Genomic DNA, 63,471 nt, shown 5'->3' with positions numbered 1-63,471 from the left:
TTTGGGATGATTTTAAATATTAGTGTCATCTAGGAAAAACAAGTCTCTACAGTCAGTCAAGATTCATGCCCTTTAATAAGGGTTTGTATTTACACCGGGCCTATACCTTTCTCATTAAATTTATTCCAAGGGATTTAATGAACTCTGTCACTATTTAAGGAAAAATTTTAGTATGTTGCTCCTAATGCTAACTGGATATTGACAAGTTGGGGAAAAGCTTTTGATTTTTGTATATATACCATGTAACCAGCTAAATATCTGTTGGGGTAAATTACATTGTGTTTGTATTATTAAAGCAACCTTGCACTCCAGAGATAAAACTCAAGTTAGTAATGATGCACAATCTTTTTTATACAATGTGAAATTACTTTGCTTAGATTATTAGCAACTTTAGAATATTTCCATGATAGTCTTGAATGAGATTAGATTATCATTTTCCTTTCCTATTCTGTCTTTGTTTTGATATCAAGATCATGTTAAACTACTTAAAAAACAGAAAATGTTCTCTTTAATCTGCTTCTTGAATTTAGAAAGTTATCCATAGTATGTCCTGATGTGGATCACACCTAACATTTATTTGCTATCTCTTCCTCAACACTGAGATGTTTGTCAATGTTATTGGCTTCTCAAAGAACTAAATAAAATAAATTACTATGAAGTAAACAACCGTATAAATAACACACAGGCTAAGCAACAGAATGCTGCCAGCAGCACCTAAGTTACCATGTGCGCCTTCCTCATTTTCACCCATGGGGGTTACACAATACTATGTTGGTTTTTAGGAAAATCATTTTCTTGCTTTTCTTTATATACTTTTGCTAGATAACTTTGCAACTCTACACAATATAGTATCACTTTACCAATTTTTAAATTTTATCTAAGCAGAATCAGAGTGGTCATTCTTTTATACTTGCTTTCTTACACTCAATAATTATCCAGGTCATTACACGTTCATTGAACTTCATTTAGTGCATGACCAAAACACAGTATATTATCTAACATTAATACAAATTTCCGATTTTTCAGTTTCAGGCTATTATGTGTAATACAGCTATAAACATTATTTTACATGGATCATGGTACTTACAGGCTTACATGTCTCTGGAATAAATATCTAGGATTGGAATGGTCGGGTTTAAAGGTATGCATATCTTAACCTCATTGGTTAATGCCCAAGAGTTTTGTAAATGGTTACAGGATTTACCCTGCTACAAGCAGTGCAGGAACCTTTCTGGTTCCCATCTGTACTAAGACAATTTGGTGCATGTGCAGTGAAGAGCATCTTATTTGTACTTCCTGCATTATGTATGAGAGCATTTTTTTAATAGTTCATTTTTATTTTATTTTTTCCATTACAATTTATCCTCCCTATACCCTCTTCCACCTCCACTCATCCCCTCACCTTTACCATCAAAATCACCACCGTTGTGTGTATCCATGAGTTCATTTTGTTCGATCCCTCTGCCCTCCCAAATCACCTCCCAGTTCTGTCAGCCCACTCTTTATCTATGAGTCTGTCTCTTATTTTGTTCATGGGCTTAGTTTGCTCATTAGATTTTACATATGCATGAAATCAGACGGTACTTGTCTTTCTCTGACTAGCTTATTTCACTTAGCATAATGTTCTCCAGGTCCATCCATGCTGCCACAAAAGGTAAAATATTATTTTTCACATTTACACAATGGAATGCTACTTGCCTGTAAAAAAAGAAAATGTATGAGAACATTTCTTAATAAGCATATTAGCCATTTGGATTTTCTCACTTGTGAAATGCCTGTTTTTCTACAGGGATGTTTGATTATTCTGTTTTTTTAGTTATTTTTGTATTTTGGAAATGAGTCCTTGTCAGTTACATATATTGTGAACACGTATTCTGTGACTTCCATTCTTACTGATGTCTTTTTCAAATGGGTAGTTCTTAATTTTATGTAGACTTACCAGTGTTTTCCACTATAATGATGTTAAACATGTTAACACTTTTAAGCAATCTTTTCCCACCTAACAGATTAAGATACTCTCCTATATTATCTAGTAAAATCTTTATAGTTTTACCTTTCAGATTTAGGCCTACAATTCCCTTGGAACTCATTTTGTATAGTGTGTAAAGAAGAAATTAGTTTCCTTTCTCTTCTTTTTTTAAAAATAAAGATACCTGCTTTTCTCAGAACCATTTACTGAAGAGACTATCTTTTCCCACTGTTTTAAGAGTCACTTTTATCTGTTTGTGGGTTTTCAGTTGTGATCCATTGCTTGTCTCCAGCACACCAAGAGTTCTAACTCCTCACTGTCTTGATTCCTACAGCTTTATATTAAACTTGTTTTTCATAAAGGAAGTCTTTGTACTTCTTCAACTGATTGGTTATTTTTAACCCTTTGCATTTCCATCTGAATTCTGGGAATAATTTATCATGTTACATACACACACACACACACACACAGCCTGTCAGTATTTTGACTGGCTTTGTTTGAATTTATAGTTCAATTTGGGGAAAACTGCTATTTTTCAATACTGAAATATACAATCCATGACTTAAATACTTCAATTAATTTTTATGCTATTGTAACGGGTAACTTAAAAAAAAAAAGTATTTTCAACCTGTTTATGGCCAGTGCCATGAAATACAATTGAATCTGTATATTGATTTTTGTATCAGACTTGAATGACTTATCTGTGTACACCCAATAACGTTTCCAATGTCATGCCTTATGTCATTTCCTCTCCCTTGAAACCCCATACTTTTGAAGACACAGCTCCACTCCCAACAAAATGATAAAAACAGTGTAATTTCTAATAGAAAAATGCATATGTAAACACAATTTTATATAACTACTATAGAATTCATTATCCCCATTCTGCAAAGTTGATTCTAGATTTTTAAAAATCCTACCCTACGCATAATAATGCTTAAAATCATGAATGGAGGAAGGAAGAAGCAAATAAATATGCAAGCAAACACACACAGAGGTTGACGCAGGTGCTCTTCCTGATCTGTGAAAACTTGTCTAAAGAAACTGTAAAACATAAAATAACCTTGAGTTTTAAGTATTTATTTACAACATTCTTATTAATACAACTGCTTTCAAAATATAGTAATGAAGGGTCATTTACAATTTAAAAGTGACAAATATGTGGCAGAGGAAAAAATCCATATAGTTAAACTATTAAAGAAAATAATTGAGAATTGTTAAATGACAATTAAATGTTTGTAGTGCTTCCAAAACAGGTGGTAGGAAAATAAAAATGCATTCATTCATATGAACTTGATTGTTTTCTATTACTGACTATAAAAACAAAACTATTGTGAAAAATAACATCAAGACTTGAAAAATATTTTACAGCAGCAAATAAATGTATTTCAACTTTACATTTAGTTATGGGCCCTTGGTAAAAAGTTGACCATACACATATCTATGTATTTTACAGCAGATAAGTAAAACTGATGCCAACTTTAGACTTATGTTATAAAGAATATAAACAATCTTTACCACAATTTCCATGTGGTCATTCCTCAAAATAAAATTCCACACATCATCAAACTAAATCAAGATTTACTAGTGGCTAAAAATTACCATAAATATATGTCTCTGAAACAGCTACAAGTATACACCAATATCATGTTTGTGCAAAATACTCATTATTTTGTAATCTCTCTGTTCTTATCTCAATTTGCAAAAGTATTTAGAAACAATCTCCTTTAACTATTATTCTTTTTAATAAGGGCAAATCTTTTTAAACCCACACAGTAGATCTTAAAAACACTTGAAAATAAAACTGCAAAAGGAGCAATTAAAAAAGTACTTCAAACAGCACATATGAAACAAGCCCACACTATTTAATCAGGTATCTGGTTTTAATCTAGTTAAGTACTGAGTTATCACTTAATTTCTACACAAATTGAGATATACAAGTATGTATTTCCAAAATTCATTCATGGACACTATACAAAGAAATTCACAGCAGTATTTGCCATAGACCAATGAAATTTATTTACTGTATGTATCAGGTTGCAAAGCTACCGATACCATGAATAACTTAAAGATATTGGTCTTCAAATGAAGGATTTGAGCAAAGAGAAAAATTACATCAAAAATCGATAAAAGTTTTTAATAAATTAACTTGAAAAATGTAAGAGGTTAACCTTACTCTTTCAAGAAGAAAATCAAATGGCATAGTTTAGTGTTACCTATCTCCTTTACGCTTTCACCAAGTGCTAATGACAAGTACCATGTAAGTCAGTTTCTTATTTGACATGAGGTGTTAAGTGTCTGTAAATAAAGTTTTTTAAGCTTCATATCAAATGAGTTGTAGATCTACTTAAAGCATAACTTCTCCTTTCAAAGAAGGAAGGAAGGCTGACAAGGGAGGGAGATGGGATACCCTGTAAAGACAAGACAAATATTTTATATTTAAAATTTTTTTCTTTAAAAAAATTGTAACATACAGTTTAGCATAATTCATATCATTTTACATTTTACAAAATACCATAAAGGAATTTAAAATTGGAGGGGGGAGAAAACATAATCAAAAGTATTTCATCATTCTGAAAACCAAAAACAAATGGATACACTACTTAACTATGTATCAACTCAATGGAATAGATATTGACTTACTGACAGTTATGGCATTTAACTTCTATGTGATATTAATGATTCAGTATTTCAGGTGATTAAAAAGTTATAAATTAGTAACAAGTTTTGAGGTAAAAAGATAAACCCTAGTGGTTTCCTCTTAACTTAATCATAAAGCAGAATTAGTTAGAGAAGTTACTTAGTGAGGAATAATTTTCTAAAATTAAAAGCCATTCATTCCTAAAGGTTTTATATTACGTGTCCAACCCGTATGTATGTATTTGTATTTGTGTGTATAATTTTGCCCCATATAAGAACTGAACAAAACATCAGCACTTCTGATAATAGAAATTAAGTTACTAAGCTGTCTAAATTTGTTGCTTCAGAAGTCAAAGTTAAATATCATCAGAATTTTAACAAAACAAAGAAGCACACACAAGAATACCAAAAATCCAACAGTGAGTATAAATCAAAATGAATTAGGAAGAAATTACTGCTTTATTTTCACATTTATAAAAGGCTAAGTGTAACTAAAACTCAGAACCAACAAGGTTCTCACCTACAAGGTAGTAAAATGAAGTGTTTAAAGAGCTGTGTTGATAAAGTATTACCATTCAAGTGATAACAAAGCAATGATTTAAGTAGAAAGTATAAAAATACATCTTCCTCAAGAAAAATGGTTTATGATTTGCTATATTAAAAGCATAAATTTTATAAAATGCCATAATACTAAGATTAAGAATCAGATTTGGAATGAATCCCTTTACATGGCAATTATTACTACTGCTTAAAGTGACCACTTTCATACATGAGAAAACTTCTGGTAGCATTGATTTTTTTTCCTGGATTCAAGCATAAATTACCTTGCAAAAATATTTTTATATGTCAATATGCAAAGAAACTCTCTTAAGCCTAGTTGTTGTGAATTCAAAACAATTATAAAGTCGTGAATTCAAAAGTTCCCACCCACCTAAAAAGTATTTGGTGGAGAAAGAATACTTTTCTTTTTCACAAAAACAAATTTCAAAAAGCTAATAAGCTCACATTAAACTTCATGAGGCTTGTTTCCATTACTGGGTGGCATATCTCCTAATTCTTCACAAATATTAAAGATGAGTTGGATAGAACTTTTTTTGAAATTTGAAAAACCAGTATTTCCTTTTAGTGTCTCTGACAAACTAGCTCGTGAGGCAGAATGACGTACAGATGTAAACCAGGACTTTTGAGAGCGCCCACCAGTAGAGTTTGAGCGCTGAGCATAAGCATGCTTAGTAAATCCAATTTGATTGCTTGTGGAAACTGAATGGATAATCTGTTAGAACAGAAATAAGCAATGGAGAAGAGGACATAAATGTCTAAAAGATATTTTAGATACTTCTTATTTATATTGTCTACATAAAAGTGACAAAACCATAAATAATACAAATTAATTTTCTACAAAATTCCTATAAAATCCAATTGCCTTCATTTGAAAAGCAATGTTTACAACAGTCACTTATAGATGCAGGAAATAAACAAGGGATGGGTCTTTGGCCTTCAGAAAACTTATAATCTGATTTTAATATAGAAATGCCTATTGTATTTTGTCAATTTTAATGCATTTTTCATTGATCAAATTTCTTTGGATATATTTATATTATCGACTAAGTACAACTTTTCTCCTGTTGGAAGGCTAACCTTGATCAAATATCTACATAAACATGCTCAGATATGGCTATAACTCTTTGATGTATTAACTCAAGACTTAACTAGCTTTAAAAAGTAAGTTATTAAACATGACATGTCTTATCTAAATTTCACACAATAACAGGTAACCACTTATAAAACACTATAACAGCCAGAGCAGTGACTCTCCACCATGACCCACAAGTTAGGGATTTATGATTTAGTACAGCACCCCCTTTTCATCTATAAGATCCAATGTGAAGAGTTCAAAAAGGGCATTACTGGTGCAGGGAACAGCCCTGTGCAAAAGCCTCTAGGTGGAGTGATCTTACCATTTTTTAAGGAAATCAAGAAAGCCAGTGTGGCTGGAATTAGGTGAGGGGGGAGGACATGAGTCGTAGGAAATTAGAGGGAGGTCAGGGCTGGGGGGAGACCGAGCATACTGCAGTGGAGGGGTTTGATAGTCTGAGGGTGGAGGGAGATTAATGAGGGTTTAGCTGAGAACAACAGGGATTCTCTCTGGCAGCCATGGAGAGTGTGAATGGGAAGCTGAAAGAGGATGGGGGAGGGGAGCAAAACCAAAACCAAACAAACAAAACACTAGAGTACATACTGTGTGCCAGCGGCTATTCAAAGGACTTTGTATAAAGTAACTTACATTATCCTTACAACTACTATTTTAGATCATTTTATAGATAACGAAATTGAAAATTCCCAACAGGCTTACAGTTAGCAAATAGCAGAGGTGGGACTGAATGTCCGTTCTAAAGTTCGTGCTCTTAGCCACTACTCAAACTGCCTCACTATATAATCACATCATATAGGTGTGTGTGTGTGTGTGTGTGTGTGTGTGTGTTTGTATTTAGTCCTTACATTAACACCAGAGGGAAGTACTATTAATCTCTTTTCCCTCATCAGCAAAAACAGTGATAAGAGAATAAGAAACTTGCTAAAGGACACGTAACTGACAGTCACTTGTAGTTTAGGTTAATAATTTTACAAAGATACATCACTCATATACTTAGTGACAGTAACAAATGTTAGAAATGTCCTTAATATTAATCATCTGATAATTTTGACACCATTGGAAATTTGGATTTTCAGAAAACATTTAAAAATACAAATATGAATTTGGAACCCGTATCATCCTTAGATATCCACAGTTTCAGAGATTATATTCTACTCATCACAGAAATAGTAAAAAGAATAAAACTCCGTCTGTTATACAAGCATGGGCAAAAGTAATTTTACAGTTGTTCATATGGGAAATAACACCATAATTAATAAATCATATATAATAGAAGAATAAAGTGTTTCGTGAGAATAAAGTGTTTCGTGAACTCACAATTGCCTACCCCTGTATTATTGGAACCAATCTGTATAAACAGAACCATTGCTACTTATGTTAGTAAAGTGACAGGTCAGATTGAAACGTTTTTTTCCTTAGAGACTTTAGAACATATCTCAATCCAAATAAAACTTCTTATCAAATAAACTACATTAAAGTATGTATTTACCTCTATTTCATTAAGTAAGGTTTTCTCAGTTACCTTTACCCAATAAAAGATGTTAGAAGTTAAGATGTTAGAAGTTAAGAGATATATTAAAAAATGATGGACATACTCAATTTCCATCTTTAAAAGTTAGCAAATTCCATACTTACTCCATAAAAGTGTGTCATTTAGCCCATTATACTAAAATCACTTACTGCTAATGAGGATGTGCTGGACAGACGACTCAGTGCATGCTTGTCACTGCTGTGAGGACTTCTTCCCTCCACCGAACTTTGTGATGGCATAAGAGTCCTTCGGAGAGCTCTTCTCGGAGTTTTAGAGAAAGAGAATGCTCTTGTAACCTAGAGTTAAAAAAATTATAATTAAGCCTATATAAATTTAACATAACTTAAAAGAACAATTACACATAAACAAAGCCAAATAACATCAGAAGTTTATGTACATAATGAGAATCTCTTCGAACAAAGCACTGAGAAAAGGTGAAACAGTCAGTCCTCACTTAGCATTGTGGTCATGAACAGGTTCTGTGACTTCACGTGAAAGGACACACAAGGAAACCAAATTTACTGCAGGCTAATTGACATAAACAAGAGTAAGTTCCTATACTATCTCATCAACATTATGACCAAATGATGTTGAACATTATTCAAAAACCGGCTGCACACTTGCATTCATAGAGCATTAGTCAAATGGATAAAAGAAAGTGAGCATAAACCTGGCATGGAAGAGAAGAAATGCGGGGTTTATTCTGTCTGCTTCGGCTAAAATTTAGTTGTGATCTTTAACACAAAGCCATTTGAAACTCAATTTCTTTATTGAAAAAGTGAAGGAGTTCATCTGACTTGTGATTTAATATGTTGAACTAAGATCTATCATACATGTTAATTGCCAGGAAATACAAAGATGATTAAATAAAGTACAAGGCTTCCTCTCAAAAGCAAAAACAACAAAAATATGTAAATCTAGCAGTAGAGTTTAGCTGAAATTTTAACCTGGACAATTAAAATTCTAGTTCTACTTTTAAAAAGCTCTATTATCAACATTCTTACACAGTTGTCAACAACCCCGACAGGGTAAGTAGGGAAGTTATCTTCGTTACAAGACTGAAACAGACTATGGTCAGGTACAGATCCCAGGTCTCCTGTCTGTCAACGGCGCTTTGCTGAACAACGTCTGAGGCAATATTTAAGAGGAATGCACATGTATCTATACCTAAAACACCATTCGTACACTTCTACTGAAATAGAGTTCATAGAAGTATCTATAACCAGAATAGGAAAGATATAATTACTTGTGCCAACCTTGTTATAATTACTGTGCCAAAGAATTCACTAAACTAAAATTATCATCTCTGTGGGCCATGTCTATCCCAAACTAACTGTTTTAGACTATCTTTACACTGCTGTTTATGGCAGTATTATTTTAATTTACTCTGAAAAATACTTTTTGGAGATATGTTTAAAATCTCCACCCAGGCTCACCTTTTTTGAAGTCTTTTTTATTGCTCTAGATGCTCTACTCAATGTACTATCCATATCTTTTGTATTTACTTCAAGGGTTTCTGGATCAGCAGTATAAATAAGATTTTCCTGTTGAAAAATGAACATTTTTTATTATTTTAAAATAAAAAAAAATACACAACTGTTTCTAAAAATCGAACCTTTAAGCATTTATCTACATATGGGAGTATATGTAAATGAAGCCATTCAATATTTTTGATATGCTTGACATAATTTCTATTCTAAAATGTACTGATTTAAGGTAGTGGAAAATAAACACTCAGTAAATAAAACACTCATTATAAAGACAACAGATACCAATGCAACTTGAAAAAGAACATAATATAAAATCTTACTAACAACCCTAAAACTAACAAGTTAGAAAATTAGCATAATTTATATGCTTAAAAATAACATTTGTGACAAAACCAATATCACAAACACTTTCCTTGAGAAAAATCTCAAATTTAAACTTACACTTTCTCCTACTTTTCCCTTTCATCCTCAATTAACATGTAGAGGAATTCTAAATTGGAGGTTCTGAACCTGTGATAAAGAGTTCATAGAAGTGGCAATGCATGGAAACCAGGAGGTATATAATCCCCTTAAATTATGTGCAAAATTCTGTGTGTACATAAGTGCAAAGGACATTTTTCTGAGGGGGTTTATATCTTAGATTATGAAAGGAGTCAAAGATTTCATACAGGCCAAGAACCACTAACCAAAATTAACCTTAAATGAAACAAACTCCAAGTAATTTAAATATTAGTTGCTCAGATTATGCCTCGCCTTTCAGAAGAAAGCAAGTTAAATCAAATGTTTTTGTATATTCCCATAACCAATTTTCACTTTAAATTTATAAATCTGGGCCATGAACTGGCAAGTTGCCTCCCTATTCTGGCACAGTAGGTTGGACTGACTGTTCTCCAGCACTATCATTCCACTGCTAGAGAGAATTTTATACAATTGTGTGAAAGTTGGTTTTTCTGAAAATTCTCTCATCTGCAAAAATGTAGAAAATACTTGGTATACCTAATCCACTGTAATCATAAGGCTAAAACAAAATGATGCACAGTAGTTCTTTGAAATGAAATGTTTAACTCCTTTATAAACACAAGGTGTTGAATATTATACTCGACAAATGTAAGTGCTTGCTTTGGTTCTTCACCACTAAAATCCACAGACAGCCTTAGTTTTTCTAAACCTTCTTTAATTTCATTAGAACAACCAAATCCACCCTGCATGCTCTAGACCCTCTCTTTTCCACTTGATCTATTTGCTAAATGACTCATAGTGGCTTATCTAACCCCACTCAGGAACAGTACTTACAATTATCACTACCTTTTAAATATAATGTTAGAATTTTTTTCTGAGTTTTTTTTTTAATCATATCATCGGAAGAAATTTAGAAAATTTTTAAATAAAATCACCCACACACTCTACTAACCATTTACTATTTATATTTTGGTATAATCTTGACAGATATTTTCATACATGCATGAAATATTTCAACAAAATTGTAGTCAATTAGCTGTATACTTTGAGGTATTTTTCCCCAATGTCTTTAAATACTCAAAAGAATTACTCTTAATGAACAGCTTATAAAAGTCTCTTCTGATTATACTAGAAGTAATTTTATCATTTGACTATTTTTGAACACTTAAAGTATTTACACTTTCTTGTTAAGAAATAAACTATTATAATAGCATGAAAAAGAAAAAAAATAATACTTAGGAAGAATTTAACCAAGGAAATGAAAGACTTACACTCTGTAAACAACAAAGTGTTACTGCTGAAAGAAATTAAAGGAGACACAAATAAATGGAAAAACATCCTGTGTTGATGAACTGAAAGATTTAATATTGTTAAGAGGCCAATACTACCCAAAGCAATTTACATATTCAATGAAATCTCTATGACTTTTTTCAGAAAAAGAAAAATTCATTCTAAAATTCATATGGAATTTCAAGGGACCCCAAATAACCAAAATAATCTTAAAAAAAAAAAAAAGTTGAAAATCTCAAGCTTCCTGATTTCAAAACATTACAAAGCTACTATGATCAAAACAATATGGTACTGACATAAGGAATAAAAAAGAATGGGATAAATTAGAATAGAGAGCTTAGAAATAATGGAATACAATAGAACACAGGGCATCAAAACTATTCAAAGGGAAAAGGACAGTTTTTTCAACATGTAGATATCCATGGGCAACAAAGAATTAAGTTGGACCCTTACCTTATACCACATATAAAAATTAAGTCAAAATGGATCAAATATCTAAATAGAAGAGCTAAAATTATAAAAATTCTCAGAAAAAAATACAGGAAAAAAGTTTCAAAGCAATGGATTTAGCAGTCACTTCTTGGTTGATACCAGCAGCAGAGACAAAAGAAAAATAGACAAAGTGGACTTCATGAAAATTTAAAAATTGTGTACATAAGACACTATTCAAAGAAAGAGTAAGATGGCAACCCACAGGATGGAAAAAAGAGTTTGCAAATTATATATCTGATAATATATATCCATAATATATATTCCTAAAACTCAACAACAAAAAAATAAACAACTTCAATATTTACCACCTACATTTTATTACAGGTTTTGAAATGGCTTCACTTTTCATTTTTAATTCTTGAGTCTACCTTTAGGAATTATAAGGTTAGGATATACCATCTAATTTTCTCTAAGTATTTAACGAAATATCTTAGTACCATGTGTTAACAATCTTATTAAATTGTTATGGTTCTACATTTATCATACAATGAAGTCTTATTTCAAGGACCTCTATCCTTCCCATTGATCCACCTATAAATTTTTGAATCAGTGTAAAGTGTTCTGATCATTGTAACTTGAAAATTACAATTGGATATCTCATAAAGGAAGTACTATTTTCTAAATTTTCTTGTTGCTTTTTTAAAAAGAAAATATCCTTGAAATCATTCTATCATATTCCAAATATTTCCTATAGGATTTTATAAGGACTTCAATGAATCGACATCTTTATGACTAGTCAGTATTCTCACTGAGGAACATTATAGGTCTCTTTGTAAAGTATTTTTCTTAAAATAGGTATCATTTGTTCTTTATAAGGCTATTCCTAGATTTATACTAGAATTTCCTAAATTTATACCAAATCTTATTCAAAAAGGTGTATGTGGTTGGGGGGAAGGGTCTTTATTTTCTACACTTTCTGGTTGGTTACTGCTGACAAAGATGAAAACTATTTGTATGCATCTATATTTATTTGACCAGTAGTTTTCAATGAGTTCCTGCCAATCCTCTAGACAATCACGTAAAAAATTTCCCTGGCTGATGTGGCGCAGTAGATTGAGCACTGGCCTGTGAACCAAGAGGTCACCAGTTACCAGTCCAATTCCCAGTCAGGGCACATGCCTGGGTTGCAGGCGGTCCCCAGTTGCGGGCTAGCAAGAGACAACCGGCCCGTGAATCTCTTGCACCTTGGTATTTCTTTCCCTCTCTTTCTCCCTCATTTCCCCTCTCTAAAAGAGAGTAAATAAATTAAAAAATCTTTAAAGAAAATAACAACAAACCTCTAAATTGTTCACATCTCTCGCCAATCCATGGGAAACACAACAGCCAGGACTGTGATACAAGCTCTGCAAACCCCAAGGCTCCCTACATTACCTTAATGTTTTACATTAACCTTCCGACTGCTACACTGCTGTACATATGGCACCATAAACTAAGCACAGCTTCAACTTTAGTTTTATGAACTTAATTTTGTTTTCATTTCATTCCATTTCAATTTTAATTTCATTTCTATTTGGATTCCATCCAATCAATACATATATACCAAAAATCTACTATTTGATAGAATTTTTTTATGTTCCTTGACACAAATTTTAAAAAAAAAGTTTTGACAAAGAATCATTTTTCTCTATTATGTCATATTTTCAAACTACAAGGTAATTTATTAATGCTCAATCTGAATTGGTCAATTTATGACATTTTTTTAAAAAACTGAGAGCTGAAAATTCCAAAAGAATTGTCAGAAAACAATTGGAGACAGTCAGATATTAATAAAAATCATGAATTACAAATTTAACATCGATGTATCACCTATATTCACCTAAACAGAAAACAAATAGAAAACAAAACAGCTAAACTCTCTCATTTATGATAGCATCTAGTATCACTGTATCGTCGCCCTTAGTCTGTGCCTCAGTGATTTCCCCAAACTCTGTAATCATGTTAATAGCTTAGAGTTTCTGATTTGGTCAAATTAAAATGGTACCAATAACATTTATATTAACTTATAATGGACTGCTAATAATCAGCAGAATAATTATAATTTTAAATAAAAATCACACTAACTCCATTACAAATATCATTGGTTCAGAAGCACAAACTTCTTATATGTTCTGTCTTCAGTCAATTATTCCTTATGCAGTTAGAAATTCTAGTTCTACAATATTGAATACTATTGAATATTGAGGGAATATTGCTACTAATAAGTAGCCAGTGGTGATTTTATCAAGATGTAGGGATGATTTTGATTTTTTACAGAAGTATAAATAATTAATGGTAAAAGTACTGAACTGTAGCATAAGACATTTAATTATCAAGTTACTTACAAACTATTCAAAGTGGAGGAAGAGAGTGTAACATTGCTTAAATCTGTTAATAGACTTATACTTTGCTATCAGAGACTAGAAATCTGTAATGGCTTAAGAAAAGCTATCATCTGACCTTGGATAATATAGGAGCCTTAAAAGTACAGACAATGTAATTGAAGGTTACATATCGGCAAGAGACCAAAAATACATACTTAAGCATTCCAAGAAAAAAGTTTTCAAGAGATTAAAACCATAACCTTTAAATCTGAAATAACAGAATATGGGACATCATATCCATGAGGAGAAAAACTATTGAGAGGGCTTAACCAAGAATAAAGACACCCAGAATCTAATGTTAGTTTTATGCTCTTGGCCTTAGTTTCACATGTAAAAAATGACATTATATTACATGTTCTTTCAGCCTGAAAATTTTAATTCTTAAGTCATTTATAAATTGGCATGAAAAATGAAATTAGTCTATAATAAAATAGCTACACTTATTTACTCTTAATTATTTAAGTTCCAATTATTTAGGGTACCAAATTATACATAATAGGGCAAAAATAACTGATACAAAGAATCAGAGATTTTTACCTTTTACGTCTTTTGTGTATAGAAACATTTAAAAATACTTTCTCTTCAACATGGCAAATGTTCTCAAATGATAAGACAGTGACTCAGGGTTTTTCAAAAATTTACTGTGTGAGGTTAAAGCCTCAGACCTCTGATTGAAAACGCCCGTGGGGGTTGGGGCGGCAGCAGGAGAGACTCCCAGCCTCACAGGAGAGGTTGTTGGAGAGACCCACAGGGGCCTAGAGTGTGCACAGGCCCACCCACTCGGGAACCAGCACCAGAGGGGCCCAGTTTGATTGTGGGTATCGGAGTGAAAGACTGAAATCTGGAGGAGAGTGAAGCAGGCGCCATTGCTCCCTCTCGGCCCCCCCCCCCCCCCCCCCCCCCCCCCCGTTCAGCGTCACAGCGCAGCTACCAGCGTTACCCCGCCCCAGGGAACACCTAAGGCTCCGCCCCTTAAAGTAACAGACGCGCCAATACAAAAAAAAAAAATGGCCCAAATGACAGAACACTTCAAAGCTCCAGAAAAAAATACAACTACGCGAGGAAGAGATAGCCAACCTATCGGATGCACAGTTCAAAACACTGGTTATCAAGATGCTCACAGAATTGGTTGAATCTGTTCGAAAACCAGATGAAAAAATGAAGCCTATGCTAAGAGAAACAAAAGGAAATGTACAGGGAACCAATGGTGATGTGAAGGAAACTGGGACTCAAATCAACGGTGTGGACCAGAAGGAAGAAAGAAACATCCAACCAGAAAAGAATGAAGAAACAAGAATTCGGAAAAATGAGGAGAGGCCTAGGAACCTCCAGGACATCTTGAAACATTCCAACATCCAAATTATAGAGGTGCCAGAAGGAGAAGAGGAAGAACAAAAAATTGAAAACTTATTTGAACAAATAATGAAGGAGAACTTCCCTAATCTGGCAAAGGAAATAGACTTCCAGGAAGTCCAGGAAGCTCAGAGAGTCCCAAAGAAGCTGGATCCAAGGAGGAACACACCAAGGCACATCATAATTACATTACCCAAGATTAAAAATAAGGAGAGAATCTTAGAAGCAGCAAGAGAAAAGGAGACAGTTACCTACAAAGGACTTCCCATAAGACTGTCAGCTGATTTCTCCAGAGACCTTACAGGCAAGAAGGGGCTGGCAAGAAGTATTCCAAGTCATGAAAGGCAAGGAACCTACAACCAAGATTACTGTATCCAGCAAAGCTATCATTTAGAATGGAAGGGAAGATAAAGTGCTTCTCAGATAAGGTCAAGTTAAAAAAGTTCATCATCACCAAGCCCTTATTATATGAGATGTTAAAGGGAGTTACCTAAGAAAAAGAAGATAAAAAATAGGAACAGTAAAAATGACAGCAAACTCACAGTTATTAACGACCACACCTAAAACAAAAACAAGAGCAAACTAGGCAAACAACTAGAACAGGAACAGAACCATAGAGATGGAGATCACATGGAGGGTTGTCAATAGGGGAGTGAGAGGGGGAGAGGGGGGGAAAGGTACAGAGAATAAGTAGCATAGATGATAGGTGGAAAATAGACAGGGGGAGGGTAAGAATAGTGTAGGAAATGTAGAAGCCAAAGAACTTATAAGTATGACCCATGGACATGAACTATAGGGGGGGAATGTGGGAGGGACGGGGTGGGCAGGATGGAGTGGAATGGGGGGGAAATGGGACAACTGTAATAGCATAATCAATAAATATATTAAAAAAAAATTTACTATGTGCATTATTTTAAATTTGGGACAGAGCTCAACTGAAGTCAATGAATATGTGAATTTACAGACATATTTCTTAGTAACAAAATTTCACAACTGAAAAAAAAATTTGAGAGTAAGAAACATGACATTGTTAAATGTTTGCTGCCATCTTGTGGCTAAGTTCACTTTATGGAATTTGTTTCATTAGTTGAGTTCTAGCATTTTAGCCAACTTATGGCTAGTAATTCAATAGATGGTATTTTAAGCAAATTTTCCATTAACTGAGGTCAGATGGTAGCTTTTTGAAGTCATTACAGATTTCTAACCACTAATATCAAAAGTATAATTCTAATAACAAATGAATGTTAATAATCTATGTCACTTATGATTTATGATGGAGTCCATATATAATGAAATTGAATTCTGTATTTTAAAGGACCTATATTTCACCCAAGAGCTACAAGCTCTTTATACCAAATCTTATTGAAAAGGTGTGTGTGGTGTGTGTGTGGGGGGTGGCAGCCCACACCACACACACCTTTTCAATAAGATTTGAAAATAAGATTTCAATACAGGCTACCTGAATTCTGGTAAGTCACTTAACTTCAATCTTTTGAATTTCTCATATATCTCCACTTTAATCTGTATAGGGTAATTATATATAAAATATGTATATGTTCATAATGGCATTTGATTTTAAGAGGCTAGACAAAGAAAACTAGATTGGCTATTTGCCTGATAGGAAAAGTAACTTCCTACAACTTATCTATTGCTTTCAGTAAGATTTTAAAAAAAAAAAAAAAAGCAGAAAAGAATACCTTCTATTTTACAAACAGCCATGTCAAAGAGCATCAATGAAAATCACAGGGTATATTACAAGTCCCAAAAGCCTCACTAAATCAGAAACATAGAAACTATAAGGTTATGAGGGCCTTTCTGTAAACTAGCAACTCAAAGAAATGTTTTATGTGTATACTTTTAAAAACTCTTTTCCAAAACAACTTATTAAATCAGCTTTTCTCAATATATACAAAACTAAAACTCTCCTATATTCATAATTAGTAAGTCATTAGAAATGTACAGGTTTAGCTTGAATGCAATGCCATGGAGTTTAATTTTTCATTATAATAGGAGATTAAAAACTTACAGTATCTGCTTTACAAATGGTGTTGGCTACATGTCGACATAGCATCTTTAGCCAGTTTTCTTTCGGAAGTTCCTCTGATGTCATCTGGAAACTGAGCAGCACATTTGCCTGCTCTGTTGGTGGCCTCACCAGCAAAGCAAAAGCATTATGGCAATCTAGGGTTGCAGAATCATAAACATTGTTACTCTTGGAAAATGATAGATATATACAAGTTTATTCCCTCACACCAACAATATTCCAATGGAAAAAAAAACTCTCTTCACCATCCTTCCCATCCCCTATTTTTAATTGGACAAAGAGCATCACTGTATTACATTGAAACATTAGAAAGAATTATAACAATAGCATATGAGGAACCAACAATGATAATTTGATATTACATAAATAATATTTTCCATGACATTTAGTATTTTGTATGATAGAAATTTTAAACAATTAGAATGAACCATTACTTAGAATCCTAAAATTTGAGTTATTATAAAATGACTTTGTAAGAATAATTTAAAAACTCAACCCACCTAAATCAACTTGAAAGAAATAAAATGTCCAAATATTAAAACTGTTACAAAAAGTTTTGTGACCAAGATGCAGAACCTATTTTAAACAATGAAGTCTTTCATTATTATAATCCAAAAATATGTAAATGATTTCAAATAAATGTACTACAAAACCCTTAATAACTCAGAATTTTACAAGTGAGTAAAGATAACTTACTATTCAAATTTTCTTTAATTGTTTCTAATTAACTCAAAGCCTTACATCTTTAGAGGACAGGATCAGTAATGGAACCTGTTCACGTTGTAAAAACATATGCGTAACATCCAAATTACAGCCATGCAGACACATCACTAGGTGCCAGTTAAACAGTTAAGACTGTTTAGGGTAGGTATAAACTTTTGGCAATTTCAGTCCTTCAGAGAATCCTCCCTAACACTACACTACCGAAGTTGAGAGAAAAAGCTTCCCTTAATATACATTTAACTCCGTGTCAAGACCACCCTAGTTACTTTGGGTGTATTTACTCAAGCACATCTATTCCTGGTCATAGCCTAACTGCATCCTTAACAATGCAGCCACTGGCATCAGCGAAGGCATAAGATGCAGAGCACAAGTAATAGACTAGTAATTTCTCCTGGATTCTGAAGAAATTAAAAGTTTGGTATGGGAACAGGCTAGGTTAGAAAAATATTTTGACATGTAACCAATCATTAAAGGATGAAGATATTCCTTAAATGGTTACATGTCAAAGTGAGATAGCACTTTCATTTGAAAAATATCAAAAATCAAGCCAGTTCCTAGAAATAGAGCTGGGATAGAAGTATAAGAAGAATTACTTTACCAGAACTAACCAATTATCTGTAAAGATAATTTAGCACTTACACATAAAACATAAGAAAGTGAATCAAACCTGCAATGAATAATTTTATTAGCTAATAGTTTACCCAATAAGCGTACCTTCAGTCTCTCTTATGTCCAGCACTTTCTTAATTTGAGAAAGAGGCATTAGATGAATATGCTTGAGAGAGGCTGGGGGTCGGGTATGGCCATGAGGACTCCTAAAAGTGCCAATAACCTTGTGGCGTTTCCTTGCTATCTGATTACAAAACAAAACAAAACACAATTAATATGAATAAAAACAAAAACCAAAAATATATATATATAAAATGGTACTAATCATATAAATCTATATGCAGCTCATATGACTATTAGTCATTCAGAATTACTATGTGATAAGTAGTGTAAAAAAATTCATACACGTTAACTGTGTAACAGAAATGCTTGTGTTTATATAATAAGAGTTTAAAAGTCAGGAAACCAGGCCAAGGAACAGGATCTATGCAAAAAATCCCAGAGGTGTGAAAAAACATAGAAGCATTGTAAGAACTAAGAGGATTAAAGAACTGAGGAATCTTCTTGAGTTCAGGGAAAAAATAGTTGTTCTGGGATCTCTGTATTGGCTTCAAAAGATAATTGATATCAATCAGTTTAAGAGAAGAATTCACGATTACCTCAGATCCTGAGAATAAAGGAGCTAAATAACACAGAAATGGTTCTTCCTCTAATATTTTCATACTATTGAGAAAGATGACATTTAAAAGTTAACTGCACAATATACTAAACAAATGATACAAATTATAAACTCAAGGTGCTGTGTTAAAATATAATTTTACCTATACTGGGGACTCATGCAAAAGGAAGGGATAGGCAAAGGAACACTGGAAAAGCCAGGCGCAAAATCAGAAAGGTCCCTGTGATTCATGATATACTTGAATTCTGTGAATTTTATAAGGTCTCTGAAGTTATTGTTTTCATTTCCACAAAAGCCTGTTACTTAGTTTTTTTTTCAAAGAACATGGCTTTTGAGATTATAATCATCAACTGAAAGATATTCACAAAAAATCGTTTAGACTGGGTTACTTAATGAATTGAGATTAACTGGTCACCATCATGAATATGACAAAGTTTGGCTGAAAAGTATACCTACCTGTGTTGGCTAATTAGAAAAGCCCAAAAGGCAGTCAGTATCACATACACACTGAAGCAGACATATGACACAGATCTATGTTGTACAGCTAATATTAAAAGTTCACTTATATTAATAGAATGGAAATAAGCAATAAATATTTTTCACTAATATTTAAATATTTTCACTGATATTTAAACATACTTTGTGTCAAGTTAAAAAATCAAAACACAAGTAAAATATAAAAGGAAAATATATTCTTAAATAGTAAACTATTTCAGATTCAGTAAAACATCATATGCTATATTTAAGAGAAGTCATTATAGATTTTACCATACTCTTCATTTCCAATTTGCCTAGAGGCTTGGGTTTTATGTTTGCTTGTTTTTTTTGTTTGTTTTTTAGATATATAAGCTAAAGAATAAGAGTTTAGGATTATAAATCTTTAGTTCCAAATTTAATGTTAAAAATAGAGCTGTTTTAGTAACTGAGATTCTGAGACAAGGACAGCTAAGAGAGAGTAGAACAAAAAGCCACTGGTAAATGACTGAAAGTATCACATAATCAACTGAAAGCTACAGGGAATGACAAATGGCAGGAATTAAAGTGGAAGTTAAGTCAGTGAGCCAGTTATAGAAGGCTTCATGGAATTTGAAGGGGATGAAAGATCAAAAATTTAAAGTTAGCCACAACTCTCTCAAGATTAAGAGGATACAAACCAGAATGGATTAGTAGTGAAGTACAGATAACCTAACCAATTAGACGAATACAGCCAGATGACCTAGGGACTTCAACAGGAAAAACATAAAAGAGCTTTAATAGAAGCTAATAGAAGTAAATGACAAACTATGGACAGAAAGAACCCCATGACAATGCAAACTGAAGTAAATATGATTCGTAATTGATTCCACCTGGCTCCTGTTCTCAAAGGCAGAGCAGCCTAAATTTCTTATTATAGAACAGACAAGAAGTCCTGCATTACCTGCCTCATGATTTCTTATAACTTCCTCAGTTCTGGGTATGGTAGATTGTGTACAGTATTTTCACTGTCTTTACTTTTGTGTGTTGTACCATTTCTGAACAAATGAAAGTATTATTTTTGACTAACCTCACAAGAACAAAACTCTGCATTTAACACAAGTGAACTTTTGGTGACTGGGCATGATTTACTCTCTAAGATTCCCTTGTATTTTATATTAATATACATCACGCAAGAGCACAACACTAGAAAATAAGTAGAAAAGGAAAAAAGAAAGAGGTATAGTCTTCTGAAAAGAATAATTACTGCATTGTCAGAGTGATATTACCTTGATTTTTTTCCACATAATTTAAAAAATAAGCTTTTTATTCGAAGAAACCTGAAACACTAATTTGAAAGAATATACACACCCCTATGTTCACTATAACATTATTTACAATAGCCAAGATATGGAAGAAACCCAAGTGTCCATCAGTAGAGTGGATAAAAAAGCTGTGGTACATTTTTTACACAGAGGAATACTACTCAACCATAAAAAGGAAATCTTACCCTTTGCAACAGCATGGATAGACCTGGAGAGCATTATGCTAAGTGAATAATAAGCCAGTCAGAGAAAGACAAATACCATATGATTTCACTTAATGTGGAATCTGATGAACAAAATCAACTAACAAGCAAAAGACTCATAGATAAAGAGCAGGCTGACAGCTGGAGTGGGGAGAGGGCAGGACAGAGTAAAGGGGTGGAGAGATGGAGCAAAAAGGAAAAAAAACCTCATGGACCACAGACAACAATGTGGTGACTGCTGGGGGAGGGGTGGGGAGAGGTAGAGGAGGGCATAGGGAGGATAAACAGTAGTAAATGGAGATAAGACTAAGGGTGGTGAACACACAATACAGTCCAAAAATGGTATGTTGTAGAATTGTGCATCTCATAAATTCAATAAAAAGACAGAGATAGATAAATAAATAATTAGGAAGCCCATCAAATCTCTTCAATGAAAGCAACAAAGCTACCCAATAACAGAAATGTCAAATTGGTCTTCTGGTTAATATCCACTTTATCAAAATGAACAGCTTTATATCCTGAGATGAAGGAATATATACTTCTTTATATACCCCATTAGGCTCTTTAAGTATTTAAAAATATACTATTAACAGAATAAAAGAAAAGAGTTGAAAAAGCATACAAACGTAATTCAGTCTGCTTGTAGAAATAATATGGAGGAAAAGCTTAACTTAAATGAGAATTTTAGACTTAGAATCATTGTATGCCATCTGATATACTGGCCATTCACACACTCCAAACCCTGCTGACTCAGGAAGAATGAGGGAATCACAGCTCATGATATTAAATAACCAAGTTATCTCTCTTTTCGAGAAAATACTGACTTCTTTGCTGAAACACACCTACACAAATTTCAAAATAAACTCATAATTATTTTGTACATTGTTTATAAATATACATAAGAAGTTCCTAAAATTCTTCACTTATATGCATGAAAATAAGCTAAATTTTCATTCTAACTTAAATTTGAAGTCATGAAAATTTGTGATATTTCTTAATATTAGGTCTTCTAAAACCATTCCATTAATAAACAGTATTAAATCAATAATTGGTCTCAATCAAAAAGTGTGGTTATTTAAGTTCCCTTACTTTAAACTTATATTTAATACTTTAATCAAAGCTTGGTTTTAAACATTGAAGGAAGTCACACAAATCAGCAGCACTAATATTATATTAGGTACAACTTTACCTCCAGGCAATCGTTGAAGAGAAAGAGAGTTACTTGTTCTCCTCTGTCACAGGGGTGCTCACCTAGAGAAATTGTTTCAACTCGTTGGACTAAGCTTCGGTGAGAAGATAAAAGATTAGCCTGTAGAGATTGAAAATGTTAATAGATCACTTGAGAGAAAGAAATTTTTTTTAAATTATAATTTAAAAAATTATAGATTTGTTTACATTAAAATTGTAGAATCTAAATACAAGAAAGAAAAAGTGACAGTCATTGAAAATGAATACTTACTGGGCATCCATCTACTTCATAAACAACATCAAAAATTTGCTTTTGAGCTTCAGTTTTTCTCTTATCCTCATTAATATGTCTGAAAAATTGATAAGGTTATTTTTAAAACTTTAACTTTTAAAACAACAGAATACAGAAACTGCATACAAATACATCTCATGTTACAAATATAAGTGCTTCCAGTGAGCTTATCTTAATTCCAATTAACTGAATCAGTTAAAATATTCCCTAAAAGAATCTTAAAAGAATTTTAAAATTACACTTTAAAAAATTCCATAGACCCTTCAGAAAAGTAGCATTTGCCATACTCCTTACTATGTTTGTTTTTTTTTAAAACTATACACTTCCTAAAATGCATTATACCCATATAATCTTCATGTTAACAGTTTTAAGTTCAGTTAAGATTGTATTAAAGTTATTCCCTGGTCATACTCTAATTATTTCATTGAAACAAAAACTAAGACCACAGCTTCCAGACAAGATGAAATAAGAAAAGCATGTACCATATTTCGCCATGTATAATATGCACTTTTTTACCCAAACTTTTGAGGGAAAAATAAGGATGCACATTATGCACGGGTATAATGATTACATACCATAGGTGTAATAATCCCATGTATAATGTTCACAAAAACATAGGTGCACATTACACACGGCTAAATATAGTACCCTTCTGCCTGAAACAACTAAAACACCGTCAAAATATAAAGAAACAAGGGTTCTCAAGACACTGGAAGTCAATTCCTCTGTGACAGGAAACAAGGTAAGTTGGCCAACTAAGTGCTATCTATAACAGACATATCTAAATTCAAAGACAAATGAGATGCAAGTAAAATGATGGAAATACAACACCCAACAATAGCAAAATGTACTTTGTTCTCAAGTGTGCATGGAACAGTTTCCAGTTAAGGCCATAAAATAAGCCCCCCCAAATTTTAAAGGACTGAAATAATATAAACTATATTCTCTGAAAACAGTGGAAAGAAATTAGAAATTAAAAAGGAAACTTTGGAAATTCACAAATATATGAAAATTAAATAACACATCCCTAAGTAATCGATGAGTCAAGAAGAAATCACGAGGGAAATTAGAAAATACTTAGATAAATAAAAACAAAACACAGCGTGCCAAAATTTATGGGATACATGTAAAGAAATACTTAAAGAAAAACTTACACCTATACATGCATATGATAATTTTAAAAATTATCTCAAATCAATAACCTAACCTTCCATTTTAAGAAACCGAGGGGAAAAAAGATCAAATTAAATCTAAAGCAAGCAGAAGAAAGGAAGTCATAAAGATTAGAGTGGAAATTAATGAAATAGAGAATACAAAAGTGATAGAGAAAACACTGACAAAACTAAAAGATGGTTCTTTGAAATAATCAACAAAACTGACAAACATTTAGCTAAGCTGACCAAGAAAAAAAAAGAGAAAAAGACTCAAACTACTAAAATTAGGAATAAAATGCAGGACATCACTACTGACCTTATAGCAATTAAAAAGATTATAAAACACAATGAACAACAAATTAGATAGCTAAGACGTAATCAACAAATTTCTAGAAAGACACAAAGTACAGAAACTGATTCAAGAAATAGAAAACTGAATAGACCTATAACAACAAATTCAATTAGACATTTTAAAACTTCTTGCAATAAAAAGCTCAGGCCCAAATGACTTCATTTATGAAATTCTACCAAAGACCTAAAAATTTCATACCCCCAAAATTAGAAGAGGCAGAAACACCAAGTTCTTCTGTAAAACCAGAATTAGCCTGATACTAAAGCCAAAAACATTACAAGAAAATTATATACCAATATCCTTTATGAATATAGACACTAAAATCCTCAACAAAATACTAGCAAACCAAATTCAACAAGATATAAAATAGATTAAACACCATGGCCAAGTGAGATTTTTATCCTGGAAATATAGGCTTGAATTAATAATCAAAAATCAACTGATGACCCTAGCTGGTGTGGCTCAGTGGACTGAGTGCCAGCCTATGAACAGAAAGGTTGCCAGTTCAATTTCCAGTCAGGGCACATGCCAAGATTGTGGGCTAGGTCCCCAGTTGGGGGCGTAGGAGAGGCTCTTCCCCCTTTCCTTCCCCTCTCTCTAAAAATCAATTAATGCAATACACCATTCCAACAGAATAAAGGACAAAAACCACATGACAACCTCAATAGATGCAAAAAAGCATTTGACAAAATCCAATGCCCTTTCATGATAAAAACACGCAACAAACTAGGAATAAATGAGGACTTTCTTAACCTAATAAAGGTAATCTATAAAAATCCCACAGGCAGCATCATACTTAATAGTAAAAGACTGAATACTTTCCCCTCTAAAATCAGTAATTGTTGATGTTTGCTCTCACAGCTCCTGTTTAACCTTGTACTAGAGCCTCAAGCCAGGGCAATTAGGAAGAAAACAAAATAAAAGGCATCTAGACTGGAAAAAAAGAATTAAACTATCTCTATTTGCAGATAATAGAATTGTGTTTACTGTAAGTCCTAAAGAGTTCTCTAAAAAAAACTTAGAACTAAAATAAGTTCAGCAAGCTTACAGAGTACGAGACCAACACATATATAACTATATTGTCTTTCTATACACTAACAGTGAACAGTCCAATAATGAAATTAAGAAAACATTTCCATTTACTATAGCATGAAAAAGAATAAACTATTAGGAATAAGTTTAATAAAACAAGTATGAAACTCATACTCTGAAAACTATAAAACATAGTTGAAAGAAGTTAAAGAACTAAATATATGGAAATAACTGTTCACAGATCAGAAAATTTACTATTGGTATGATGACAATACTCCCCAAATTGAAGTACAGATTACACAAAATCCCTATCAAATTCCCCACTGTTCTTCCCTACCTCCAGAAATTTACTAGCTGATTCTAAAAGCAAAATGAAAATTCAAGGGATCCAGAATAGTCAAACTTCCAGAAAAGGAGAAACAAATTTGGAAGACTCACACTTCCCAATTTTAAAACTTAAATTACAAAGCACAGTAATCAAAACTGTATGGTACTAGCATAATACAGACAGACATACAGATACATGAAATAGAATTGAGAGTCTAAAAATTTATGGTCAGCTGATTTACAACAAAAGTGCAAAACTAATTCAGTGGGAAAAGTTGGGTTTTTCATCAAAGAGTGATAAAACAAATTTCCATTAAAAAAATAAATATAGATCTATACCTTAACCTTATACCAAAAATCCCTCCCTCCCTAAAAATGAATACTGGACCTATGATTTTTATCTAATAATTAAAAATAGAAAGCTTCTTGAAGAAAACAGTTCATCGTTGTAACCTTGGGTTAGACCAGGATCAACATGTCTTAGATAAAATTACAAAATTACTACCCATAGGAATAAAAAAACTTATAAATTAAATTCCATAAAAATCTAGAACTCCCATTTTTCAAAGGAACTGTTAAAAAAATAAAAACAAACTAGACTACAAGAAAATATTTGCAAATCACATATTTGACAAAAGCCCCCTTTTAAACAACTTTTTTAAAAGAAAGTTTTTTTAAAGAACTCTAAAATAAGAACCCAAATTTTTTAAAAGTAGACAAAAGATTTGAACACACATGTACATATCACAAAGAAGATAATATGGATGGCAAGTAAGCACATGAAAAAATGTTAACCATCATTTATCACTAGGGAAAATGCAAGTCAAAACTACAATGAGATGCATCACCACACATCCATTATAATTCCACAAATTAAAATGAATGACCATACTTAAGAGTTTGTAAGAACATGGAGCCACCGGTACTCAGGTACTTAACATACACTGTTGGTGAGAATGCAAAACAACACAACCACTTTGGAAATAGTAGGGTAAATTTTTAAATACTTGTATGACCTAGCAATTTTTACTCCTAGGTATTTATCCAGGAGAAATGAAAGTATATGTCCATACAAAGATCTATTCACCCATGTTCACAGCAGCTTTATTTGTAACAGCCAGACACTGAAAGCAATCAAAACATTCACCAACATATGAATGGATAAATGTAGAATTTCCATGCAATGGAAAACAGTAAAAGAGAATGAACTATTGATATAAGCAACAATAAGGACTAATCTTGAAATAATTATGCAGAGTAAAAAAACAAAAGCCTGACAAAAGATAATATACTGTTTGATTTAATTTAAATAAAATACTAGAAAATGCAAATTATACCGTTTAAAAAAAAAAAAGAGCAGTTGTTGCTTTGGGATAGACTAGACAGTGAGAAGCAGAAAAAGTGATACAAAAGGCTATTAATAAACTTTTATGGTGACAGAAATGTTCCTTATCTTGACAGTGGTGATGATATTGTGGGAGTATATATATGTCAGTTAATCAAAATATATTTTAAACATGTACAGTTAACATGCTGAAACTATTGAAACATAAATCTATAACAAATTAATGTTTATAAATAAGTATATGTAATTAATGGTGTTAGAATACAATTTTAGGGTTTTGTTTGTTTGTTTTGCTTAAATAAATAGCAAGGACTATTTAATTGGTGCTGTCTCCTTATTTCCTTTACTTAACAGATTATAGTTGTTTCAATCAACCACAATAAGCATAATCTCTATGCTTAGTTCAAGAATCTCAAGAATTCAGATATGGTCAAATTATGTAAGATTAATATATCAGCATCACAATTCAACATTAAAATAGCAGTTTCTATAATTCAACATCTACTAAAAATCTACTACGAGCAAGTCATTTAGGATAGAGATATATTAGGAAGATTTGTAAGGTCTCAAGATGCTTAATAATGTTGAAAAAGAAGGAATCTTTAATCATTCATCTTATGAATTTGGTTCATTATCCCTAGAGTGGTCCACTTGACACTACTCCAAAGCAGGCAACAGGTCTAATGAGTAGTCTATTCCCTAGTTAGGTTACTTTACAACCTGTGTTTACCAAAATCTATTATATCCAAATAACAAATAGCATATGCTATTATCAAAATAAAAGTGGTAGAGTATGATACACACTAAACAGAGAAACTGGGCAAGTAACAAGCTCTCAGCTTTTCTCTTTTGTGAAAACATGTTAACGATGACTGCCTACTCCAAACAGTTTGTTGAAAGAATCAAGGTAAGTAGTGTCAGAGTCTGTTAAAGCATGAAGTGTTGAAAAAAACTATTATCCTGGCCCCAAAATAAATCAAAAGAAAGAAGACTGGCTGATGAACACATAAATACTGAATAAGCAAAAAACAAAACATGCACAGAACTGTCAGTAACAAGAGAAACTGGTATTCACTAATTTGAGTGTGACTTCACTGTTGGCCCCTCATCTTGCAGCTAGCAAGTTCCTTGCTAACAGTTCCTTTGCAAGTATTTTAAGAAATATTTCATATTGACACACCTCATGGAATCTCAGAAATCATTCCTTCAAATCTATTAAATATGTTGATACATAAAGTCCTAAGAAATGAAGTGCTCTCACCCTCTATGACACAAAACAATACCAACCTTGTTCTCAATTGTAATCATAAGTCAGAAAAGATTGTTTCTGAGCAGAACTATGCCTACAAGTTTGTAACAATCAAGGCCCCAAGTCAGTTTTATTGAGTTTATGCTTTTCTTAACATCTCCAACCATCCCTGACAATTTAATCCCTTAAAATTCAAGGTAAGAGACAAAAAGCTAACAGTAAAGTGAAGAGAGTATTATAAATCTTTTATTTTTATTCCACCATTGTCAAATTCCCAAGATAAATTTGGGCAGTTTATATGAATATGAAGATAAAAATAAGCTATGACTAGAGACATATGAAGAAAATGTCTATTAGTAAATTATAACATTTTAAATTTTGCAAACCATTGCTATTCTCTGTGCATAATAGTTTAATAGTTTAAGAAATAAGTGTTTTTGATTAATCAGTTTTCTTATAATACTCTCATCATTTTAATGTGTAACTACACTATTAGAAAAATAGCTTCAATATTTTACAAATATTTATTGATATTTTTCTCTCCATTTATGACTCTAATTGTTCTATCAATTCCATTCTAAACCCAAGGAAGAATAAAAAATTGAAAAAATGCACTTACGTCATTACTTCCCTTAGTGATTCAATAGCATTTTCTAGAGTGCTTTTGTCAGGATTCTCCTCAGCTGTATGCTTCTTAAGGTCTGTAATGATAAAATGTTTTTTCCATGATTAACAAAAATTCAGTGGTTTTCCCTAAGACTTAAAAATGCTATACAGCCTATAGCCATACCACCCTGAAAGCGCCCGATCTCCTCTGAAAAATGCTGGCAAGGATAGTATAAGAAGACTCTGGGACATCTCCAAACGTGTTAAAATTTGAATCATAGGGATGCCAGAAGGAGAACAGCAAGAAGTTGAAAAAACTTATTTGAAAAAATAATGAAAGAAAACTTCCCTAATGTGTTAAAGGAAATAGACATACAAGTCCAAGAAACACAGGAAATGCCAAAGATATTGGACCCAAAGAGGACCACACCAAGACACATCATAATTAAAATCCCAAAGATTAAAAGATCAAGAGAGAACCCTGGCTGATGTAGCTCAGTGGATTGAGCAAGGACTGTGAACCAAAGGGTTGCCAGTTCGATTGGTTGTGGGCCAGTCCCCAGTGGGGGCCACATGAGAGTCACCACACATTAATGTCTCTTTCCCTCTCTTTCTCCCTCCCTTCCCCTCTCTCTAAAAATCTTAATACATAATTTTTTAAATAAATACATAAAATCTTAAAAAAAAAAAAAAAAGATCAAGAGAGAATCTTAGGACCATCAGCTGATTTCTCAAAAGAAAACTTACAGGCAAGAAAGGACTAGTAAGAAGTATTCAAATTGTTGAAAAGCAAGGACCTACAACCAAGATTACTCCATCCAGCAAAGCTACCATTTAGAATGGAAGGGCACATAAAGTGCTTCCCAGACAATGTAAATCTAAAGGAGTTCGTCATCAACCAGGCCATTATATGAAATGTTAAAGGGACTTAATTTAAGAAAATGAAGATGATCAAAGCTATGAACATTAAAATGGCAACAAATTCACAACTATCAACAATTGAATCTGAAAAAACAAATTAAGATAACAGGCAGAACAGGAACAGAATCAGAGATCATTTGGAGGGTTATCAGCTGGGAGGGGGAAGGGGAAAAATGGGGGAAAAGTTGCAGGGATTAAGAAGCATAATTGGTGGGTACAAAATAGACAGGAAGATGTTAAGAACAGTACAGGAAATTGAGTAAAGAACTTAAATGCATGAACCATGGACATGAACTAAGGTGAGGTGGGGTTTGCATTAGGGAATGGGGGTACTGGGCAGATGAGGACAAAGGGGGAAAAATTGGGACAAGTGTAATAGCAAAATCAATAAAATATATTCAAAAAAGAAGACTAGAAATCATTGTATCAGCTAATAATTTTAAACTACATTACATAAACTTAAAGAGAACAAAAATTTTCAATTTTTAAGCTACACTATAATTCATATTAACCCAAATATTTTAAGAAAATAGATTAAAAACAAATTAAACAGTTACAAAATTAGCCTCCTTGTTAGCTATACATCCTACTGTAGTTAAGGTTTTTGAGAATCAAAATGTTTTATTACAAACTTATTCCTGTCTGTAATTTAGTTTTCATACTTAAATTTTTTTTATAATATAAAAACTGACACTGTCCTAACATGATCACTGCCTTAGTCAGCTAAATGTATAGATATGCTTGCCTTTTACTGCAGGCAAAATGCATTCATAAAAATTAACTCCCTGCTGTAAAACTCCCTTGCATTGATATCTGTAGTTTAACTCCTAAAATAAATGAATGTTTGGAGAGTGTTCTGCACAATCTAAGAAAAAGAAGTAAGCAGAAGACCAAGTATACAAAATTTTACTATGATTCAAAAAAGAACCAAATAACTCGAGACATATGAATCACCTCTTGCCTTGTGATTTTTTTTGGTGAATGGAATGTTTACATAAGAATAAAATGATTTTAAAATACTGATACACCATGAAATGTAAGGAGACTTTTAGTGGAGAGATAAAAAGTGCAATACTAGTCAATATAATTGATATCAGAAAAAATAAAGCATTTTAAGCCAGACTAAGTTTTTGTAACACAAGTGATTAAGACTATCCATAAAGATGTTATCTATGTAAAAGACATAAACTTTAATGCTGAAATCTAAGAAAACTATGAAAACAAAAAGAGTTTCCAATTTTTTAAAACAAAACCTTTCCATTACATCATCCAAAGTGGTCTGAAAAACGAATAGGCAAGTACCATTCAAAAGTAAGGCAACACTGGGTAACCTCTGTACTGGTCGGATGAGGAGTTCAACAAGGCTTTGCCGTCCACATTCTGGTTTAGCTTGGTTTATCTGAAAGGAATTAATTTATTCAAACAATTTTTAACAAATGTTCCCTACAAACACTAGACACCCTACATTTATCAGATTATACATGATCATTAGTACCCTGATGACTAATTGCAGAGGTGGGGTGGCAGTTGGTCAGTGGCAGATTAATGTAGCTAAAAAAAATCTTCCAAGGCCTGAAATGACCTCCTGGCCAACCAAGGGTTAACATCTTAACCAGAGAGTGAATTCCTCTATACACTACTATATATTTCATCTTAAGCTACTCTTAAATCTGTATCATTCACAAGAAAAAATGTTTTAAAATATTAATTATGCTACCCTGACTGGTGTAGCTCAGTGGGTTGGGTGTCGTCGCACCAACTGAAAGGTCTCCAGATCAATTCCCGGCCAGGGCACATGCCTGGATTGAGGCCAGGTCCCCAGTTGGGGGCATGCGAAAGTCAACTGATCAATGTTTCTATCTCTCCCTCCCTTCCCTTCTCTCTAAAGACAAATAAATAAAATCTTTTAAAAAACATTAATTATGCTGACACCATTGGATAAACAAAGCAAAGCATTGATAAGGGAGGATAAATCACTAAAGGCAAAACAAAATCACCCTGGAAATTTTTTAGGTGTTTGAGAACTAAAACATGAATAACTTAAAAAATAATAATAATAACCATATACAACATTCTCATTCACTCAGCTGACTCTTGGAACCTGCTACCTAGTATGTGAAATCTTCAGAAGCTAAACATCACTGCCACTCTCAGGTACAGCTAAAGTTAACAGATAACATCAAGATGTCCTTACATGAACACATTTTTACTAAAAGCACAATTTTAATAAATTCCTTCAGATATTATTCTTAGATTTTTATTTGAAAGAATGTATATTACCTTCAGAAAAGCATGAAATCTTGGTTTTTGTTTTTCACATTTAATAATTGTTTCCTTGCTCATTTCAAAGAAGTTTACAAAAGGAGGGTAGGTTTTTACCAAATCTTTTGACTAGGAAGAAGGAAAAAAAACATTAATCTGTAAAGTATTTCACCCTTAGACAATGGGACTTAAAATCAATAATCAATAGTCACAATCTGACATAATTGAAGGCAAAAGTTTATAAGTTTCTTCTCATGTTAATTAAAAAAAATATTTTATAAACTTCTCACTAATGAGTGAGTTAATTGGTAAACAAAATACATCAATTGGCACAGATGCCTAGAACCTGAAAAATAAATAAAGACCAGCCAGAACTAAAAGTATATTAAAGCTTATTGTACTGATATAAGTACTACAAGTTTAAAAGCTTCTATAAATTAATTAACAAGAAAGAAGCCAAGAACATATAATGGAGGAGTATGTACAATAAATGGTGCTGGAAAAACTTGACAGCCACATGCAAAAGAATCAAAGTAGACTACAATCTTATACCATTCACAAAAATTAACTCAGAATAGGTTAAAGACTACAATGTAAAACCTGCAACTATAAAATTCCTAGAAGAAAACACAGGAGGTTAAGCTCTTTAACATGGGTCTTCACAATGTTTTCCAGGATCTGACTCCAAAGGAAGGGAAACAAAGCAAAATGAACAACTGGGATTACATCAGACTAAAAAGCTTCTGCACAGTGAAGGAAACCATCATCAAGAGGAATGGGCAACTACTGAATGGGAGATGATAGTTGCCACCCATACATCCAATAAGGGGATAATAACCAAAATATATTAAAAAAATCATAAAACTCAACAACAACAAAAACCTGATTTAAAAAAGGACAGGAGGATCTGAATAGACATTTTCCCAAAGACATACAAATGGCCAATAGGCACATGAAAGGTGTTCAATATCACTAAATATGAAAAAAGTGAGAAAACCACAAGGAGATACCAACTCACACCTGTTAGAATAACTGTCATCAAAAGGACAAGAAATAACAAGTGTTAGAAAGATGTGGAGAAAAGGGAACCCTGTATACTGTTTGTGGGATTGTTAAGTGGTACAGCCACTATAGAAAATAGTATAGAGATTCTTTAAAAAACTAAGAATAGAACTACCATATGATCCAGGAATTCCACTTCTGGGTATTTATCCAAAAAATTTGAAACACTAATTTAAAAGATATGTGCATCCCTACATTCACTGCAGCATTATTTACAATAGTTAAGATGTAGAAACAATCTAAGTGTCCATCAATGGATGAATGGATAAAGGTGTGGTTATATGTGTGTGTGTACACACAACACACACAATGAAATATTATTTAGACATAAAAACATTAAATCTTACCATTTGTAACAACATGGGTGAAACCTGAGGGTATACTGCTAAGTGAAATAAGTCAAAGAGATAGAAAAATACCATATAATTTCATTCATATGTGGAATCTTAAAAAAAAAAAAACAAAAGAGAAGCAAAACAAAAACAAAATCATAGATACAGAGATACAGTGGAAGGGGGCCAGCGGGGGGGTGGGGAGGGTAAGCAAAAGGAAAGAAGGGGTCAATGGCATGATGATGTATAATAACTAAACTTTTGGTCATCACTTTGTAACTGTATATAGATGCTGAATTATAATGTTTCTATACCTGAAACTTGTATAATAAAAAAAGTTTAAAAGTTCAGAATATAGTAATTAGAATTAATCTATGCAGAACATAAGAACATGATATTATTTATTGAAGGATCCAAACCACCATTACAAGATTAATTATATTACCCAAAAATGCAAACAAGAAAATGAAAACTGTCTTGGCTAATTGAGGAGACTAACAAGTATCAAAAAGATATGTGAGAATAATTTGCATATTTGTAATTCACAACCAACCAGGAAAAAATATATAAGAAACTATACGGTAAGGGTAGAAGTTAAAAGGCCTCAGAACACAAAAGCAAATGTGTCAGAACCCAAGGCACTGAAACTTATAAATCATATTTTAAAAGACTGAAATAAATGTATTAAATCCTATTCACAGAACCTCATTCAAAATAAACTTACTTTATTTCAAAACTTAAGCTATGTTGTTCTTATACGAAAGAGAAGCAGTTCATTAGAAGCTTTTATGAGGAGTAGATACAATGACAATAAAAAGGAGTATCAACTAAGGGAAAGTAAGAAAATTTCAAAAATATCATTAATCTATGGCCATTTCTGAAGGGTAAATAAGTTGATTCATAGCAAAACGATTACAGTACAGTATAACAATTACTGTTCTTAATGATGACCTTGAGCTATCGAAAGTGTGAAATTTTATTTTTTAAATACAACGATGTCAAGGTTATAAAAGCTCTCACATTTAAACAGGTAACTTTCATTTCCTGCCAATCCTTTATGATAGAATACTTTAATCTTGAAAACTTAAAAAGTAAATACTTACATATTTAAGAAAGATATCACCAATGCTTTTGCTCTCATCCCAATTAACAATAAGATCTTCAAGATCATCCTGAAAGAGCACAAATTAAATCATTTAAGACTGAACTTGACAATCCCTTAAAACATCTTTTAATATTTTTCAAGATATTCTTTTCAAGGTACTTTATACATTGTCTTAATTTGATGTGCAAAACAGTAATACAGTCTTTCTCCTTAACAAGGAATTAACTTGAGAAAAACATCCTTTGAAAAAGTCATTAAGAAAACACACAGTAGCCCTGGCCTGGTAGCTCAGCTGGTTAGAGCACTACCCCATACACCAAGGTTGTGGTTTCGATGCCCAGTCAGGGCAAACATAAGAATCAACCAATGAAAAATGCATTTGGGTGGAACAACAAAATCAATGTTTCTCACCCCCCACTTTCTCTCAAATAAATAAAAAAGAAAATATAGAGTATCAAGTCAATAAGACTTTTCATTACAGATGTAACAGTTCAACATCTTTTAACTATAAAGCTGACCGGCATTATTTATTATAGGAACTACTTTCATTCCTGCGGCTCAAGCACCACACAGAAAAAAAAAGAGAAAATAGAGATACTTATAAGAGTTCAGCTAATCCTGCCCAGAACTTTACAATGAAAGTCATACATGAAAATCATGGGTCCTTCATTAAAAAGAATAGCATTGTCTTACATGATTTTAGCACTTATCTAACTATAGAGAATTAAATGAAATAAACTCTAAGTCCCTTTCAGCTTCACAGTTTTTCAAACAACCCAAAGCAAAACCAAAATTCTACAACACCAGAGGAAAAACGGTAGAAAAATAGCACTAGCAACCACATGGCTCTATGGAAAACTTTGTAAGGTGTTAATTCCTTATTTTCAGGATTAATTGAAATAAAAAAAAAAAACAAGGAAACAAACAATACATTAACATGGGAGCAAAAGACAAATCAGAAGTTTTAGATACAAAACTTATTTAACTAATCAGAAGGACCTGAAAAAATCTTAATAAATATACACAATTGAAAATTAATCACTGTGAACCTAAAGTATACAAATTTACCTTTATCTTACTGTGCACATCAAAGATATCTGGTATACTACCAAAAATAGTCTTAATCTCTTCTGGTGCAAGGATGGGCCCACCACGTTGTCCTTCTTCTTCTAATGGTACTTGAAATAACTAAAAGGTAAAAAAACACTAGTTTAGGTAGATTGTATGTTGGGTGAAGTAGGGAAGCTAACACACAAACTGATAAAGGGGAGATGAGATGTTAATGAAAAAAATTTTTTTAAATACTTCCCTTTAAACTTGAGATCTTTTTTCCAACATTCTCTATTAATTTATATATCTGTACATATGTGTATATATACTCTTACAATAAAATGTTATGTAAGAACCTAATCAAAATTTATCACACAATTCTACAAATTATTAAAATTGTTAGTACAAGAGTAATTTCTATTTTTAGTCAAGTTACTAAGGAAGAAAGCAATCAGTTATTCCAGACTTATACTTAATATAAATACTAAATGTGTTTAAATAGTAGGCACAGTACCTTGGTTTTGGGGAAAGAGACTAGATTTGAAGAAGAGGACCTGCCTATATCAATATAAAAAAAAAAAAAAAGAGATAAATAGCTCCTAGAACTAATGTGCATATAGAAAAGTCAAAGGACACAAGGTCAGCATGTGCATGCACACACACGAAGGACACAGACACATTGATATTTCTATACACCAGTAATGTACAAAAGAAACCAAAATTTTAAAAGTATCGTGTACAATAAAAAAGAAAAATACTTAGGCATAAATATATAGCAGGTCCTCAAATAACATCATTTAATTATAATATTGATAAGATACCATGAACTTAATTTTTATTTATATCAATTAGTTTATGGTAAAATTGGGTTTATTGTATGTTGTATTGCTTAAAGTCGTAGAACCTATTGATGATGTTAAGTGACAACTTACTATAATAAAACATATACATGATTCTGAAAACTAAGGATACTGATCAAAGAAGACCTAAGTAAATGAAGAAATGTATGGTTATGGATTGAAATATTCAACACAGGAAAAATGTCAATTCTCCACCAAGATACTCCATGGATTTAACACAAACCTGTCAAAATTCAAGACATTTTGTAAATAAAGAAAACGGAGTTCTAAAAATGTATATGGAAAAGCAAAGGAACTTCTTAGTATGAACGGCAGTATTCAAGACTGTGTGGTATTGGAGAAGGGAGAAACATGCAAGATCAATAGCAGAGAACAGAGTCTGAGAACAAACCCACACAAATATGAAGTAATTTTTGACAAAAATACAAAAGCAATTCAATGGAGGAAGGCTAATTGTTCAAATGGTATTAGAACACCATTTGCCATAGGCAAAAAACTAAACCCTCAAAGTGAACCAAGTTACCTTTCTAAAATGCAAGTTAGATAATATCACATTCCCCTCCTATAGCTTACAGATGACATAGCACACGAAACAAGGGCCTTCACTGGTATGGCCCAGGCAGTTTTATCTCAACTCTACTGTATCCATACCGCATCCCCTATCCTGGTCCCCTTATACCACTCTAAACTCTAGTCTCCCTTCAGACTACTGTGGATAACTTGAAGATAACATTATCTTCAATCATCTGTATTGTTTGCAAAATCTCAAATACACTTCCCACCCATATTCTTTGCATGTACCAATCAGACTCAAACTTAAAATCCAGTTCAATTTTCTCGTTTATGATGCTTTCCCAATATTCAACCTATCAAGAATTTCAATGCAACACCCTGCCTAAGGTGGAAGAGAAGTAAAACTCACCTCACAAATCTCTAAATATCTTAACTAAACCTCCTCATGATACTTGTAACCTTCCACTTAATAATACAATTTGATAAGTATAGTCTAGCTCCTCTTCCAGTCTATGCTCCTTTAAAATAAAAATGCTCTTTAACTCCCGGCACAATATTAATTTAAAATATTATTATAATTTTTTCTAATATTCTGGAATAGTTTATATTCTTCCATGTTATATTTTATTCTGGATACTCACTTAATTTGAGGGTTAAGTTAAAATTAAGTTATTCCAAATTCAATTTCAGAAAACAAAAAGAGAATACATAAGTCCTAAAATAAATTTTCTAGAAAACACTATCATAAATTTTGACCACAATCTCTTAAATAAAACCTTAGGTAACTTTGTGCTAAGTAGTATGAAATTTTGTCTATAGTTTAATAATTCCAAGGGCTTTATAAAAAAGGAGTTTTGGTGAATTTAATTGATACTCAAATTAGAATTCTGAAATTCCAATGCATTTACCATGGTGTGAAAGGATTTACATTTCTAGGTAATAAATGCAACCAAAGTACATGATCAGTATATGCTGAAAGGATATTCTGCTACTCAACTACATTTTGGCTGACTACAAAAACTTAAACAAGAAAGTCATCCAGTACGATATTTCCCTTGAGGAAGAAGAAAAGCTGAGTTAAAACAAGTAAAGTTTAATACAGCTGAGGGCCTCATAAAACCTTGACTACTGGTATACAAATTAACTGTGAAAAATAACCTCTTTTTCATTAATACCAAGAAAGAAGTCTTTCCATTTCTTATCTATTTCTTATCATTATCATCTTTCTATTCAAAGACAAGTTTGATGGCATAAACTTTATTTTCCTGACAAACTATCTCCTTCATTACCTAAAACAAATGTATTCCTTCTTTCTACAGATTCCAAAATAATTATTATGTCCTATTATTATGTCTTTCAGAAACTTGAATTTTGATTTATTCCTTAATATATTCTTCATCTCATATTACAAGGATTCATTAGAATTGTTTTTCTTCAGAAATAACTTCATAGCACATGTTAATAGTGGTAAGCTGTGAATTAACATTTGACCAATCACTGCAAAGTCTAAGAAAACCTGACATATGGAAGGATTTTTTTTAATTACCTATATTCATATTGTTATACCTCATTGCTATCGCTTTGTCACCTGTACTGTACTACCTAAAGTGATGACTCACACACTTTCAGAAAAAGTTATCTATCACTTCTAAATATAAATAAATCCAGTGTCTTGAAAAGGAATCTGCAAAGTTCTGAATCAAATTGGCCCCCTCTATGATTATCTAATCAGGATCCTTCTCTCTTTAAAGTCACTCTTAAAAATGGGGCCATTTCTGCTTGAATAAAAGCTCACCCTGGCTGATGTGGCTCAGTGGACTGAGTGCCAGCCTGTGAACCAAAAGGTTGCCAGTTCAATTCCCAGGCAGGGCACATGCCTGGGTTGAAGGTCAGGTTCCCAATTGGGAGAGTGCAAGAGGCAACTGATGCAATGTTATCACTCACACATTGATGTTTCTCTCCCTCTCCTTCTCCCTCCTTTCTCCTCTCTCTACAAGTAAATAAATAAAATCTTTAAAAAAGGAAAAAAGCTACTATTACAGTTATGGCATTTTCCTAAAAAGTTTTTGTCACACACTTTCATTTTTAATATCTATATCATATTCTATGCTTATGTAATTTTTCTTATAAGATATAATATCTCTTATATTTTTACTTACTAACACTGGAGCAGAAATCATTTTGCAACCAACTCTTACCTGAATAATTGTGGCCAATATATTTACATAATTACTTTCAGTCTGGTAGAGCTCTTTTGCAACTTGCCACCTGGCTGACTGCTTTGAAGGAACAGGAGTGGAATTTTTGGAAGACTTAGTACAAGACTTTGGTGTTTCTAAAAGGTAAAAAGGAGGAGTGATTTAAAATGCAGGCCAGATACAAGTACCAAACATTGCACAGATTTAACAAAAAAAAGGGAAGAATACCAATTCTTATAAATATACCACCATACAGATACTCATTAAAGTAAAATTTCTTAAGATGAGACCAGAAAAAAATTGTCAAAAATATCAATGACTCCAAATTGACAGACACTTTACCAAATAGCCTGTACTCTTCAAAAATGTCAAGGTCATTAAAAACAAAGACTGAGGAACTATTCCTGATTAAAACAGACTAGAGAAAGATTATGTAACCTGTGATCCTAGGTTGGATCCTGGACCAGAAAAAAAGAACTTTTTTCTTTTGCTAGAAAGGACATTAGGATGTTAATGGAACAACTCATAAAATTTGAAGGTCTATGGAGTAGATTATAGTATTAATGTTAATTTCCTAATTAATACAAGAAATGTCCCTACATTTTGGGAAATACAAATTTAAGTATTTAAAGCTAAGGCATAACATATCTGCAACATACCCTCAAAACCCTGCAGATATTAAAAATATGTGTGTGGAGAAAGAGACAGAGAGACAGACAGAGAGAAAGAATACAAACGAATGAATGAATGAATGAATGAATGAATATTAAAGCAAACATAGCAGAATATTTCCATTTGGGAACTCTGAGTAGAGAGCACAGAAAACTGTTATTTTTGCAATCTGAAATTATTTCAAAATAAAAAGCTTAAATAAAATGAAAAAAGCAACATGTAAGAACATTTAAGTTAAAAAAGGAGAAAGATATTGCTATGATTACACAATTACAATAACAAAACTTTTTATGTGTATGTGTGTATATGCATGTGTGTGTGTGTGTATACACTGAGAGAGAGAGAGAGAGAGAGAGAGACCCTAAAAAAAAAAATAAAACCCAAGATCAACTGCAAATTCTTTGTTGGCTCAAAGTATCCAGTCCAGCCAAAACCGCAGGGAGGATGCATTCATATATTTTACATGTATTTAAAAAAAATTTTAAAGAAATTTTATAAAAGCTTGCAATATATTTTCTTGCTATCAGTATGGTTAGACTATTTCAACATTACATACAGAATCTCCTAATAGAAAGTTTTACAATAAGAACAGGAATATATAACATATAATAGAAAGATTTGAAAAAAGACACTATATAGTCCCAGCATACCAATTTTATTCAAAAAAAGTAATTTAAAGCATATTAAAACAAATACGTGTACTATGGAGTTTTTAATGTTTTTGGAAGATAACAGACTTTCAAAGAATTTCTCACTTGCCTTATTATTTCAGGTTACTGTCACCAGACTGAGAAGTCTCTGCCATTAAAGGATACTTTTGGGGGGGAGGGGGGGGGATTCATATATACTGATCTAATTTTATTACTATGTCTAAGCAGTGATCTACAAACAGGAATTATATTATAGAGTATCTAATATATTAGTATTGTCATGTCTTGTTTTTTTTAGTGGTTCATTTGCCTTTCCTGTACCCTGTATTAGATAATCAAGCTTCAATCCCTTATAATCAGTTCTTACTACCCCATGACTATTATGTCCACAATTACAGAACCAGTAAAATTCTCAGATCTACGTATCTATCATAACTCCCTGCACAAGCACCTGACTGAACTTTTCCAAATGCCTACTGGACATTACTCCCTCAATTTAACTTAGATGTGCTCTAAAACTCACTATCCTCCTTCAAAATATAAACTTGCTGTTTTTGCCACGGTTAACATTTCTCCCACTTTATACTTTGCTATAGTCTCCTCTCATTCCCTTCTTATCACTCCATTCTATCAATATTTTCCCAATGCTGCTTCTTTTCTTTCCAATTCTGATTCTGGGCCGTACCACCTGTAGCCCAAGCCACTGGGGATTACTTCATGGTCTGGCTACATCTAAACTGCCTTCCTTCTGATCATTCTTCAGAATAATTCACTACAAATAATCTATTCAATTAGTCTGCTCTTCAAGAGTTTCCAATGGTCATTATTGATGACAATATAGCATTCAGACATGCCAACTTGATTTCAAAGTCCTCTAATATTAGGCCCCAATTAACCCTTCTAATTAATCATTCCTTCTTCATGCTCCTATTCACTATTCCCTAAAAACTGTATTCTTGTTCTCTTTATATTCTCAAATCCACCTGTTTTCTGGGCCTATCTTAAAATGACTTTGATTTCATGAATATTTAGTGAGTACCTACTCTGTACTAGGCACTGAGAGTAGAGCAAAGAGTAAGATAGACAAGGTTCTTTTTCTCTTAAAGCTTACATTCTAGTGAAGCAAATAAAAGTTAAAAAAATGTATAATTTCTCACAATGATAACTACTACTGAAAACAACCAGGTGATGGGCTGGGAGGAAGGAGTGGTAGAACAGAGGCTTAGCATTACAAAGAACTCAAAAGAATTTCTTTAAGGCAGAGAAAGCAAGTGCAATGTCCCTGGGCTATGGATATAGTAGAAACATTCAAAGAACAACAAAGATAGTATGACTGAAACTTCGGGAGTATCACTGGAGAGAGCATGACACCACATGATGTTAGAGGTAGATAAGGAAGAATTACATAGAAACTTGAAAGCTATAGTAATACAAAGCCACTGAATGACTTTAGGCAGAGTGGCATGATCTAATTTTTTTAGTCTTAGAGACCACTGTAAGTGTTACATCTACAAAGGCAAAAATGGATGTACAGAGACCATTTAGGAGACCACTGAAATTGTCTAAGAGAGAGCTTGTCTACAGAAAAAGTTAGTAAAAGATGACAAAGGAATAGCATTGACAGTGGTGGAGAAAATGAGAAGTTCTAACTTGATTATGTTAAGTTTATGATATGGATAAGGACATTTGAGGTAGGCCATTGGAGAAGGAAGACAGTAACTTTTAGAGTCATCAGCATATGTTGTTAAAACCATGGAATTAAATGAGATCATTTAGAGAATTAAAATAGAGAAGAAACAACACAGGAATAACATTCAACATTCAGAGCTGGAGAAGCTAGGCAAAGGAGAATGAGAAATGAGTAATGTACAAAAGCCAAGGGGAAAAAAATGTGTCCAAGATTTAGTAGCTGTTCATGTATTGAATGCTGCTGATAGCATAAAAACTGTCATCTCCCCAGAAAGAGGCAATTTTGCATAGTGGGGCGGGGCAGGGGTACAGTGGAATGAAATTCATTTGGAATAGGTTGAAAAGACAGTGAAAAGCAAGGAAATGAGACAATGGCTCCTTGAAGAGTACTCATGTGAACGGGAGAAGAGAAATGGGATAACTTAAGAATATAATGAGATCAAGGGAATCTAGAAAACGTATTTGTGTGCTGGCTAAAAATAAAAAAATTGATTATCAACAGAGAAGAGTTCATTATAGAAGCTTTCTTGTCTCAGTTGAGAACAAAGTGAACTTATCACTTCTGACTTCATTGTACCCTTTTTCCCCATAATACACCTGTGATTTTGTTTAGCTAGTGCAAAGAATTTGCTCTTTGAACATCTCCATCACTTTCTAATGTGTGACCCTAAACAAGTTATTTCTGTAACCTCAGTCTACTTATCTGTAAAAGAGAAATAAAACCTATCTTATAATATACAAAATATAAAAAGCACTTAGCATACAGTAAGCAATCATTAAATAGAAGCATTTCCATGTGCTTTTTCTCCTCAACTAGAACAAAAGTATTTAAAGAGCCTTTCATATTCACTATAATAGAGATTTATCTATACTTTAAAAATCATTCCATTCCACTAAAATATAAAGATAAATTTTTTTAAATGTGAATTACCTCCATAGTTAATGCTAGAGTCTGGTGTGTTGGAGATATCTAGGAGTGACCCTATAGAAAGGCTATGTTCAGCTGATGGGCGCTTACGGGGAGGGAAAGATGACAGGTCTGACTCTCTCGAAAGCTGAGCTAGTGTCTCTTTCAAACGACGTCTTTTGCGATTGCTGTTTGGAGTATTTAGAGAAAGCAGTGACACTGATTTCTTGAGTTCAGGTGTATTAGCCTGCAATCAAAAGCACAAAAGCTCAATTTCACTTCCATGGTTCTTTACTGAGACAGCAGCAAAAGAAAAACATATTTATGAGTCTGACAAAACCTAGATTTTGCACAATTTTACAACTATATACTCTGCCAGGTAATTCAGAATCTTCATAAAACATAATAGGCAGGGGACCACTGTAACTGCCTAACTGCTAGCACCTCATTCTTTTTCTTCATAGCACTATCACCATTACATATTTGTCTGTAAGCTTGTTTACTATCTATTCCCGGTTAGGACATAAACTCCCAGCAGGCAGAAACCACTCATATTTTGTTCACTGTATCCCTAGCATTTAGCACAGTACTGGACATAGCGCTCTCCTATATTTTGTCTAATAACAGTTGATTTTTAGAGCTCTTTCTCAATATCTAAAACATATTTTTAAACTTTGTTAAGAACCTAACATTGAGAAGAGTGTGAAAAGAATACAATGTAATACCTGCCTGGTTCAGATTTTATAGAAACATAGTAAATCCACACTTCATCTTCAATATTCTATTCAAAATTATTAAATCCCAAAATGAAGCAAATCTTCCCTTGGAGCCTGGTTCTATAGCTTTATGCCACATTCTGGTGAATGATACCACTTTTTACCAAGATCCAGCATGAAGGCTGGATTTTCCTTACCCACATTCTACTGCTATAGTCATTTCTTTAATGACATCTTCCCCTTAATATGAAATGGCTCCCAATACTTAAGAAAATAAAATATAAACCTCTACAACATTAAAAACTTAATTCTGCCCACCTAGTAAGCTTTATCTGTTGGCCTTGGTTCCCACATTCTTTTCTAAAACCATACTAAACTACTTGCTATTTTAATATACTTTCAAGTTTTCATACGCACTCCCACCTGCTGTCTAACTTGTACATCCTTACCAGGTTAGCCTAGTAATTTGACTCAATATTTATTGTTCATAATACCACCAGGTGTAAGCAAAGAATGACATATATGAGATTAAAATAACATCATTACATTGAATGTTTTCACCTAAATATAGAATACTAGTCCATATTCAATTGTTCTCAAACTCCTAACATGATGTAAAAGATGACCTGTAGGCTAATTACACCATGTTCTTTCTGGTTAGAAGAGTGTCATCTTTATACAATCCAATTCACAGAACAAATGACTATGGTACAAAAAAGCATACCTTTTCATATAAATACATAGTTTCCCCAGCTCGGGCATCCATTTGAATGCTTCCCCAGAACCACTAGGTGAGAAAAAGAACATTTTAATTAAGAAATCAGAAAGCCAACAGTAGTATTTTTAGAAAACCAATCTCATTTTAGAATTACTTGCCTCCTGCTTGACAACATAAAGTTTCTTTGAAGGTTCAAAAGGAAGTTCTTTTACTATATTCTCTTCAACTATAAGGTGAGTGCACCTTTCATCCCCAACCGGTAAATAGCTACCTCCTAAAGAAGAATGCATACAAATATAAGTAAAGAATACAATCTTCAAACCCAAATTTTTAAAGAGGCATATTCACCAGGAAGTCATTAGGCAGGAGTGGGAATAAAACACATATATAAAACATACCTTGCATTTCAGTCATTTCTTCCATATTAGTTTTTTCTTCATCTGAAAATCCCAGGAAACTTAAAATGCAATCTTGAAATGGAGGAACTTTAAATTCATTTCTAAAATCATCAACTGATGCACAGAAATCCCTAAAAACAAAACATATTCCTCCAAAACCAGTTTAACTTAAATTCAACAAATTAGGCACATCAATTTATAATTCTCAAGGTTTTAGCATAATCCATTTATTGAAAATATTTTACATCTAGTCCTGAAATGTAAACAAAAATTTTAACATTTTTAACAACCACCAAAAAAAAAGTTAAAAAAATTGATGTGCCCTCAGTCATCCTGAATTAACTTCTGACAAAATTTGATCACAGGTAATCTTTACAAGATTCAAATTTCTGCTCTGCACATGAATTTTATGTGTGTTCTAGAGGTTCTAGTTTTGTTTTTTTTTTATAACTATCTATACCATAGGATTTTAAAAAAGGATTTTATTTATTTATTTTTAGAGAAAGGGGAAGTGAGGGAGAAAGAGAGGGAAAGAAATATCAGTGTGTGGTTGCTACTCGCACACCCCCTACTGGGGCCCTGGCCCCAACCCAGGTATGTGCCCTGACTGAGCATTGAACCAGAGACCCTTTGGTTCGCAGGCCCACACTCAATCCACTGAGCTACACCAGTCAGTGCTAGCAGTTCTAGTTTTACGAAACCTTAAGTAATAAAGAACTATAATAGCAAGGAATTATAAGGTTAGAAAGCTTAAAAAGTTATGAATTGCAATCACCGCTTAAAATGTAACCAGAAAAACATAAAATAAGAAAAAAAATACAATACAATCCAAACATCCAGGCGCACTAAGCTATTATTAAAATTATTACCTAATAATTTTAGAATATTTATGATAATCAAAATTATTTCACATGATGAAGTACAAAGCTAACCACGGATGTCTTTCAATTTTCAATACTTCATAATTTTTTTCTAACTTTGTCCTTCCTAGCCTTTATTTCCTAAGCTACCCAAAGACTGAATTCATTTTTTCTATATTATCTATGAATTTAGGGTTTGGAGCATGAGGGTTTACCTCTGTAAGATAGTATGTTTAATTCCCATATTGAACTACTGAATTTTTTTACACTTACTCTTCATTTCGTCTTTCCCAAGCTTTATAAATCCATTCTGGCTTCATAATTGGAGTACCAAGGCTCACAGCAATCTAAAAATATAAACATTAACTACTAATAGTTTTTACTGAGAAGTTCTAAACAATTATATACATATTTTTTGCACATTTTTAGACCATTGTTCATCTGCTTGGTCACATAATATGAAGAAAAATTAACAGAAAAAATGTGTCAATCATACAACTTAGGTTAAAATACTATATTTTGCAATGTATAATGTGTATCCCATGTTTTTGGCCCGAATTTTCAGGAAAAAAAAAATCTTTCGTTTTAATTTTTTAACTCAATTTTTTATTTATATATAAAACTGACTATCATGTTCCAGTGTATTATTTTGCATACAGATATCATTATTGCTTTCTAGATTATACTTTTAACATATAAGCATAAATAAAAGATTTAAAAACATTTGTATAGATATGGAATTAGTACTACCCATATATAATGTCCATCCTTACTTTTATCTCAAAAAATTGGGCAAAAATGTGCACATTATACACAGCAAAATACAGTAACTTTAAAAGAAGTTTCATGATGTCCAAACCATTTCCTTATTTTTAATGTATCTCTAAATTGATTAAGTTCACCTTTATTATTATATTTCACTTCTACTTTCTTCATGTTTACCTTCTTGAAAGAACTGACCCCCAAGACAGCACTACAGAAGAAAACATCTGATTAAGTAAGTAAAAACTTTGGTATGAATCAGAAAGTATGAATCCCCAGGAATTCAACGTTACACCGAAATTACCATTTATTACAGATAACACATTGATGGAGCATGGAAACAGACAGACAGATACTGTCTCTTCCTAAAATACATATTGAATTTTAATCCTAATATAAGTAAATACTTTCTCTTGTTCTTTTAAATTTTTCACAAGTTCAATCTTAGAACCATTTTATAAGAACATAGCTCTGCTCTGTTCCTAGAAAGACCACTTAGACAAGAGTGAAATATTTGCTCTCATCTCTTCTCAACCCCCTCATTCACCAATGCTTTTAGTAACCTCTGTTAATATTATTAATCTGCCTGAAATATTATCCATCTACCAACCTCCACAATCCTACTCATTTTTGAAGACCTAACTCAAGTTCCATTGCCTCCTTTAAACCTGAGACTACACTCCTATGATTTAAAATTTTTACTCTATGTACATAAACCAAAAATTGAATATCTGATCTTCAGTAAATTGTAGGAGAAGTAGACAAGAGTGCTATTATTAAATGCATTCCCACATGATGCTATTCTGAAATACACAAAAACATCCAAGTTTACATACCCTGAATTTTTCTCCTTGAGTACAATTTGCCACCAAATGTGTAACTTTTGAATTAAAGTCTTTTCGAATAACTCCACCCATGTGATGAACCAATGTCACCAATCGGACCTCAAAAGAAAAATTAAGCAACATTGACTTTATAGTTAATATAAACAAAATTTTAAACTATGCTTACAATCCATCTGGCATTTATTGAACACTTTCAATTTCTAAGATACATATAAGGGATTTTCATAAAGATAAATTTTATGGTAAAAAATGAAAGATTTGTTTGCATTATTGGCACAGGCAAAATTATATATAGTGAAAAGCTAGTAAAGATGATAACACAAAACTTAATTAAACTGGCTTTCACACAGCCTAAATATATTACTTTTTTTAAACATGAGATTACATCACACCAAGATTCTTCCCACAAAACTAGAGTAATACTACATTAGTTCCAACATAGAAAATTCCACAAATCAAAGAAAAAAGTTTTTATGAATTCTCTAGGGCAATAAGAACTGTTTAAGGCTGAACTTGTATCACAAAATATTGCAATGTGTAAACAAAAACTTCAAATAATATAGCAGATAGGATACTGAACAAATAGACAGCATAAAAAGATTAGACAGTTACGGATGTTTCTGTTAATTCATATGCTAGCCATCCTAGACAAAGTATTTGTTTCTTTATAAGCCTCTTCAGAATGTTTCTTCACAAAATTTAAAACCTGGTATGATAATAATATCTCCTTCAAAACTTTTAAAATGCAACCATGATACAATTATCAAAAAATGCCAATTTAAATTTATTTTGTGGGAAAAAATATTTTCTGAATACAAGTTCTGAAATACTTACTAATTCTTCTTTCTTCCTGAATCCAGTAAAGCACAGTACCATATTCATCATGCTTGTACAATAGAGCGGACGACATGAAAATGGCAAAGGCTGCAGAATATAACAATTTTAAATCTGTGAGTTTCTTTATAGTAGAAAGGAGAATATATCATCCTCAACTTAAACATATTTTCCCTCTTGCCAGTCAACTATTCCAATCCAAAGATTTACTTGCATTTTTCAACATGCAACAAAAAATAGCAAAAAAGAGAGATTGCTAGTTTTACAATAAAAAATTTCCCACAATTCTTAAATCATATTTAATATATATAATCTAAGCACACTTTGCAATTTACAAATTAAACATAAATACATTCAAACTTTTAGTTCCAAAATGTACTTTGTCACATGCAAAGTATTATCAATAAGGAAAGATTTCTGACTTCAAGCACTATTGTAAATGCTTCCAATTAAAATTAAAACAGGTCAGATATTTATATAAATTACATATAACATATACTTGAACCAAATATGCTTCCAATTTCTGAACTAAAAAAATGGAAGTAATCAGTAAATAATTTAACCAATGTAACATATATATTTATCAGATTGAGGATATATAAATATATATTTAATTATTTAATATGTGTTTTTAATTACCACCATTATACAAGATTATTTTTCTTAATTTTGGTCTTTAAAATTTTTATTTGGTTTCTGAGTTTCAACATTTCTCATTCAAAACAGAATTAAAGATGATGTGCTTATTACTAGTTTCTGTAACAAAAATACAATGACTCAGCAATTTTAAATTAATAAGGTAAGTTTAAAAATAGCAAACCACAGCAGTAACACCAAAGAATAGGAATTAACTACTACGACTCATATATTACATATATATTTTTTGTTTATCTATCAAAGGTCTTAGATATTCACTACTGAAAATTATAATAGAAAGTATTAAAGGACTATATTATAGTAGCTACTACTATTCCTATTCTAAATATTCCATACTCTGAACAATTAATGACAATTTTCTGTTTATGAATTTCCACACATTCATTAATAAAAATTTAACCTTGAAAAGTCATAATGAACTTTTTTATTACCTTTCCTTTTTGTGCACAGTTTAATACAACTGGTGGTCCAATAACTCTACAATCAGTCTTGTATAACTCATTAAAAACAGGATCCTGGAAGTCCATGACTATGAATACATTTTCAAATTCTGGAGAATCCAAACTTTCATATTCTTCCACTGATTCCATCTTTACAAAGGGCATTTTAATTTCCTTGATTTTTTTTCATGTAGTTATAGAAATAAAATTTATATATTATAAAATTAATTCATAACTCTTTAAATAAGACCTAAAAATCAATTCAATATCAATATCTTAAATTTCTACTTGTAGAAAACTTTATTAAGTCATACAATAATAAGTATTAAACTTAATAGTGAACAGCTATTTCTTTAATTGCTTATTTGTATTTTAATATATGTATCTCCATCTACATTAAGATATTAAATTTTGAAAATTATAAGACATTAAATTTTAAAGATTATACTAGCATAAGCTTCTGACTTAAGTCATTATAAATCTAGTATGTATGTAAAATAAAAATGATAAATTTAAGTGTACACATTTTGATAGAAGGATGCATTAGAAACATACTGCTTTTCCTTCTGACCAAGAAAATGATGCCATACATATGGTTCCTTCTTGTACAAATTAACTGTCATCAGAAAAATAGAAAAATTACTATGGTACTTAATATCTACAAAGAAGACATAGATTAACATAATCATTTCAGTATACATGACGAAAATTAAGAGAAAGATGTGAAATATGTAGGTAGCTGCAGCTTGGCAAATATAGGATATAAAAAGGCAAGTTACCGTTTACCACTTTATACTATACATCTATGAAAAAGAATGAAGTCATTTAAGTACCTGTATGACTCATGTGTAAAAAAAGAGAACCACACAAAATTCTAAATGGGTAAATCATTTGGGCTTTATTTGCTAGGTTGATGTGATGGGCTGAATTACGTACCCTCAAGATTCATGTTGATACTTTAATCCCCTATACTTTAGAATGTAACTGTATTTGACAGGGCCTTTCAAGAGGCAGTTAAGGTAAAATGAAGGCACATGGGTAGGCCCTAATGCAATCGGACCGGTGTCCTTACGAGAGGAAATTTGGATGCACAACAGATAGCAGGGATGGGCATGGATAGAAGACTGTGTGAAGAAACAGCAACAAAGAGGCAGCTACCTGCAAGCCAAGGAGAAAGGCCTCAGTTTAACTCAAACCTGATGGTACCCTGGACTGTGAGAAAACACATTTCTGTTGTTTAAGCCACCAGTGTGCTGTATTTTGTTATGGCAGCTCTCACAAACTATTACAGCTGGTACAGAGAATTAGATATATTTCATACGCTGATTGTCAATCATTATAATTTATAATTTTGGAAATAAAGCAAGATTTTAGAATAAATATAAAGTTAATGAGAAAAAAAAGATTAAAAATTTAAAGAAAAGATTCATACAAGGTCTGTCCAGAAAAAGTCTGCCATTGTTAGTATGAGAACAGTTTATACAACATCAATGTAACCTGGCAGCCAAAGAGAGAGACTGGAATGAGCATGCATGAACAATGACGACTTCTCTGTACTATCAGCGGAGGTGGTAGATGCCATTGAGCGAGCGTGTGTACTGTCTGCCCATCGCATTCAAAATGACTAAGTGAATAAACCAATGAATCTGCATCCAATTTTGTGCTAAGCTTGAACATTCTTCCTCGGAAGCTACTCATATAATTCAGAAGGCCACAGCTACGGACAATTGGTGACTGGCAGCTTCATCATGACAAAGTGCCCGCTTATGTATCACGTCTCATGTTTTGCCAATTTTTTGGCAAATCATCAAATCATCCAGGTGATTTGGCCCCCCTACAGCCCAGATTTGGCACCCTATTGTAGCTTTTCCCAAAACTAAATCACCTTTGAAAGGGAGGAGATTTCAGACCATTGATGAGCTTCAGGAAAATACGAGGGGGCATCTGATCTTGATTAGGAGAACTGTACAAGGTCCCAAGGTGCCTACCTTAAAGGGGACTGAGGCATCATTGTGCTATGTACAATGTTGCTTGTACCTTGTATCTTCTTCAATAAATGTCTCTGTTTTTCATATTACATGGCTGGATACCTTCTAGACAGACCTCGTATCTTTGTAAATACATGACATGTCATTTAAATTTAACAAAGCAAATTACTTTATAAGGATTTCATTATTTGCAGTATATGCTATAGTTTGGGGTTTCAGAAACACCCAAATTTTAAAAACAAATATAAAACTGTTTCTGTTTGTCTAGCTTCAGAGAGTATTATATACCTTGGGTCTAACTTAATCCAATCACCACATATGGAAGGTAAGAACACAATCAAGGGAAGTGCAGCATGCCACATGCAGTGAAGTGCTTGACCTACCATATTAACAACACTTTTTATTAATTTTTCATCCGATTTTCCAGGACAACTTTCTTTTATTATTACAGGGACATCCATTATTTTAATCGTCTGTGGAAAAAAGACTTAAGTATGAGATTAAGAAAACTATAAAATTACTTACACACTGATGGAAGAAAGACAGCTTTTTAAAAAAAAACTAAAACTCCATACCTTTAAGGCTTCTATAAGTTCTTCTTGATTTCCAGCTTCTTGAACCAATATCACTCTTGTTTCAACCTGAGGCATCTCTTCTATTAAAATTAAAAATGTTTGAATATGTTTACCAGGAATTAACATCAAAATCAGTAGTTCCTAATCCCTTTTTTGGCTATATTTGGTATGTGTTTCATCTTTGAGATCATAACATTCTCTAAAATTAAAATTACTTAATTCTCAGTTTATTAAAAAAAAAATTGGCAACATATCATTTTGAGAAAATATATTGTACCAGAGTATACAAACATCAGCACTACTCCTGACCGAAGGAAGCATGCACTATCTTGTATAGCTATCCTCTTCAACAATGCACGCAACTTTAGAAAAGCCCATTTACATGGCGGAATAAGGGAAGAAGTAGCTTTTCACCTAACCAGATGTAACTGAATATAATCTAGCTAACAATGTTACAGCTGGATTGCCTTCACATACAGAAAAAGCAATATCCAATAAGATGACGAATTCCTTTTCAAAGTTGGGAAGCATTAATCCAAACAATAAACAAAAATCTACATAGTGTAGATTCTGTCAACAAATATTTACTAAATACCCGTACTCTAGCTTAACAGTGTTACAGTTAAATCTTAAGAGTCTCTAGTTAGCAAGTTTAGGATTAAAATACTGATTTGGTGTTTTAAAGTACATTTACCTTCAACATGTGAAGTAGGTCCAATAAATAAGTTTTCCTTACAAGTTTCAGTAACTTTAGAATCAAAAATGGAAGAGTCTGCTAAGTTTGAACTCCCAGAAGTGGATGTTAATACACTATTGTCAGCCATTGTTTGTCCTCTTCTAAGTTGGCTAAAAAATAATAATAAACATGAATAAAAATACCTGAAGCAAAATGATCACTGGGCAAACAAGTATTAGAGGCTTTCCTTTTATACTAGAATTTATAAAAAGCATCATCATCTATTTTTCTTAATACTGAACCAAAGAAAGTCATTCAACTTTTCTGAGCCTTAGTTTCCTCTTCCATAAAATAAAGATACTAATACCCGGCTCATAGGATACAGTAAAAATAACAATCAAAAGTACTCAGAACATCACCTAACATGAACACCCAAAAGGCACTCAAATATTATTTTACCTCCTTTCCCTACATCTTGCCTTCAACCAACCTATTTCTTTTGCTATATTCATTTATAATACTAACATCCCCAAATAATCCCAGTCAAAAACTGGATCCACTCATTTTTCTTTTTTTTCCCCTCTCTCTTTTGTCTACCTATTCACCTTCCTCAAAATTCCTATCAATCCCATCTCAAGTATCTCTGGAACTTGCAAGGCGCCTCTTCTTGAGGGGCAATGCCACAATGGCCACCTATCCAAATAGAACAGCTTCAAACAGCTTTCTCCAACACCAGTTTCTTCAGACATCACTCTGTACATGAGTTTCAGGGGTATGATCCTAAAAACAAATGCGACCATATCACGTCCTTGCTGAGAACCTCCACAAGCACTCCTCCCTGTAGGATCAAATCCAGTTCACCATGCAGCATACAGTTTGGTCCCAGCTTAGCTGACTAGGTTATTCAGCCTCATCTCCTTTAATTCCCCTGGTCTACATATGCTCCAGACAATGTACTTCTCGGCATTTTTAAATCAGAGATCACAATTTACTCCACACCTACTGCGTTCCATAGCGCTCAATTCTCCACCCACCATGTCTTTAATTCCCAAACCACCACTCTTGACTCATCCTCTATGGATTTCTTTGAACCTCTCATGTATAATTGGACTGTTCCCTTATCTGTATTTCCATATTACCATACAAATGTCTCTCCTATAAAAAAATTTAACAGGACAATTATGCAGGGGTTAGTGCCAATATGACTCTGGACTATGAAAATATTTTTTTAGATTTCTGAGGCTTAAGAATTGAAAAGTTGGACAAGCAGGGAAAAAAGGAAAAGTTGAACAGATTTTCATAAATTCAAATGGGGATTTGTGTAAATGCATTATCTTGAAGAAGTAAACTTCCAGAACATTACCTGGAGGTACATGTCTGATCTTTCCTACTTTTTCAGATTAATAAAATATACACGTATCTCCCGCCAGATTCTTAGCCAAGAGATTGTTTAACTGTATGCCTCGGAGAAACAATGAGGTGTCAGTAGCACATTTCTGGATGGTGATACTAAGTAGTGTGAAGACGTGGTACACTGATGACAAGGGTCCTAAGCACAACTGTCAGGTGCCCATTGAGAAGTCAGACTCAACGTCCTGTCTCAGCTCTGCACTTAATAGGTCAAGCCAACAGTTTCCACATTAGTGAAAACGTAACAGAACTCAAACCCAGTTGCGATGAAACCTGAACGCATGATGTCCTAAAGTTTGAGTGACAATTATTAATCATCTTATAATATTCACAGTGTGGAGATTTCTTATAGTCTTAACCAAACATCCATGTCAACTGTTACTCTGAGGCTCTCTAAAGGAGTGCTCCAATAATTGTTAATTAGAGTCTTTTGGAATCCATGACAAATTCCATTTAGTCCTTTTTTTTTTTTTTTTTTTTTTAAGTCTCTAACACAATTGCTTTCAGTGGGGTCAGGGATGCTGTAAAGAGACTTTCATTCAGTCACTTTAAAAAAAAGTCAAGACGTGAACTAACCTGCTTTAAGAACATTCTTAAGGAACTTCTGACTAAATACACTGTAACACATGCCTCTTCTCATCACACCTAAATCTGTCATTTAAATAAATATTTACTTTTGGCTTCTTTTTAGTTTTTTTAGGGAAGTATCCTTCAGTGTAGAGGAGCTAAATGCAATAGTGGATATGTTGGAGGTGTTACGACAACAGTAACAATGTTTATAACTTTATACGACATTATGATTAACGACTAATTTATTTAACCCTCAATATGCGGTAGACACTATTCTAAACCTTTTGCTTGTATGCATTTAATCTCTGCAACAATCCTAAAATGCAGGTACTATATGATGTCCAGCTGATAAAGAAACCTCGAACAAAGAAATGGAGGTACCCTCCCAAGTCAGTTAGTGGTAAGCCGGGATTCAAATCCGAACCGATTCCAGAGGCTGCGCTGTAATCCACGAAGCCACACACATCTGTCCCCAAGAGGAAGAGCCGGCGTTTCTGTAAAAACTAAACTGCCCACAGAGAAGACGCCGAGAAGAATCCTGGGGCGAAACCACTACGTCCTGCGAGATAAGCCCACAAAGGGCGCAGCGGCCGGCCCCCAGAGCCGCAGAGGGCAGTGTGGTTTGCCAAGAACCCCTTCCCAACTCCAACCCTTCACCCAGAGACTCTTCGAGAAAAACTGTCTAACCAGGTGAGTGATGAAGATGCACAGCAACCGAGTCGACTTCGGGCTCCCGCTCCGCGGCACGGCCCGGGGGCTGTAGGGCAGTTCCCCGAGCTGGAAGGCTGGGCCGGGGGGCTCCGGAACTCGCGGTCCGCGGGGCGGGCTGTCGGACGTACGCCAAGGCGCCCACGGCTCCCGGGACCCTAGCCCACCGCCTCCTCCCCCACCCATGCCCACAGTGTCCTCACCACTCTCAAAAGCGCCCCGGAATGCCACCTCTTCAAGCTCCGACTCCTCTCACCGTTACCGCCATTCCTCGCTGGAGGAGGCCACAGACAATTCAAAAAGTAAGCCTCCCTCTCTAAAAGCCATGCCGATTGGCGCGTGATGTCAACCTCCTCCCCATTGGCTGATGTCTCCAGAGGGGCGGTGATTGGTCTGTGCTCCCCGCCCACTGATTGGTTGTACGTGTGTTTCAAATTGACCAACGGCTCGGACGACGGAACGCCAGGAGTTTGTAGAGGAGTGCCCGGATGTGGCCAAAAGGTGGCGGTCGTTTCGCCAGGGCTCCTCCTCTGGGAGTAGCAGGTGTGTCTGTGGCTACCGCTTGTTTACTCTGTAAATATCCCGTTTCCTGAGGAAGGTTTGAGCGCATTCTCCACTCCTCTACCTTTTTTTTTTTTTTTAAGCGTCACCAAATCCTCTAAACGAAATCAGTGCCTCCAGGATGATCTTTTTCCCCGATTGCCGAGATCTGTAAGATTTTTCTGCCCGAATGCTTTCTGTGTTAGCAATTGGGTTTAAAGTTGTAGCAGAGCCGAGGACAGGATAACTCTGGGGCTCTGCAGAATCTGTACGTCGCTTATTTAAATCCTGATGTACGGAAGGCACTGGACTCTAGGGAATTTCGTGGATTATTAAAATGAATTCTTAGTATTTCTCGGACTTTTTTTTTAAAATATAAGCTTGCATTTGAATAAACGTAAAAATATGTCAGGACATTCTAGAATTTCCTGGAGACAAAATAAATTACTTCCTGATATCCACCCCCCCGTAAGATCTTTTTGTTGCTCTCCTCTAAAGTCTAGCCAAGAATTTATCGTTTTTCCAGTAGTAACTATTGTTATTATGAAACAATCTTATTTTCTTCCTTCTCCAAACATAATACCGTATATAATTACAATCTCTTAAGAAAAGTACGCCTTCCCCAGGTGAGTCTGCCGACTTCCCTCCTAATCGGCTGCTTTACATGAAGGAGGAAAGAGGAATCTGTAGCCAGAACTTGAATCCCATTAAGAAAAGAAAACTTGTACTTTGAAATGGAATTCCTCTGAACGTCTCCAACAGGTCGTGGGGGGTTACAAATTTTTCTGATTTTGTCAGGCCACCTTAAAATGCCTAAAAAATGAGTGGAGCAGTCTGGTAATCATCGATTTCCCTGTTTATAATTGAAGAATAGTCATAGTCAGCCATTCATTATAATCCTATGATAACCGTTCGGGCAAAAGAAAAGAAAAACAGTCATTGGAATGCCCTTGCATACTGAGACGAGGGTGTGCCCGGCATTCCAAAAATTCTCATCGCTGAAAGTGCCCCCTGGGAGGAGAGAACAGCCTCACTACCCGTCCAGCTCCACAGGCTTCGCACTCGAGCCGGGCGCCTGACGACGTGGTGCGGCGCACAAATTGTGTGCTGCCCCCTAACGAAACTTGTGCTTGGCTCCTCTGAAGACATGCAGGGCAGTCTGACTACCAAACAAGCAGGAATACAGTCTCACAACGTTTCCAAGCCATGTAACCTCAAGGAAATTATTGAACCGTTCTGTGCCTCCGTTTGCCATTTTAAAATATGGCATGCTTCTACTTAACTCGCATTGTTGTGCGGATTAGAAGACTCGATGTGTGTGATTAAAACATACTCTGGCGCACGATAAGCATTCGATTGATGTTAGCTATGAATATCACTGCTACTCTTACTGCTACTGTCATCGCAGCCGAAGGCCTGTAATGTCCTAATGGGACTGAGGCCTCGCAGCACCGCCTTCTCACCGGGACCACCAGGGCTATGGCAACGATGCTTCTGTTCGCTTTGCTTCACCAGTACCCCAGCCACAAACGCTCCCCGCACCAGACCGAGCGTGATGCAAAGAAGACCTCCATTGCGCTGTTTTCCTCTCAGAAGGAGGACAGTCCTTCTACACGAAATCCAATCTCCCTCTTCTCTTTTAAGGGACGTCCTGCTGTACTCAAGCCATCTTCTCTTGTCCAGAAGACATGGCTGCCTCGCTGCTGCCCTTAGCCAGGCCTCTGTCCCTTCCCAAGGCAGGCCCTCGCTAAGATTCCTTATGCTCCAGGACCCCCCACTGGAAATAGTTACTGAGTTCATATGTCAAGGGACAAAAGTGTTTAAAGTATAAACTAGCTAGGTAGAAGGTAGATAGATAAATCAAAATGAGAAGTTCTTGGAAAGAAGAAATCATTAAAAAATTCTTGTATGTCGTCCACATCTCCTAAGATGCTGTATGAACAGGTTTCAGACAAAAAAAACAAACAAACAAACAAAAAAACACTAAAAGAACTGAATTTAAGTACTTAGTATATTAAAGTGTGTGACATATTTTCCCCGAGCAAGAAATAATTTCTGAAGTGGGGGAAAATGAAATGGAGAAGATTACATTACTGAGACTATTCCTTTGGAGGATCAATTTGCACACCCCCATCTTCTGAGTGACACTCTGGAGGGTCTTCCCTAAACACCCTCTGACACTTGCTCCTCCTTCAGTTTATCCCCTTCTCTTTATTTGTAGTTTCTTTCTCTCCCTCTCTCCCTCCCCACTCTATCTCCATCTTATTTTTTTAATGTGCACTCCTTCAGGGCAGCGGAAGATGGGAAGTTGGGAAAGTTTAGTTTTGGGCTATGGACTCTCTCCACCCAGCCTCATTCATAAGTGTGCACACTGCTTGTGTCATCAGTCTTCAAATCAGTGTGAAACAGATTTCCCACACTTCTCTAGTCAGTTCAAACCTACTAATAAAAGCTAGTATATCTGAGAAATTAATAAATTTGTTACAATAAATGGATATTTGTTGTAATAGATTTTGTTTTCATCACCTAAAGTTGTGATAAAATATACTACAATTGTCTGATACCATTTCTAAATATGAAATGTTATATTATCAACCTATAATCTTGTCTATTTAATAATTAAATGTCTCGGCTCTTTCTGGGTAGATTAGTTGGTTAGAGTGTCATCCGGATAAGTCAAGGGTGTGGGTCTGATTTCCTAGTCAAGGCAAATACAAGTATCAACCAATGAATACACAAATAAGTGGAGCAACAAATCGATGTTTTTTTTTTCTCTCTCCCTTTTTCTCTCTAAATTAATAAAAAATAAATAAATGAATAAATAAAATTTAAATGTCTCATGATTGGATTAAATGTTTTACTGGAACTAAATACTAACACTGTAATGTCACATAGATCTCAAATAATTGGTTTCCTCCTGTCAGCATCCTTAGCCACTCAAGGCATTCATGAAGCACATAGCTATATGTAACGCCACATTATGTACAGTTACAAAGATTTGTCCCTCTAAACACTTATCACTTGAGATTTTTTACTTTAAAATGAATAACCATAGAATACTATTCTATCTTGGAATTATTAACATGTTCTAATTAAAATGTCATTATTTCCAAGTTGCTTATAATACAGCATCTTCTAACCTGTCATCTCTGCCTGAAAAACAAGCTTTAGAAATTATAATCACTTTGAGCCATAGGAAGCTATTTTATATACCTCGATAGCCAGTAATTAAGATATGAATCATTGCTTTCTTTATTCATATGAATCAAAAGGCTATAAATCACTTGACATAGATTTGCAAGACTGTGCAGATTTAGCACTTAAAATTTTTCACAAATAGAATTAGCTTTCCTTGATGGAGCAAGAGGTTTCCAAATATAATGAGACCATTATTTCAAATTATATAATTTGATTAGTAAAATTTTAGATGTGGAAATCTCAGTTCATTAGTCTCATTCTTTATTTTACAGATAAATTTTACCAAGGCTAGCAATAGAGAGGTTACAGTCCTTTACCAAGGTCAGGTAACCAGTTAGTGGCAAAACCAACATCAAAGTCTTATTTCCATTCATCTATTCTGTCTTTTTATTAAAGATATATTTATATTTTACATTTTACAATATACATTATATTTATTCATAATGCTTATATTTTTTACCTTTGAAAACGTTAAGATGCTTTCAGTTCTATAAGAGACTTGTTGGTCTTGTTCGCCATTGTATTTCCAGCCCCTAGCAATAGTTCCTGATATATAGTACAGTCTCCAAAGTTGCGTGAATAGCATTGCAATTAACCTGCAAGAATCCGTATCTCCTTCTAATCCATTCCCAGCCTGCATTCAGAGTGACATTATGCAAATCTAAAGTCATCATATCATCACCTGCATGGTCTGACCTCTACCTGCATTTCCAGCTTCATCTGACACCACATTCACTTTCTTTCTCTTGAGTTTTCTACCTGTCTCCCTTGTCAAGGATTTTTGCACCTGCTCTTCTATCTACCAGCCCCTCTAATCCCCATTTATTTACCTAGAGTAGATAACTTCTATTCATCTTTTAGCTTTTGCTCAGTTACCACTCCTAGGAAGGTCTCCCCTAACTAACCACACCATCAGAATTCCCATTGCACAATCCCCAGCACCGTGGGTATTTCTTTTGTAGTACTTATCAAAGACGTGATTATTAGATTGATGTTTGCCTACTCCACTATCTAAGCTACTTGAAGGTGGGGAAAACATCCTTTTATCCACCATTTCATCCACAGTGCCTAGCACATAGAAAGCACATGATTAAATTTTTGTTGGAATACAAGTGAATAAATTAATGGATGAATAGAAATTTTTATCATAATACCAGTGGTGCTTTTTTCAAAGATACTAAAGAAACTTTCTATTATTTTTATTTCTTTCTAACCCATTTTATGACTTTTTCAATAAAAAATTAAATGGCATATTTCCAAAATTAATAAATTTACAAGGATGAAATAATTCCATCTTTGACATTTGCATAAATTATCCAAGAATTGAATGATTCTTGTATCACAGCTAATCAAGCTATAAGTGGAAGAGAGTTAACGTCACTGGCACTAAACAGATTCAGTTAAGATTTGCCACTGTTTATGAACATAAGAATTATCCATATCAAAAATTCAGTTTTCTTTCAATCTACATAATCATACATTATTCACTTACACCCTTAAATTGCTTCTTCCACACCAACAACTGACTTGCAAGTATCTGGGATATCCCAAAATTATACTGTCTGCCAGTTTAGTTTTGACAGCAATTCCATCTTTGTAGAGTAGTATTTGCTGCGACAACAATTTGAATACTTTGCTTGTCCTTAGCCGTATTTATGTTGCTGCTGTTTAAATGAATGAGAAAATGTAATTGCTAGTTCAATTGATACAAAAATGGAACCCAGGTCATCAGAAACATATGAATAGTTGACCTCAATTGTACGCCCGTTCCACAAAAGCAGATTCACTGTAGGTTTAATAATGAAGTAAAAGTCACATGTAAGAAATAATGGAAATGCATTGGGGAAGATATTTAGAACGTGAGATGTAGTGTTGCAAATGACATTCAATTGCATAGTGCAACTCTGTATAAATCCTATACATAGAAAACAATTATCTGTAAAGAAATATACAAAATGTTCTTAGTGTGTTTATCTGTGCAGTAATATTTGGGAAGATTATTTCTCCCTCTCCTTTACATTCTTGGAGTACTTTTCAAGTCTTCTATCATGAATGTTTTGGTGGACAATTGTTGTGTTCCTGGCTGTTAAACGTTTAACACTTCCTTCCTAATAAGACTGTGATTTCACTTTTGAGGAATCCATCATTGAATATGGTTTTAGTAAGAGGTAATGCTTCCATGTTACCATAGATCTGAATGGGGACACATCATCATCCTATAATTAAAGCTCAGCCAATCAGATGCACTCTCATAGGACTTTGAATTTTTAGCATGTGCTAAAGATATGGAAATGGGTAAGGATCATATGCATTCCCATAGCAACCATAGTGTGAAGACCAGATTCTTTGGGTCCAATAATTAATTGTTGCTGATGTTTCCACTACCTATGTCTCTGGAGTTCTTTAGCTCCTGCCCAAGGCTGATCCTCAAACTGATTCTGTGAATTTGTAAAATAAATTACTTTCCTTAAAGATAGAATTGGTTTCTATTGCTTATGACCAAGAATGCCAAGATGTGTTGTTTTACAAATCCAAATCTTGTTGGCTCTACCTTCAACATATATCCAGAATCAAATTACTTCCTATCCCCTCCATTATCATTTTATAGGCTACCTTTAAGCCCTCACGTGAATAACTATAGAACCTCCTAACTCAATGCCCCAATGTTATCCTTAAGTATTTACCATCTATTCTCAATGAAAAAAAACCTTGAGTATTCCTATTAGAACATAAGTCTGATTATGTCACTCTGCTCAAAACCCTTACTGGCTTCCCATTTCTTCCATACTAAAGCCAATGTTCTCACAAAAGTTTTCATGGCCCCACAGGATCCTCACTGGCATCATCACCTGCAGTAGCCCTCCCCTTCACACCTTTACTCACCTCTAGCCACATTGGCCTGTTTGCTCTTCCTCCAACATAGGAAACGTGCTCCTAATTTACACTATTTCCTCTGCTTTTATGTTCTTCCCTCATATGTGCATGACTTCGCCCTCTTCTTCAATTCTACCTCACAAAAATCACAGCCCTTCCTTGAGTATTCCTGATCCCATATGCCTTGTAAACATATTATGTATTTATTTGTTCTGTTACTGTTCATTCTCTGTCTCTCCACACTAGAATGTGAGCTCCATGAAGGTAGTGAGTTTTGTCTGTTTTGTTCCTTGGTATGTTTCCAATGACCAGGTCAGTACCTGCCAATAGGCACCCAAAATCTTTTCAAAATAAGCAAACAAAAAAAGAAAGGAATGAAAAATAAAGAGAAGGAATAAAAGCTTTTAGAACTGAGCTGAACTGAGAGGTCCTCATTTGCCTTTAGAAACCCTGAAGAAATTTAAGTTCTTCTAAAACACAGAATTTGAAAACCACTAAAAGTTATTAGAATGGCAAGAATTTGAAATAAAAACAGAAAGTACCTAGTTCTGGAAAGAATGTGGAGCAACAGGATCTCTCAATTATTGCCAGTGTGGGTATTTCTTACAACGTTAAACATACAATTGCCTTAAGATCCAGCAATTCCATTCCTATATGTGAGCTCTTTGAGGAAATTTTATTCATAATTGATAAAACCCAAAAGAACTCCAAAGGGTATCACTAGTGAGTGGACAAAGAAATAGTGGTACATCCAAAACATGGAAAGCAACTGAGTAATTTACATGCAACAAAATGGATCACTCTCAGAAGCACTATGCTAAATAAAAGAAACCAAGAAACAAAATGCCACGTTTATTACAAAATGGCACAAGAAAAATTTTGGAGACGACGAAAGTAATGTCTTGATTATGGTAGTAGTTACACAAATGTATGCCTTTGTCAAAACTCATGACTTTCATTACATGTAAATATACCTCAGTAGACATAACTTTTAAAAGCCAAGAAAACAAATTAAAAAATGTGAACAGACACTTCACAAAGGAATACAAACTAATGGCCAAGAAGCACATAAGAAATGCTCAACATTATTAGTCATAGGGAAATGTAAATTAACACCCAAAATGGGATAAAAGTGTACACTTACTAGAATGACTAAAATTAAAAAGATGGATAATACCAAATGTTGGAGAAGATGTTAGAAAATCAGAACTCTTATTGTTGGTGAATGTAAAAACCCACAAACTCTTTAGAAAAACAGATCTGGCAGTTTCTTATAAGACTAAGTATATACCTACCTATAACATTAACACTTACCCAAGAAAAATCAATACATATGACCACAAAAAGATTTGCATAAGAGTGTTCATAGGAGCTTTATACATAATACCCCAAGACTGGAAACGGCCCAGATGTCCATCAGTCAGAGAATATATGAACAAACTATGGCACATTCCTCCAATAAAATAGTACTCAGCAAGAAAAAGGAATGGATCACTGATTTCCACAACAATGTACATAACTCTCAAAAACATTTTGCTGTGTTGGAGGAAAAGCCTCACACAAAAGAGTAAGGCTATTTATATAAGATTCTAGTACAGTCAAATCTAATCTATAATGGAAACACCAGGACAGTGGCTCTCTCTTGGGGGGATAGAAATAAGG

The 63,471-nt window shown here is 33.5% G+C and overlaps 1 protein-coding gene across 4 annotated transcripts; it reads right to left on the bottom strand.

Moving 5' to 3' along the window:
* Positions 1–3,032: 3,032 nt before the first annotated feature.
* Positions 3,033–55,531, bottom strand: ECT2 (epithelial cell transforming 2). Of its 4 annotated transcripts, XM_024560579.4 has the most exons (26): positions 55,401–55,531; positions 52,528–52,679; positions 51,834–51,913; positions 51,642–51,731; positions 49,262–49,444; positions 48,174–48,263; positions 47,331–47,438; positions 46,006–46,079; positions 44,873–45,003; positions 44,633–44,748; positions 44,481–44,543; positions 43,065–43,287; positions 39,123–39,259; positions 35,570–35,689; positions 34,500–34,568; positions 32,021–32,131; positions 31,043–31,139; positions 28,833–28,914; positions 22,734–22,812; positions 22,464–22,583; positions 18,720–18,858; positions 17,265–17,419; positions 9,231–9,338; positions 7,944–8,090; positions 5,615–5,882; positions 3,033–4,380 (listed from the first exon to the last, which is right to left on the bottom strand). In XM_024560579.4, the coding sequence occupies exons 2-25, from the start codon at positions 52,655–52,657 to the stop codon at positions 5,616–5,618; spliced, it is 2,919 nt and encodes a 972-aa protein (XP_024416347.1). In that variant the 5' UTR covers positions 52,658–52,679; positions 55,401–55,531; the 3' UTR covers positions 3,033–4,380; position 5,615. The 4 variants fall into 4 exon arrangements, with proteins under 4 accessions (XP_024416347.1, XP_024416352.1, XP_045054011.1 ...); XM_024560584.3 differs by lacking the exon at positions 5,615–5,882; XM_045198076.2 differs by lacking the exon at positions 51,642–51,731 and having other exon boundaries at positions 55,401–55,520.
* Positions 55,532–63,471: the final 7,940 nt, after the last annotated feature.

Source organism: Desmodus rotundus, chromosome 2 (assembly GCF_022682495.2).
Source record: "Desmodus rotundus isolate HL8 chromosome 2, HLdesRot8A.1, whole genome shotgun sequence".
NCBI classification, from domain to species: Eukaryota; Metazoa; Chordata; class Mammalia; order Chiroptera; family Phyllostomidae; genus Desmodus; species Desmodus rotundus.
The sequence above is the reverse complement of the archived record's forward strand: the minus strand, read 5'-3'. Positions and strand labels throughout refer to the sequence as shown.

Bases quoted from the DNA above. Each gene is read 5' to 3' on its own strand.
- ECT2 (XM_024560579.4), bottom strand. From the start codon at position 52,657: ATGGCTGACAATAGTGTATTAACATCCACTTCTGGGAGTTCAAACTTA. The intron at 51,732-51,833 runs GTATGGAGTTTT...TTTTTTCCACAG, and splicing joins AACTTATAGAAGCCTTAAAG to ACGATTAAAATAATGGATGT. The intron at 39,260-43,064 runs GTAATTCACATT...TTTACCTTTTAG, and splicing joins CTCTAGCATTAACTATGGAG to AAACACCAAAGTCTTGTACT.